The 72,089-nt window shown below is 42.3% G+C and overlaps 3 protein-coding genes across 6 annotated transcripts; 2 read left to right on the top strand and 1 right to left on the bottom strand.

Moving 5' to 3' along the window:
- Nucleotides 1–20,287: 20,287 nt before the first annotated feature.
- LOC133888343 (metal tolerance protein C4-like) lies at nt 20,288–37,705 on the top strand. 3 transcript variants are annotated; one of them, XM_062328547.1, is made up of 14 exons: nt 20,288–20,726; nt 20,819–20,876; nt 25,246–25,378; nt 25,482–25,537; nt 25,838–25,952; nt 26,067–26,124; nt 26,376–26,494; nt 26,811–26,930; nt 34,400–34,501; nt 34,577–34,649; nt 35,656–35,723; nt 37,171–37,231; nt 37,304–37,445; nt 37,588–37,705. In XM_062328547.1, the coding sequence occupies exons 1-13, from the start codon at nt 20,396–20,398 to the stop codon at nt 37,426–37,428; spliced, it is 1,419 nt and encodes a 472-aa protein (XP_062184531.1). In that variant the 5' UTR covers nt 20,288–20,395; the 3' UTR covers nt 37,429–37,445; nt 37,588–37,705. The 3 variants fall into 3 exon arrangements, with proteins under 3 accessions (XP_062184531.1, XP_062184530.1, XP_062184532.1); XM_062328546.1 differs by having other exon boundaries at nt 37,304–37,705; XM_062328548.1 differs by lacking the exon at nt 35,656–35,723 and having other exon boundaries at nt 37,304–37,705.
- A 3,284-nt stretch (nt 37,706–40,989) lies between these two features.
- Nucleotides 40,990–42,140, top strand: LOC133889829 (protein phosphatase 1 regulatory subunit INH3-like). Its single transcript, XM_062330307.1, has 2 exons — nt 40,990–41,457; nt 41,880–42,140. The coding sequence occupies exon 1, from the start codon at nt 41,061–41,063 to the stop codon at nt 41,409–41,411; it is 351 nt and encodes a 116-aa protein (XP_062186291.1). The 5' UTR covers nt 40,990–41,060; the 3' UTR covers nt 41,412–41,457; nt 41,880–42,140.
- Nucleotides 42,141–43,648: 1,508 nt separating this feature from the next.
- On the bottom strand, nt 43,649–47,993 carry LOC133889689 (probable ribonuclease P/MRP protein subunit POP5). Of its 2 annotated transcripts, XM_062330146.1 has the most exons (5): nt 47,865–47,993; nt 47,655–47,833; nt 44,768–44,970; nt 44,534–44,671; nt 43,649–43,992 (listed from the first exon to the last, which is right to left on the bottom strand). In XM_062330146.1, the coding sequence occupies exons 1-5, from the start codon at nt 47,964–47,966 to the stop codon at nt 43,844–43,846; spliced, it is 771 nt and encodes a 256-aa protein (XP_062186130.1). In that variant the 5' UTR covers nt 47,967–47,993; the 3' UTR covers nt 43,649–43,843. The 2 variants fall into 2 exon arrangements, with proteins under 2 accessions (XP_062186130.1, XP_062186131.1); XM_062330147.1 differs by having other exon boundaries at nt 47,665–47,993.
- Nucleotides 47,994–72,089: the final 24,096 nt, after the last annotated feature.

Genomic DNA, 72,089 nt, shown 5'->3' with positions numbered 1-72,089 from the left:
TCCTTAATGAGTCCTAGATAAGGGTTGAATAATAAAGAAAATTTCTAGGATGGCACCAACAAATACTCTTCGGAAGCGGACGCGAAAGCATACAAAAGGCGGCTCCTTCAACCCAGGCCAATTGCCGGTAGGAAATGATGAGATAATTTATTTGTTGGTGATCGCAAAATCTTGTAGATATTTTGAATTTGGATTTATAATAATGATATAATTGTAGATGAACAGAAGATGGATACGAGTCGTGTGAGAGCAGAGTATAAGAACGACGTGGAGGGTTCCCTGGTAGCAGCCGCAAAGCACAGGTCAGATACACAGTCTCAATACATGTGTTGTCCATGCGTCGATTGTGAGAACAAAAAGCAGTTCTCCACCACCTAGCAGATACATTTCCACTTAATGCCAAGGGGTTTTATGCTTGGCTATACCCGTTGGACCGAGCACGGTGAAGCTGAGATCGTATAGAAAGGGCAACACATTGGAAAAAAAGACGAAGATGTGTACACTAATATACCGGTCGATGAATACATCGATATGCCGCTTGTCGAAGATGCGTTGGTCGATGATGATCTAGAGGATATGTTGGCCGACGTAGACGTAGATGATTTGGAGCAGATGTTGCGTGATGGGGAGGGGAACTTCACCAATGAAGAGAGTTCCAAAAGTTCCAGCATATGGTAGAGGGCTTTAAAACACTATTGTTCCTAGGCTACGAGAAGCAGCACACAAAGTTGCGTACTGTGCTTTCACTACTGCAATTGAAGGCAAGCAACGAGTGGTCTGATACAAGCTTCACAGAGTTGTTACTTTTCTTGAAGAAATTGCTTACAAAGGAAAATATGCTACCAGAAAATACGTACCAGGCCAAGCAGGTTGTGTGCCATTGGGGTTGGAAGTACAGAAAATATATGCATATCCAAACGATTGCATGTTGTATCATGGAGAGCATGTAGAATTGCAAGCGTGTCTCGTCTATGGTGCAGCACGGTACAAGCGTGACGGTGATGATATCGATGGTGAAGGAAAGAAGAAAAGACGTCCCGTGAAGGTGATGTGGTATTTTCCTGTAGTCCTCCATTTGGAGCATTTATTCGTGAACAAAAGGCATGCCAAACTGATGCGATGGCACGCCGATGAGCGTAAGGATGATGAAATGCTGAGATACCCTACTGATTCTACGTAGTGGAGAAACATCGATAGAAAATACAAGAAGCCCTTTGTAGAAGATGTGAGGAATATAAGATTTGGGTTGAGTACGGATGGGATGAATCTATTCAACAACATGAGCAGTAGCCATAGCACTTGGCCTATGACTCTATGTATCTACAACCTTCCTTCTTGGCTGTGTATGAAGTGGAAGTACGTTATGATGCCGATGCTGATACCAGGGCCGAGGCAACTTGGCAACGATATCGATGTCTATCTGAAACCATTAATGGAAGATTTTGTAATATTGTAGAATGATGGTGTGTAGATATGGGATGCATACAAACAAGAGAACTTCACCCTATGTGCAATGTTGTTCGTAACAATCCAAGATTGGCCAGCCCTTGGCAACCCATCGGGCCAGACTGTCAAAGGCTATTGTGCATGCGTGCTTTGCTTGGATGAAATAGAGAGCTTGTGGCTGAAGAACATTGTGAAAGAGATACTAATTCTTGGCCCCGTGTTTCTGCATTAGATGTACCTTTTTGGGAGGTTCATAGGAGTTCTTAAGAAATATATTCGTAACCAAAATCGGCCAGAAGGCTGCATGGCCGAGTGCTAGGGAACCGAGGAGGTCATTGATTTCTGTGTCAACTACATGAATCTCAAATCAATTGTTGTGCATGTATCTTTCCATGAGAGGAGGCTACAGGGGAAAGGGACGATAGGTACAAACTCATTCCACACTAACGACACCATTTTATTCACGCAAGCACATTTCACAGTTCTGCAATAATCAGTTGTGGTGGACCCGCATGTTGAAGAACATCAACAGATGCTACGCACCAGAAACCCAGGGAAGTCCGATGTTTGGATCACGCGAGAGTACCGGGATCATTTTGGCACTTGGTTACATAGACAGGTTATGGATAAGTAGATAGACTATGCTCAGTTGAATGTGTTGGCTCATGAACCGTCAACTACAATCTTCACATTCCAAGGATATGACATAAATGGCTATACATTTTATACGAGAGCTCAGGATAATAAGAGTTTCAACCAAAATAGCGGTGTCCATATAGATGCCTACGACTGCAATGAAAATAGGGAGACCTACTATGGATTTATAGATGAGATCCAGAAGCTCGACTGTGGAGTGTTAAAGGTTCCTCTTTTCTGGAGCTAATAGGTCAAACTCCCAGGTAGTGTGAAGATCGACAAGTACGGTATGGCTATAGTCGACCAAAAACTCGTTGGATACAGGGAAGAACCATTTGTACTTGCAAATGATGTTATGCAAGTCTTCTATGTAAAGGATCCGGACCCGACTAACAAGGAGGAGCGCCACGTGGTTTTTCAAGGAAAAAAAAGGATTGTCAGAGTGGAGAATGTGGTTGACAAGGAAGACTACAATCAATTCGATGCGCTATCTCCTTTCAGAGAGGACGTCGACCTAGGTCCCACGGAAGGTATCGACGAACCTCCCTATGTACATCGTGATCATAATGAAGGGTGAATCATTAAGACAAAGTAGCTAAATTGTTTTAATTACTATGTATGAATTAGTTTTAGATGCAATTATACCTCACTTTTGTTATGGAAGCTTCAATTTCTCTCCGCGCGTGAAACTAAAACAATTTTTTTGCACCCCGCAGTACCAACAGTGAAAGGGGTTTCACTACCGGTGGACATATTGGGTCGGCAGTGATATTACTTCCACTATCGGTGGATTTATTAAGCTGATAGTGAAAGTAGTTTCACGGTTGGTCATCCTATTGAGCCGGTACTGAAGGTACTTTTTCAAATTTAAATAAATATGTATGAGGATTTTAGGTCAATAGAATGTCAATAAATATAGATAGTACAAACTCAATCGAAAACTCTTGAGTAGCCCAATGGTTTGTTCGTTCTTACTTGGTGCAGGTCACGAGTTCGATTTTTTGGGCGCGCGCGTGAAACTAAAACAATTTTTTCACCCAACGGTACCAACAGTGAAAGGGGTTTCACTGTCGGTGGACATATTGGACCGGTAGTGAACTACTTTCACTGTCGGTGTACTTATTGGGCTGGCAGTGAAACTACTTTCACTATCGGTCGTCCTATTGAGCCGGTAGTGAAAGTCCTCCCCTATATAATTGCTCGACGCCCACGCCCTCTGACACTTAGAAAATTTTCCCGGCATGTGCCCTTTGCGCCTCCCGCCTCCAGTCGCATCCTCCCAACACCGCTGTCCCCGGAGTCTCGTCATCCCCGTCCCAGAGGCCACCATCCCCGAAGCCCTATCGTCTCCGCCCCGGAGGTCGCCATCCCCGGAGCCCCATCGTCCCCGTCCTAGAGGCCACCATCCCCTTCCTCGAAGCCCTGTCGTCCCCATCCCAGAGGCCGCCATCCCTGTCCCCGACGCCACCGTCCCCTGTCCCACTCATGCCACCGTCGTCTGCCCCCACTCGCCTTGCTGACTGATAGAGCAAAGGTAAATTTTATCATCACCTCCCTCCCCATTATGTTAATCTGGACAACAGGTTACATGTGCTTTATGCTCTGTGATGAAAGAATGCACTGAGATTGGGCTTGATTTCTGAGTACACTAGCATAGACCTGTATGTTACTTGTTGTATGTTCGGTTTTGTACTTGTACACTAAGAAATCCATGTTGGTTTGGCTATCCAGTGTAATACATGTTGAATTGATCCCTGGATGTGTGCTTCTATGAGTTCAAAGTCTGCCTAATATACTTGATACTTGGTAAATTGTTATGTTACCTTCTCTGAGCAGTCATTTTGCAAACTGATATTCAGTTCTCCTACCTCAGCACTTTCTTATTTGTTCTGCTCAGAGTTTGTGCACTTTGTTGGCATAGCAACCATGTCCATGATGATGTCTTAAATTTTGAAGAACTAGATAAGGTTATATTTGCTAGCTGAAATCTCAAAAACATTGTATGATAGGACAGTGGAGGACATTGGTGCAAATTATCGAAGTCCTATTAAGGCCATGCTCTCTAAGGAGATGCAAACATTTCTTTTGAAATACAATAAAATAGTGGTGATGATGATATGGCTCGAGGCCATATTTCTTTATTACTTCTAGGACTTTAGTACTAATTACCTGTTCGGAGAGAAAGCTAGCATTCTTCTTAAGTACTGAAGTCCTAATAAGGCCATTTGCTTCCTTTTCGAACAGGTAATCAGTACTGAAGTCCTAATAAAGCTATTTCCTTGAGCCACTATGCTGTAATGTAGCATGAAGACTATGTTTTCTCTGCAGTAACATTTTTTGGTGTTAGTGTGGTTTGTATAGTATATCTTTTTTGCATATTCTCTGAAATTTAGGACTGCTATGACATGGTATGTTGTTCAGCCTTGGCATAGTTCAACACTTGTTATGTGTTGTATTAAAAATTGCACTTTTTTTATACTTGTTTTACTTTTTTGCAAATAATGTAATTGAAGAACTATTTACCATACATATTACTGCAAAGCTCGACTGGGATGGTTATTACACATGCACCTTACATGTCTTTTCACTATCTCAGTCGAGCTTGCAGTCATATATAATTATCTCTATAATCTGATGCGGATAATCAAATAATAGACTATTTATGGATGGTGGTTGCATATGATGCTGGTAACTAATTTTTGTTTTTGTTTGTTGCTTTTCTTCTTACACACTCTAATATATAGATATTGATGCTATGCTTGCTTTAGTACTGATCAATGCACTGTCATGATGAGTTTATATGAAAAGCACTACCCAATATATCATTTATGCCTATTATCTAAAATTTAGGACCGCTATGACATGATATGTTGTCCATCGTGGTCGGCAAAGTAGAGTGTTCTCCAGTTGGGAGGAATGCCACACACAAGTTAATGGATTCAAAGGAGCATGTTACAAAGGATACAAGTCCAAACATGAAGCTGTTGGGGCATACAACAGTTAAATAATCCAAGCCGAGCTAAAATTGGCTAACTTCAAAAATAAGAAGAAGTGTGATGTCATGTGTAAAGATGTTATAATACTAGTTCTAGTTGTAATCATCATTATTTTGGTATGTAAGATGATGTGACTTGTAAGATCAATGTGTCAATTGTTAGTACCTTTATGCCTATTTTACTTTGTAAGATGTGACATCTTTTTGTTAAATGTGGTCATAATGTACTCAATTACAATATTGTATGTGTATGCATTCTATCTATCAACTTCTTCATGGTTATCTCACTCTTTCGACAGCCTCTCTCCCTCCCTCATCTACTTTATCTCTATCTGTAGAATACTCAACCGCTCGTCGTCATCGCATGCAGAACTTCCAAGAAGGGATGGCACCACCAACCACCGATCCGGCCCAGGTGCCAGAAGGAGATATAGTGCCACCGTCAAAAATTGAAGAAGGTAGCCCGAGCCACTATCTCAACATGGAACAAACAGACGCCTGTGGAGGCGATGAGGTAATTCATAAGTAGATAAATACTTCTATTCTACATATTATCGTATAGGTTCCTAATAGTTTTTTCGCTTATGCTTGATGCTCCGGAGGGTCACGACAATAAGCAATTCCAGGAGCGGTATCGTGTCTGAGGTCCCTCGAAGATGCCTATAGGACGATTTGTGATCATAGAGGTCTCACTAGCAGAGGAACCAACTGCACCTGAGAGAATTCTGGGCCATACAAGTCAGTTTGTGGGATTGCTGTTAAGGATTATGTGCCCATCAGCTACATATTGTGGACTGGTGAACAAAGTGATTCGCACGTGGTTCCTAATTTGATCAAGAATGACATCTTGTGGCCTAAGATATTAGAGAAGCTTGACTTCCCTAAAGGGACATATATAGAAGTAGTTAAGCGTAAGACGCTAATGATCATGAGCCTTTTATTTAAGAACTGAAAGGGCACACTGAACAGAATGTATGTGCAGGAAGGTACAACACTAGATTTCCACAAGTGGCCACAACTGGAAGATCATTGGTAAGCCTTTGCACAGTACAAGTCGTCAGAAGAAGCACAAAGGTTGAGTGAGATGAACAAAGTGAACTCAAAGAAGAACCTCTACCCGACAAAGTCGGTAGTCGTGGGTACGTGAGGAAAGGTGTCACGCCTGCGACGGAGGGCTGGAGCGATCGATCGACATGCTTCCTTCTTGGGAGGGGTGCTTTTTACTCTTCTCATGGAAGCTTATGCTTTACGACCTCCAAAGATCAGAAAGTGACACAAAGTCTTACAAAAAAGCTTGTGAAAGCCCACGAGCAGTCTGCACAAGGCTCTTTCAAGCTTGACAGGGATAGGGACAAGCTCACCTTGGCCTAGAAAACAAGGAGCACAGTGGTCGCACTCAAGGCGTTGGGGTGATAGGTTGGAAATATGGATTCCCAGGTGGCGTCGATAGTTACAAGAGTTGAAAGAGATCTCAAACAGAGCGAGAGGCAGAATGAGAGGCAAAACAAGCTAGGATGATGCAAATGCTTGAACAAGCGCTACAATGTGAGAGGGAACATACAGATGAAAAGATAGCACAAGCGGTAGAACAAGCCCTCATGCGTGAACAGGGTGCCATTGTGAGCGATCGGGAACGGCCTGCAATGTCTCCTAGTGTTGTGCGCTCCAGCCCCGGTGCTTGTCGGAGTAGCTGTGCATCCACAGGAGTTCCGGGAGTTGAACCCATCACTTATCCCGTGGACCTCATCACAGCACGAACACCGTGTGAACTGCACATTGGTGCTAGGAATATTACCATCAAGGTGGCTTCCGGCATGGTTTATCCCCGCGGCTCCCATGAACATTTGCACGGATGTCCGATACTGGATAGCTACGCCGTGGTTGAAGTAGGCGAGGCAGTTGACCAGTACTGTCATGTTGAGGTGGATTACCCTGCAAAGGAGGGGTGAACAATATAGGAGAGAACGAGCACATATTCATCGCGTGAGAGAAGACCTACATAGTGTTTCCACCAGGGACAGCTACCGAGAATCTCTACTCTCCACTACGCCCCGAGCCGCCATTGCCTCGCAGATCTCCCTCTCCTCAACCATCTCCCAAAAGAATTCCACCTCCTCAGCCATCACCTCGAAGAAGTCCACTGCTCAAGAAGCCAGCGCCATCAACAAGCCAGCCATCAGCTCAGAAAACAAGATCAAGTTCTAAAACATCCAAGCAGACGACATCATCTAAGAAGCTGGTGGCATCTAAGAAGTTGGCGGAACCCAAAGATGTCTATTTACTCACTGATGAGGAAACCAAAAAGATTATGGACGCTAATATCATGACTCATTTCCATCCTCCCCCACCTCCATCGAAGTCTATTGTGCCTGAAGATACTATGAAATTTTTCATAAATACGGCCAAATCTAAATAGACGGGGGTGGCTTCAAGTAATGCGCCGAGTGACTATGAATGTATCAGTAAGAAGCAGGCCAAGGGCAAATCAGCTCCAATCATTCAGGATGCTCTAAGTATTGGGGACTTCCTGGCTACTTCTAGACTATCAGTAGAAGAACTAGCACGATTTACTGTGGGATCGGATATTGCAAAGTTGGATGTTACATGGCCGTTTGAGTTGACCAAACCTTTGGTCAAACTAGATTTAGAAAGAAACCTTACAACTCAAATACGTCGATTACATAAGTAGTACTTGGATCAATCTAGACAGGGTTTGCAGGCATTTCCCGTAAGATAAACAGAAGAATATTCCTCAACGGGGACGACTCCTTCTGGGTGTATTTCAAGGACTTGTATGAACTGTACAAGGAAGATGCCCTCGACGTGGTTATAGTTAGAGCGTGGACTCTGTAAGTGCCTTATGCATATAAATTATGTTATATGATCTTGTACCTTGAAATTGCATGGCTAACTTCTCTATTTTGTATAATGGAAAACCGCGCATGCAGACAACAAGTTGATCGTAAAGTAGGATTCATTGATCTTGGGCTTGTGAACCAGACGCTTGTAAGGGAGAGTCCAGACTTCACCGAGAACTACATATTGAAGTGTCTGCTTCACCACCAATATAAGAAATTCATACTCTTACCCTACAGCTATGAGTACGTGCTTGTGCGCCTGGGCGCTCTACTTTTATGGCAACTCGATTAGTACTAATTTGCTATGGTGGCATAATATTCTTGCAGCTTTCATTGGATCCTCTTTGTCATTCACCGAGACTTGAGCAAGATCATTGTCTTGGACTCACAAAAGAGAGCTCAGATGATTTACTAAAACCTCATCGACATGCCAAACAGGTAAACTTGATCATTTTATTTTCTCGACGATTGCATCTAAGTTTAATTAATATTCATATTCACATACAGGGTGTACACAAGATACCGTAAAAAGAGTGTTATTCACTTTCCATTCAGGAAGGAGTATAATGTAAAAAGTGACTTTTCGGTATGCATGAAATAATCATGTCTTGCATTTCCTGTTGAATAAAAAGGTTTCATTCGTTCCACTGATGAATCATTTCCTCTTGAAGTGTATGAGGTAGCCACCCGACAAGAATCTCTACGCGTTTTATGTTCTAACTTTCATGCATGGATTCAGCCCGAACGGAGACGCTGTCAGGTTCAATAACCTTAAGGTATGAAATAACATATCGATGCCTTCTTTTCAATTTCTACATGTGTTCAAGGACCAATTCTTTCAATTCCTCAAACACAGTGCTCCAAACTACGCACAAAAGAGTTACAAACTGTAGAAGTAAATGCCCTTCAAGAATAGATTGTCGGGTTCTTCATGGAACATGTTATCAACCCAAACGATGAGTTTCATGAACCGATCATACTGTCGACCAGTGACAAACCTTTAGATTACAATGTACATTCTAGTACAGAGTATGCGACAAGGAGGAAGTCTACCAGAGGGTTAGACGGCTTACATATTGCCAAATAACACCATTTTAATGAAGAACATTACTTATTATGTATTAATATAGGACATGAATTACTATGTATTAATGAAGGTGTATTTCGGAGTTAGTACCGTCGGATGACTCTTCGACCGAATGGCCTTCCAATGATGATGCGAAGGAGGAGCAAGAAGAAGTGGCCCATCAGTGCGCCCAAGAGGAGGAGGATGAGAGGTTGGCCTATCAGTTGTGCGCTGCGAAGGAGCAAGAAGCAGCCTCCCATAAGCGTACCCAGGAGGAGGACGACGAAAGGGTGGCCTGTCAGTGTGCTGCGGAGGAGGTCAAATGTTCAAACCATAATAGCGTTCAGGAGTCGGCGAGCCTGGAGCTTAGGCGACGTTGCGGTTGATTAGGCATGCCTGGGTCCTCCGCTCCACCACCATCGGCCCCCGCGTCCCCGCATGTACATACGCCATCAGCTATCCGCACGAAGACGCGGTCCTCATCGCGGAAGTGGTAGAGGGATACTGGACTGGCTCAACTTGATCGACTTATCGGGGGGTGACCTGTGAGAACTATTATATATATGTGTGTGACATGAATTACTATGTATTAATGAATGTACTTTTATTATTGATTTACATTACATAGCCTCATTATATGCATGTATTGAGTGGGAGAGAGACGGAGAGATCGAGGAGAGAGAGGGAGGATAGAGAGGGAGGACAGGGCCGGAGTAGAAGGGGGAGGCAAAACAATACTGGCTAAAGCTTTCAGCCAGAAGTGATACCTAAGGCATCACTGCCGGCCGAATCCTTCAGCCGGCAGTGATAACCCCTTTCACGTCCCCGACTATCACTGCTCGTTACCAACTGCTAGCTCCAAAACCGGCAGTGAAGAGGGTTTTGGAGAAAACAGTGAAGGAGATTTCTGTAGTAATGTATTTAAGGAAAAATAAAATAAAAATGTTAAGTTGAAGATTCACAGATTTGATTCGTCCAGTACATTTCGAAAAATTCTCAGTAGAAGAAACCTAAAAATAAATTCAAAATCACGAATGCTAGGGAAAAATCAGAAAATTAGAAAAGCTTTATTGTATAACTAGTTAATCGGCTGGTCCTTTTAAAAATCGTAGAAAATTCATTGTAGCTCCCAAAATTATGATTCCAACTTTGGTAGCTCAGTACTGTTCACTACTACAGAACTGATCTTATATATCGGCCCATCACTGCAAGTTCCTAATGGGCCGGCAGTGATACCCTGTTCCCTCATCACTGCCGGCTTAATCCACCGACCGGTAGTGATAGCATAACATCACTACCGGCTGGTTAAATGAGCCGGTAGTGATGTCCTGGCTATATAGAAGTTACCTCTTCTTCTGCAAGCTCGAGCACAACAGAGAGGAGCTCTGTTCTAGCTCGGTGACGACCATTTTTGCTCACCAGGATCTTGGTGGCTTCAAAAATTTGAATCATCATGCTCTAGGTGTTTCAAGGTGTGTAACTTCCTCTCCAATCTATTTCTATTTGAATTTTATTTGCTAAATTGCTCTAGATTTTGAAATAATGGAGATGAACCTATGGCCATGATGTTTTGAGACAATGTAGATGCAATTATACCTCATTTATGAGCATATTTATTTTTGGTTTTTAATGAATTAGAAAATTTAGCCATGATATTAAGGTATATAGCAAACTCCAATTATATTTTTTATATTTTAATTAATTAGCAAGCTCCAATATAGAAACTTTAGGTATGAGCATATTTATGGTTGATTTTTAGTGAATTAGAAAAATTAGCCATGATATTTAGGTATGTAGAAAGCTCCAATTATATTTTTTTCTATTTTAATTAGTTAGCATGTTCCTAATATGGAAACTTTAGGTATGAGCGTATTTATTTTGATTTTTAATGAATTAGACAATTTTGCCATGATATTCAGGTATGTAGCAAGATAAAATTATATTTATGTATGAGCATATTTATTTTTCATGTTTCCTTAATGAGTCATAGATAAGGTGCTGAATAATAAAGAAAATCTCTAGGGATGGCACCAACAAATACTCATCGAAAGTGGACGCGAAAGCATGCAAAAGGTGGCTCCTCCAACCCGGGCCAATTGCCGGTAGGAGATGACGAGGTAATTTATTTGTTGATGATCGCAAAATATTCTAGATGTTATGAATTTGGATTTACAATAATGATATAATTGTAGATGGACAGAAGATGGATGTACGATGCGAACCGTGTGAGCGCAGAGTACAAGAACAACGTGGATTGTTTCCTGGTACAAGTCGGAGTACACCGGTTCTGAAATCTAATCTTCAAGCTCCTATGTTAAAAAAAAATCTGTCTTTTATGACTTAGCATATTGGCCAAATTTGGTGGTTCGACGCGCAATCGATGTCATGCACATTGAGAAGAACATGCGTGATAGCTTGATTGGTACGTTACTAGACATACCTGGCAAAACAAAGGATACACTCTAAGCACGAAATGACCTAAAATATTTGAAACTCAGACATGATCTAAATCCCGAAGAGATGGAAGAAGGCAACAAATATCTTTGCCCCGTGAACTACAATCTAACAAGGTGGAGAAAATTACAATGTGCAAGTGCTTGCATGGAATCAAAGTTCCATCCGGTTACTCCGCCAACATAAAGAGACTAGTAAACAAAAAAGACTTGAAATTAACTGGCATGATGTCTCATGATTGTCATGTGATGATGACACAGATGCTTTCAATTGCAATTAGAGGTATTCTGCTGTCGAATGTCCGAAACCCAATCATAAAGTTGTGTTCATTCTTCAATGTGATATCACAGAAGGTCATCGATCCGACCAAGCTAGATAAGCTGCAGGAAGACGTGGTCAAGACTCTATCCCAGCTTGAGACGTTGTTCCCTCTATCATCTTTTGATATTATGGTGCATCTCATTGTTCACATTGTGAAAGAGATACGGATTCTTGGCCCCGTGTTTCTGCATCAGATGTACCCTTTCGAGAGGTTCATGGGAGTTCTTAAGAAACATGTTCGTAACCGAAATCGGCCGGAAGGCTACATGGCCGAGTAGCACAAATAAATATGTATTAGGTCTGCTAGGTCAACTTAATGTTAATAAATATAGATAGTACAAACTCAATCAAAATCACCTGAGTAGCGCAACGGTTTGTTCAGTATTACTTGGTGTAGGGCTTGGGTTCGAGTCTCTGCTCGTGCGCGAAGCTAAAACAAATTTTTTGCACCCCCGCGGTACCAGCAACGAAAGGGGTTTCACTGCCGGTGGACATATTGAGCTGGCAGTGAAACTAATTTGTATTAAGTAGTAATACACCAGCAGTGAAAGTAGTTTCACTGCCAGTTATCCTAGTGAGCTGGCAGTGAAGGTACCATTTCACCGCCGGTGGTCATATTGAGCCGGCAGTGAAAGTCCTTACCTATAAAATAGCTCGACGCCCTGCTTTGACACTTAGAAAAATTTTGTCATTCCCCGTTCCATCCGCCAAAATGCCTCCCGACGCCGAGGAGCCCACGCCGCTAGAGGTGCACGAGCCCAAGCCAGTTGTCTATGTCCTCCTCAACGCCGTCGTCCTCCTCCCCGCCGCCGTCACCATCTTCCTACCCGGTGCCATTCCTGTCCTCCTCGACATCGTCATCCTCCTCCCCGCTGTCGTCGCCATCCTCCTCCCCAGCACCATTCTCGTCCTCCTCGACACCGTTCCCTATCCTCCTCGACGTCATCATCATCCTCCTCCCTGACGCCGACCTCATCCTCAGTCCCCAACACCGCCTTCCTCGTTGTTGTCTGCCTCTACACCACCACCCCGTCCCCGAGGCCGCATTCCTCCACGCGGCCGTCCCCGTCGCTGTCGTCCCCGAGCTCCAATACGTCATCATGGTGAGTACTCCACTGCGTGTCGTCTCCCTCCACCTCCCAGTTTGTGGTTGCTGCGAAGTGATAGGTACTGTGAGGTTAATGGTTGATTTGGTAATTGAGTTCTGGTTTCACCACTAGGTGGTTTAGTCAATTGAAATTGAGCCGAGTGAGCTCGGGGTTCTGGTGTTTAGAACTTTTGTGCTCAGGCAAGCGATTGATGGTGGTGATGTGTTGGTGGAGGTGCTTATTGACTATACTAATTTTGCCTTTAGCCGAATTGCATTGTGAGTATTTCGATTTTCTCCTCCCTTTCATTTCTGCTCTCTGGACGGCTTGGTGATATGCTCTTTGATGATCAAATGGAACACTGAGGTTGGGCTAGATGTCTAAGTGCAATTGTTGTTAAATCTATTTGTTCTCTGTTGTTGAATCGGCACAGATTGCCTTGATAGCAGTGGTGCATTCCATTGTTCAGTCCCTATGCTTATTGTTGGTAGTCTGTACATTGCTAGTTAGGCTTGATTCCTGGATTAGGAGCTGCTGTATTTGTTGATTCAATTAATCTTGTTTTGATTGAATTCTGGAAAAGCAGGAAAACCTTTGGTACTGCTCTGATATTTTGCTACTCGGTTAGTGTTTGTTTCTCAAAGAGTAATCCTCTCCATGTCAGCTTTTATGTCCAGCAGCATTGTCCAGAAAAAAGCTCAATTTTAGATTTTTTTTCAGTTTTATATCTAGTTGTGATCTTAGCTTCTAGCCCAGCTTGTGATGTGTCAAATGAACAATTAGAGAGCATGATATCGTAGTCCTGGGCCAATTGTTATATTTATCTGAGAGCAATTTTATTCAATTATCCATATGCTGTTTAGTTCATTATCTTGCTTGATGGGAGGTGGTTTTGATTCTGTACTTATGGCACTTACGTGTATGTTCATATTTAATGTATATGAACTACTTTGTTTCTTGATTTTTATATTCGGGTGGTCCTCAAGCATATTTTGCAATCGCAAATAATGAAAGGAGATAACTATTTGCCATACATGTGACTGCAAAGCTCATCTTGAGAGACGCTGCTCTCTTGAGAAGAATGCTTTCTCTCTGAACATGTAATCAATATTGAAGTCCTAATAAGGCCATTTGCTAGAGCCACTAAGCCTAATAGTTTTCTACAAGAATATTCTTTGGTGTTATGGTGGTTTGTAGTATGTCATTTTTAATATTCTCTGAAATTTTGGATTGCTATGACATGGTATGTTCATCGTGCTATTACCTGGTTCTATGATATGCCACTGATGTGTTAATGACATGTGGGACCAGGTCTCACTTATTCAGTTGTAAATCGTAGATTTTTCTATTTATTAATGAATGATATGAATTACTATGTATGATGTGAAGTTGGTATCATCGGACGACTCTTGGACACAATGGACTTCCAACAATGATGCGAAGGAGGAGCAAGAAGCGGCGCCTCGTAAGCGTATCCAAGAGGAGGAGGATGAGAGGCTAGCCTGTGAGCTGTGCACTACGGAGGAGCAAGAAGCAGTATCCCGTAAACACGTCTAGGAGGAGGAGGAGAGGGTGGCCCGTCAGTGTGCTGCGGAGGAGGCCGAAGGCTCAAAACCTAGAGGCGTTCAGGCGTTAGACTTCGATGTCTTTGACACGTCGGTGAGCCTGGAGCATAGGCGTTGCTGCGGTCGATCAGGCACTGCCGGGTCTTCCGCTCCACCACCATAGGCCCCCCCGGTGTCCCCGAACGTACTCACGCCATCAATCGTCAGTGCGGGGATGCGGTCCTTGTCGCAGGAGAGGTAGAGAGATACTGGACTGGCTCAACTCAACCGACTTTTCAGGGGGTGACTTGTAATATTGTGTGTTTGTCGATGGATGACTTGTAATATGTGTTCATTACTATGTATTAATAAATGTGTTTTTATTATTGATTTACAGTAAATGTATGTATCATTGTATGCATGTATTGAGAGAGACGGAGAGATTGAGGAGAGAGAGAGAGAGAGAGTACAGAGAGAAGGACCGTAGAGGGGGGAGAGGGAAAACATTGCCGGCTCAAATCTTCGGTTGGCAGTGATACCAACAAATCACTGTCGGTCGAAGGATACAACCGGCAGTGATGCAGAGAATCACTACTGGCTGAATCCTTCAGCCGACAGTGATAACCACCTTCACTGCTGGTCCACCGAGCCGGCAGTGATAATCCTCGACTATCACTACCCATTGCCCACTACCGGTTCCAAAATCGGCAGTGAAGGGGGTTTTGGAGCCGGCAGTGAATGGGTTTTCTATAGTAGTGGTTAATGTCTAGTTGTTACAAATGTGTGCACTAATTAAATAGCTACTGAAATTTTTGTAAACGGTTAATTGTTCTGCAACTTCAATAAATTATAGTTGAATCACGTCATGTCCAAATTTGGTAAAATTAATTTTGTTAAATTTCTTATGATGTACACAGTCTAGTAAAATATATGTTCACATGCAATACCTGTTTAACCTACTTTTACTTGCAATATTTAGAGAGGCCATTCAAATTTATAAAATTCTCATAGAAATTAATAAAAATCCAAATAATATGAAACCACTTCAAAATCTTCTTTAGTTACACCCTACACAGTAAAAATGCATACAAGCATGAAAAATGTTGTTCTTAATATAAGCTTAAATTATTTTTCTCATTTAAGCTATAATAAACCCTTTTATACATAGCTGCAGAAATACATTATTAACGTGACCATATGAACTCAAATTCAGTAATTTTTGTTGCATTGTGTTCATGACTCAGGGCACTACATCTCCACCAAATTTTATGCATTTTAGAGCATTTCTCACAGCATTTAATTCATATTTTTTTGGATGCACTATTTTATTCTTTAGAAAGATGACGAACCGGAGAGTGACAAGGTTGTGACCAAGGGTGAACTTGAGGTGTTGGTTGAATGTGAAGCACCTGAGACATAAGTCAAGCAACTATGCATATAGATCCCTCTTATTTTTGTGAATGTGATGGTCGATAAATTGCTATTATTCTTGTATGTCGTAGATGCATGTCTAGGGTTGTAGTTATAGGGATTGAGTTGGGAAGAACTCAATTGTTATGCACATGCCGTCCTTGTTTACCTTGTTTAATCTTGATCCTTGTAACCTTGGAGTATTATCGTAGAAGTCCTAGAATTTAAAATTGACATGAATATTGCTTAGCAATGTTTAGATCATCAGTAGAAGTCGAACAATGGATTGTTGACATCATTTGCGAGATATAGGGAATTTATCTTAAATTATTGTTATTATTAGTTAGGGGATGATGGGAATGATATTGATACGAGACTTGAGCGGGCAGTTGGGGTAGTTCAGAAAAGGATTCTCGAATGATATAGCACTGTTTGAGTTGATTAAGCACCAATCATTGGTGTCATTGTCTTAAGCATTTACCATACCTCCACATATTTCATAATGGTATGAATAAGCCCATTATCTCATGCTATACCAACATTTGAATTATGACCGCATGGTGTGTATGGAGAAGTAAAGGTGGTGAGGAGCCTAATGGGCAATCTATGGAGGGCTAGGTAAGCGTCGGCGTCATGGGGATGGATCAACCATGCGAGGATAGATTGGAGAAAGGTTGTCACGAGGGCTAAGAGGAAAGACTTGTGTCGTGTGATTAAACATGCACTCCCCTATAGGGTGTAAAAACTAGTCGAATAGATATGCTCTTGGTTATGAACATGCCTAATGTACATTATATATCATCATAGAGTTTTGATGGGTATGTAGAGTCGGTTGTGCTCATATACTTGTTATCCTTGGAGGTTATGTCTTTTATTTTGATCAATGCTAGCTGTTTTATCCACTTTGTTGAGTAAAATGCTTTCCACTTAATCAATTAACCTTGTGGCTTTCTATTGTTTAACCATGCATTCTCCTTGGCCAGTAATATATATATCCATATGTGTAAGTCTTGTAAGTACCTTTGCACTTATATTGCTTTGTTGATTGTTTTCCAAGTGAAGTATAGATGTTGGTTGCTTGTACCCCCGTGAGCGGCAAGATGCTTTCTATACTAATATTAACCCTGGCGGTGCTTATGGGCAAGCAACACCGGTCGTGTGTTTCCTTTTACGAATCTTTCTGCTACGATGTCGATGTTAAAATGCTAGGTTTAAACTTGTTGTATAACTTGAATGCATAGCGCCAGGTTGAGTCAATTTGAGAGGTGGTTGAACTTGTATAGTATGCTCTCTTGTTTAAATTTCAGAACCTAGCACTTAAATATATGGTACTTATAATATATTTCAAGACTTCTAAACTTGTGTCGTGTGATTAAACATGCACCCTCTTATTCTTGTGATGATGACATGTATGTGATATTATCGATATGTGTGTTGATCTTGAGACTTATCTTGAGGAATATATTGGGGACTGCCGGGATTATCTTTGTTTTAATTGAGAGGTGCAATAGCTCAACAACAGGATTAATGGCACATGTGCGACATGTAAATGGCATTGAATGCCCTCTGCCGGCAAGGCTGGGCACTAGTTGGGCGTCGAGGGTGGTGGAGCGTTAGACGCGCTAGATTGTTGTAGTGAGCAAGAAAGAGGGGTGCGAGTTCCTGAGACAAGAGAGAGATGAGAGGGGAGGTGAGCAGGTGCGAGGTAAGGGGATTGGCAACAGTGGATTGGGTCCACCTATCAGATAGAGAGAGGGAGATGAGCAGGTGAGTGAGATAGATGGGCCTTTGGGCCGGAGTGATGTGGCTGAGTGAAAGTGTGATCAAGATGGGCTGGTCCAGATTGTAGGTTGAGTTGGCCTGAAAGAGAAAAGAAAGGGGGAGGGGAGTTGAGTCACTGATGGCTCGACCAAGAGGGAGGGAGAGATTTAACTCAAGGGGAGTTTATGAATTTATGAAAGGTTTAGTATTTAGATAAATTCATGATTTGAATTTGGATAGAATGATAAATCTAGAAAAACTCCAAAGAAACCAAATTCACATCATCAAAATTATCCAAGTTTGAACTTCTAAATTTTAGATGAATTTGAGATACTTAGCTCAATTTAATTTATATTTGTTTTAGTTTTTTTATTTTGACTGTTTTTAGGTTATCTCTAAATACTAAAAACTAGGATGTCACAAGAATGGCCCAGTTCTTTTCCGGTGGTGTTAGTCTTGTCCCTCACATGATCTGGAAGCCCATCTTCTACTTAATTCTCGTGGTTTTTCTGTCATCTCTTCAATATATGTTCCCTGTATTTCTATAATTTATCATAACCACCAATAAAACACAGCATATCGCAAAACGGGGTTATTGTTAGAGGCCAAGTGCCATAATTGATGGAATAATGAGAATATATCCACTAAATTAGTGATAAATATGGTACAATAGCTTACGTCAACAATGTTATGGTTCTCTCTGGTGTGTGCTTACTCTGTAGTGAATATTTGAATTTGGACGTCACACCATTTTTGTGTAGTTGGAAGCATAGCTATCTTAGGGTATGTTTGACATAGCTGTATATCAAAAATCATTAGATCATTTCTAGCTCTAGAAATTTATAAAGATAGAACTAAGGATACACTGGAGGTATTTAAGTGAGTTATTATCTTATTTACATTCTAGATTAAATTTTTTAATATAAACATAAGATCTAAGGTAAAAGTGGGAGCTAAGAACCTTATCAATCATAATCTTATATGATGGGATGTTTGCTTGCAGCCGCACTACTATATCATTACACTCCTTTCAATACTTAGATGGCTTTACTTGTGTGTTTATCTAGAGTTAGTTATGTTAAATGGCAATTATATTGTTTCTTTTCAGTAAAGCTATGTTCTCTATTGGATGGAATTCCCTATTGGATGTGTGTGGAGCGCAGACACACATATATCACATTAATATATCACATCATTTGTGACTGGCGACAACTTCTTTGTCTCGCCACGCCACCTAAAATGAATTTCTTAGCAGCCTTGTACTCTATGTGGCTTTTAAGACCATCCATAATAATATACATATCAACTTTGCACTTTGAAACATAGCCAAAAAAAATTATAGAACCGAAATATCCTCTCGGATTACGATTTACGACAACCGAGTTGATTATTGGAACGAAAATTAACAAGCTGCTCTGGGTTCCACTCATGACTTTCAACCTTTCGCTCTCCTGTCTCCAATTTCCATTGCAATCTTGACTAGTGGTAGTCAGAGTCTCAAGTAATCAGTAGTGGTTTAATCTTTGTCATTAATAATGATTTTGAACTACTACTGATAACCAGTTTTGTAGTAGTGCCAGTTCACACCATAACTCTATTTGGATCAAAGAACTTTAAAGGAATTCCAAAGGAATCAGTTACTCTGCAAAGTTTCTTGATGATACCGTTTGCAACACAGGAAACATGAACAGTAAATGGACGAAAGTTTCGTGAATCGACCAATTTCACATGAATTGAAACATTCACTCTGACTTTGACCCAAAGTTTTCGTGAAAGCTCGGCAATTAGCAAATGGGGAGAGGACAAGTAGTTGAGGAGTGGGACCTTTCTTTTTGCCCCCATCTTTCATTGATCCATGCATGATGCTTTGTTTAGAAAATTTTCCTACAACCCAAACAGCCCAAACTTTTTATTCTTGTAATTTTTCATTTCTCACTTCATTCTATTCCCGTGTTTTTCACCGTATCTTTGTTTTGCATTCCTTCATTCATCTACATTACCAAAAATTCAAACCCTCATTCTATTCCTGTGCTTTTCACTTACCTCTATTTTACATTCCTTTGTTCGTCTACACTCTGAAAATCCCACCCCTCCCCCTCCCCCTCCCCCTCCCTTATATCTATGGACAAATTCTTTATTTGCTAGAAATTTTTTCACTCTTCTCTCTATACCATTAATGAAAACGAAGTTCCTTCTCTATCATAAATTTTATCTTTCTTTTCTTCCATGCCACTCTGTGAGTCTTTCAGGAGTTCTTCCATTGACAATCACTATTTATTGGAATATTCAGTGGTCTTCTGATATCTCAAAAAATCAATGATCTTCTGTTTTTAAAAAATTCTAAAACTTTTTATACGTGTTTCATAATACATATGTAATTAATTTTAATTGGATTAAAAAATAGTGTATAATTTAAACTAAAATTCTTTAAAAAAGACTACTTTTATAACTTCTAATAATTATTAGGGCATCAAATAAAATTTAAAAAAAATTTACTAATATTTTTCTTATGCGATGAACTTACTTCTAAAATTACTTCTAGTTCTAGGTTAAATGGTGAAAATTCACTAATAATTTTCGGGTAAGAAACTTCGTTTTGCATAGAGGGAAGAGTGAAAATCTTTGATGAAAAAGAAAAAATTGACAATTTGCCATAAAAACTTGAGCCACTATAATTATAATCCCATAGCCAATGACAAATAGTTTCTCTGAGTCTATGATCGTAGAGTCAAATAGCAAATAAGCTAAGCCTATTTTTAACGGTGGAAGCTGCGCCCCACCCGCGGCAGCACCACCGGCGGCGCCGGCACACCTAAATGCGCCGCCCCCTCGCCGCCGTGGCCGCCCTCCGCCTCCGCCTCCGCTTCCTCTCCCCGGCCCCCTCCCCATGCCGCCTCCTCTCCGCCTCTCACCTCCTACTCTCCCGCCGCGACGACGACAACGGCCGCGAGGGCCCGACGTCGTCCCCGCCCCCGCCCCCGCCTCCCTCCCCCTTCTCGCCCCGCCTGCTCCTCACCTCCGCGTCCGGCGCTGCGGGGCTCCTCGGCCTCCGCGGTGGGTGGCGGGGGCTCCCTCCCGCGGCGTCGCGGCCCCCCGGCGCCGGCGCCGTCGCTGACGCGCCTCCTGTCCGGCTCACCATCTCCCGCAGTAAGATAGGACGGATTGCCCCCTTTCCTTCATCTTTGTCCCTGCTTTGTGGTTTATTTGGTAGATTAAGTGCTGCTGCTGCTGTGGTTTAGGTTATTCTCTGCGTGTGGCCAAGGGCAAGAAGAAGGCGCACTTTGACGATGAGCACAGGTTATTCCCTTTTTTCCTAATGCGTATCGAACATCATGCTGTTAGTAGAATTATGGATTTTTGTGTCCGGGTTGTGCTTTCTTGAAGTTCATCGTATGAAACCTGTGTCAGAATAATTGGGAGAGGGTTATGGAAGAAAAATGCTATTGCCTCTATGCTGTGACGAGATATATGTTCTTCCTCTTACCAAATGAGGAGCAGGGAATGGTCGGTCCTGATATTTCGGTGCTCCGGGACGAGATTAAAAATAGGATCTATTAAATATAAATTTTGAAATATTTATATAGCACAGTAGTTTAAAGTAATAGTGTTATATTTTTTATATCAAACAAATAGCAGTTGTATGTATCATATTAAAAAAATAATGCCTCATTACACAATAACATAAACAGAGAAAACAAAATGCAGACGAGACATATGACTATACGAGAGGGTAAAATAAAGACACACTTCTCAGTCAAGTCTCTGTATTTATCAGTACCAAGATTAGCAATCACGACTCTATCACCCAACTTGAAAACAGAAGCCAGCTTATCATAAATCTAAAACAAATATAAGAATATGATTATACATGTTAGAGACAATGAATGTAGCTAAGCTTACAAAGTAAAATAGCATATGAATGTGACTTTACCTGTGGAGATCATTTGAAACAATTTCTTCTAACATTTACAGAAGCGAAGTCACTAATGATGGTATCAATATCAATCTCATCTAGTAAATTCTTCTCAATGCATAAGGTCGCCAAACCAGTTAGCTTTTCTTGAGACATTACTGATCTCAAATAGTTCTTCAATAACTTCAACTTTGAAAAGCTTCTTTCAGCCGATGCCACAGTCACAAGTACAATAAATAAGATTCGATAAGCAATAGAAACATTAGGATAGCAGTCCACTTCTCTAACAAATTCAAAAACCTCCATAGCAAACATTGTTCTATCTGGCAAAGTCAATTGCATAACCCTTAATTCAGATATTAGATCATTTAACTCCACATCAGATGAACCATGTAGATAGAAAGTTTTTGCAAATTTAGTGCAGCAATATGTTAGTTCAATATTATTCGGTGACTTCAAGGCGTTTGAACTCAGTAAAAACCCGAATATACCTTGAAACACTTGGAGTTCTTCAAATCTATTTTTCAATGAAGTTGTTGCTATATCAACCATGACCAAAAAGTAATTAACTTCAAAGGCCTTCTCAGCTTGCAGTATTTCTTCATTGCAATCAATTTCATCAAATTGTTTCGTCCTAAGAGTCCAACGTTTTACTGGAAACGATGGCTCAACACCCATTTTAGATGCAAGGTCTTTGGCAATGTTCAAACTAGATACATACCCTTCATTTCTATACTTGTCGAAGTATTGAATCGTACCTTCAATTTGGTGCAAGGCAGAGTCGATGCATATGGATGATGATTGCAACTTCTTGCTCACAGTATTTACAGCAAATAAAATATCATACCAAATAACCATGCCAAGTATAAACTCAAAGCTACCAAGAACATCAAATAAATTTTTTGCATTACTCTTGTCCTTGGGTTCGGTATCACAAGCTTGATATAACTTAGACAAAGCTGGCCTTAGATGAGAAGCTTGATATCTAATTGCTTTAACACTGTTGATTCGACTCTCCCAACGGGTATTGCTCAATTATTTCATAGTTAAACTTGGAACATGGTTAAGCAAAACTTTCCATCTTTTGATAGAACGAAAAAATAATACATATATTTGTTGCACAACACCGAAAAATAAAATAGCTTTAACATATGATTTTGCCATGTCACAAAGAGTGAGATTAAGAATGTGGCAAGCACATGGCATATACAAAGCTTTTGGATTGATATCAAGCAACCTATTTTGTACCCCTGGTGTTTTTCTTTCATATTTGAACCGTTGTCGTAACCTTGACCTCTTATATTACCAATATTAAGATCAAATGACTTCATATACTCAAGCAATACATTAAAAAGCTCCAAACCAGATGTGTCATCCACCTTCAAGAATCCCATAAAGTACTTCTCAGTTTTTATTTCTCTCTTAGACATATTAACACATTGAATTATCAAAGTCAATTGTTCTTCATGACTCACATCAGAGGTACAACCAAGGATAATGGAGAAATATTTGGCTTCTTTGACAATCTTTAAGATAGTATTTGTAACATTGGAAGCTAAAATAGAAATCAACTCATTCTGAATTTTGTGACTGAGATAATGATAATGAATTTCATTGTTTTGAATATGCCTAAGGTGGTCTTGCATTACTAAGTCAAATTCTGCAATCATCTCAACACAAGCTAAGAAATTACCATTGTTATCATTTTAAAGCTGTTCACTGGATCCTCTAAAAGCCAAATTTCGTTTACCAAGATATTTCACAATGGCAACTATTCGAAACAAAACTTGCTTCAACCGTTCTTTCTCCTTTGTGATTTCCTGTTGGAAATCTTTGTCAATTATTTCATTTTTGCTCAATCTAGTACTTAATTCATTCCAAGAGCTCATGCTAGTAATATGCTCGACACTAGTTTCATGTTCTTTGAGCCTTTCGCTGAGATGCCTCTAATCTCTAAATCCATTATCTCCTAATGAACTCTTGCTATTGTTAGATTTGAAAATCTTACAACAGAAGCAAAATACTTTGTCAACCTGCTTAGAATAAACCAACCATTTTCTGTCATGTACCTCTCCAGAATAATGAGTATACGAAAAATGTCTTGAGTTACCATCTAAAGGGAATTTAAGATTTTCTTCTTTTATAGGTCCCTTCTCAACTAATACGTCCATTGCTTTGTTATCAAGATTACCTCAATTTCTTGGATCATAAATATCCATAGAAAAAATCGGTTGTTTATCAACACTAGAAGATGAATTAATATATGCTCATTATCACTCACATTGTTATCATCCTCATTGGTGTCAATATTTTCTTCTGTAGGGCATTGGTCTTCTGAATTCCCGTTAGGTTGTTCCTCCACAACAACTATCGCCAACTCATCCGGGTTCCTTGAACTGCTCGTATTACTCTTAAAAAATTTGTCAATGGCTCCCTTTTGTGATTCCACCAACTCATCTACTCGTTTCCTTTTTTTCCTTTTTTCGCTGCCAGATGCATACTTTCTAGAAGACATAATTCAAGAACATGCTGAAAATTAAAAAAGAAAATACATTAGCGGTTGAAATACTAAAAGGATTACCAATTAGACGACTAAGACGAGTTATTGTCTCACTGATTAGGCCAAGTCACTGTCTCACCGTTATCACCAATTCGTCGACTAAGACGAGCCACCGTCTCCCCGCTGAAAATTGAAACAAATTAACAATTGATATGCATACTTTAGAAATTGATCACGGATAGACGGACTGTCGGACACGGACTCACTAGACACCAGTCACCACTCACCACCACTCACCACGGTCGACGGATAATGTCGGCACGAGTCGCACCACGGCACACCGCAGATGGCAGTCGGCAGACCAGACCATGCGTCTACGCGTCCACCGTCCACGCCGTCACTCCGGCAGCGCGTCTGCGCGTGCGGCGTTCGCGTCGGTCTCGGCAAGGAGACGACGATTGGCGTTGGCGAATTGACGATGGTCGATGGTCGTCGGTCGATGGAACGGCAACGGCCAACGAGCAAGTGGCAACGCGACGCGACTGGGCATCGGGCGACTGGTCTTACGCAGCGCAGGACGGCAGGAAGCCAGGAACTGGGCAACTAGGCGACGCGAGTACGCAAACGCGACGGGCGTCTAGCATTGTGGCACGGGATCGAGAATTCAGGATGTTCACGCCGAGTCGCCGACGCCGACTGCCGTCTGCTGACACGCGCGTCGCGCGCAGATGGATGAGGATGAGTGGACGACCTAGGGCTGGGCCGCATGCGCATGCACCGAGTACAGGATGACCTAATTTTTCTGACATATACTGATATACATATGGGTGGGGCCCCTGGGTTTTGGGGGCCCAGGGCGGCTGCCCCGCTCGCCAACCCCTAGGGCCGGGCCTGGAGCAGGGTAATGTGGGGAGTGGGAGGTATGAGATAATGTAAGCTTTAGAGGAAAAGATTGTTTACCTACTCCTTTTCTGGACGACAAGTTGTTCGCTGATCAAGCTATGGAAAAGGTCCACTTTGAATTGGTTTGGGTTCTTGTTAAGTATGAGTCTGAGTCATGATGCTTCCTGATAAATACTTTTCTCACTGTGATACATAAATGCAATTACAAAGGATATCTTATGTTAGTTATTCCAGCATTACATTTACATTATAAGCAGAAAAGTGCCGTTACGGCATGTCTGGATTGTTCATAAGGTTATCTGTTGATGTACATTTCACCTGATGTATTTGCTAATGGAATGTGACCTCAGCCATCGAGCGGTTAACATGGCACTGTGGTGTAACTTCCTCGTCTTCTCGCTAAAGTTTGGTGTGTGGATTTCAACCTCAAGTCATGTTATGCTAGCTGAGCTAGTGCATTCAGTTGCAGACTTCGCTAACCAGGTAACATTATCCTCTGATATGGCAGTTGATGTTTATACCTTTCCCGTCTATTTTCATGATCAAGAACAAAGAATCCAACACTTAACTATTTATCAAATTTCAGGCTCTTCTTGCATATGGTTTGAGCAGTTCAAGACGTGCTCCAGATGCTATACACCCGTATGTATAGTTAGTTATTTTGGAATGCATGCTTTGTCAGCAAATAAGTGGAGCTTTCTTTACTGCACTTTTCTTTGTTTGGTAAATACATTCCATCCTTTTTTACGAAAGAAACTACTCCTTTCCTTTGAAGTAAATATCACGGATTGAAGATTAGGAAAAAACCTGGTATTAGTTATTACTCATGTTAAATCACTAGAAAACCAGCGATGAGATTATATGAGATACACCATAAGCTGCAATGTTGCCTTAAGCCTTATGTCTTGACAAAGGTTAATCCCAGTTTAATCTCTTTTGTAGCTATGGTTACTCAAAGGAAAGATTTGTATGGTCGCTAATATCCGCGGTTGGAATATTTTGCTTGGGTTCAGGTGCTACCATTGTGCATGGAGTTCAAAATTTATGGAATTCTCAAGTATGGTGTCAAAGTCTCATTTGATTCACTAGAACTTTGTACACAGCATCCCATTTTATTATCAAATGTTATACGCAAGTACAATGGTGATATCTTTATACTTTTATTTGACAGCCCCTGGAGAACATTCACTATGCTGCACTAGTGATTGGTGGGTCGTTCCTAATTGAAGGTGTTGCTTGCTTGCTGCTACTTCTCCCATCCATGTCTTTTTTATTTGGGGCATTTGCAAATACCTCCCTGGTTTTTTATTTTTTGCAAGGATACCACTCGAATGACAATTTTAATGGTATTTTTGCAATTTTCTAGTGGCAAGCTTGCAATAACACCAGGAGTAGTGATTTTTTTGCAATTGTCCCTTTTTATTTATTTCTTTTGTCTACTTTAGCTATACTTGATTTGAGTAATCCTGTTGTCTACTAGGTGCTTCACTGCTTGTTGCTATAAAGGCTGTGAAGAAAGGTGCAGAAGCAGAAGGAATGAATATCTGGGACTACATCTGGCGTGGTCACGATCCTACTTCAGTTGCTGTCATGACTGAAGTGAGTAATGTGACTACCTAACATTTTTTTTTTCAGTTGCTGTCATGATTGAAGTGAGTAATGTGACTACCTAACATTTTTTTCAGTTGCTGTCATGACTGAAGTGAGTAATGTGACTACCTAACATTTTTTTTTCATGTAGTTCAATCACTGCATCCTACTGATTTTTATTTCTGCCATGCCTAATGATTACTTTAGTTTAATAGAAATTCTCATCTGATACTGTCGTCTTAATTAGATTTCTTGTTCATTTACCATTCAACCCCTATTACTTTTCTACCTTGAGTTCATTCTCATATCTAGTATTGTCCTATAGGATGGTGCTGCTGTTACGGGCCTTGCTATTGCTGCAGCATCTTTGGTGGCTGTTCAAATGACAGGAAATGCTATATATGACCCAATTGGTTCAATCATTGTTGGCAACATACTGGGAATGGTATGCTATTTTTTGTCGGTTCATACTTCTTTCACTTATGTTGGCTCAAATTTTTATTCTTTTTTTTACAGATAACCAATTGATGTAAATAAAATTGCTTTGTTTTGTCTGTGCTTGAGTGTTAAGCTTCTTCGGTGTGTCAATGCCATAACCTTGATCAAATGTGAAAAAAGTTGAATGAATTGTTCTAATAGTATAGTTCTGATGTTTTAGCAGTGAAGCAAAGCCACATCTTCAACCATTTGAACTCTCTCTACATGAATCTATCCTGGCTAGATACCAGAACTGTCGCATTTCTTGTCTGTTCATTATTAAACAAAAACCATCAAACTCTTGTTTTCCTCTTTCTTTCTCTATGTGTTGTATCTCTCTTCTGGTTAAATCTTATGGCGTGCCCCAAGGGACAAGGATGGTCACCGCAACAACAACACGTATGGCTGTCATTTTCATTGTTGGAATGCAAGCAATGTAATAGCAAAAGAAGTCCCTTGTTCCTAAAGTCCTGCCATTCTCCTCTTCTCATTCCTAGTGGTCAGGACACGAGGTTGTCACGCCGGCCCCGATTCCATGTCATATCACAACAGAAGCCTGGCTCTGGTACCAACGATGTCAAGCCGTATTAATGTGGCTAATGTGCATGTGCAAGCGAGGAGATGTTCTCACCCCCCCCCCCCCCCCCCCCGGCGGTTGATCCAATCCTCTTTGGCCAAAATCATCCACCAGGTCCCACAAATCGATCCAAATCCTCCCAAGAGTGCTCTCTCCTCCCTTAGATCTAGCACCTCTGGGGTTCCCCCCACGTTTCCGCCTGCACATCCAGCCGTCTCGGGCTCTTTTGGCCAAAGTGAGCCGGGAGATTTGACTCCCATGTCGACGCAAGTTCGCCCTGCCTCGGCGATTCAACGGCACTCATCCTTAGCCTCGCCTAAATTAGAACTAGATCTCCTCTGTTTTCCACAAGATCTCCCTACAACGATTCGAGGTTCGAATTGTGGTACTCTATTAGACCTTCAGAGCTTGGAGCTTCTTTGCCCTTTGCTGCAGACCTCCTCTGAGCCTTCAAGGCAGCATCTGACGCAATCTGAGCAAGGTACTCAGCCCCGTCAGCTGGATCCATCCTGCCTGCCTTTAGCCTCGGCTTCCTCAAGTAGTGTTACAGGTTTTCCTCAGAAGGGGGGGAGCCACACAAGTCCCGGCAAGGAGCGCTCCCCTGTGAGCTCTCGTCCCCATCTCTCACGCTCCCTCTTAGACTCATTTGCCGCGAGCGAGTGCAGAGCTCAAGGAGATCTCGTCAATGATGACGAAGGTTGGCAGACAGTAAAATCAAGGTTTTGGTGGCGCAAACGTAGACCTTCCTCAAGGAATGAGCCAGTAGCGCAACAACTTGATGATCAGAAGGCCCAACAGAGAAGGGAGAGCTACAAAAGGAAGATGCAAGGTAAATGTCTGAATGTCCAGCTAAAGATCACAAGGTTGCGGTTTGCAGAGATCCTACACGTTGCTGGAGGTGTTGGGAATCAGGACATAGAGCGTTCTAATGCGTCGCTTCCACAAGAATCTCCCAAGTTCCACCATTCCAAAAGTCTCTCACACTTTCCACCAACCAACTCTTGCTCTGCTACTGCGCATCGGCCTTACCTCCAGGCGCTTCTGAACAACCTGCACCAGCCCAAGCATTGCAGTGAGGATCCAAATAAGGTTCCAGCTGGAGGCATGAAGATGGTGGTGCCGTTGCAGGAAACCCCTTAATCCGAGAACGTGAAGTTTCTAGTGCCAGTCGGCAAGAAAACCCTATGTTGGTTGAGAGCACATTGCAGAGACCAATTAACCCGGGACTGAAGCAAGAAGTCCAATGGATGATGCTGCATAACAAGCGCTATGCAGACTACAGTCCCGAGGTCGTCCACCCAAAAGAGAAGAGCGCGTTGCAGCTGCTTTCAGCTTTCTGTGACCCTACGCTACATGAGATCTCTGTTAACTACCTCCTCTCAGGTCGCCAGGGTCCCCTCGTGAACTCACCGCATGCATCGCCGACACAGCCAGGGCTCCTGTTCAGTGGGCCGATGACAACCAATCAGCAAAGCCAGAACTCCACCTCAGAGTGATACGCACCTCTGGAATGTGAGGTTAAGAAGCGTCCAGCCGAAGCTGAAGATCAATGCAGGCGATCTCAGGGCAACTCTTTGAGCAGGGTGGCAAAGATGCCGAGGACGACGCTCCTGCCTGGGGACGCGCCACAGCCTTTGATGGATGCCGAGGAGGCTGGGGAGTGCGGTCGCAATAGTACCAGACATCAGCGTGGTTGCTCGTCTCTAAAGACCCCTAGTCCAGAAGCTCGTCAGCGATGCAATCCAATGGTCACCCCTAATGCGGACAACAACGACCACAACCCCACACCCCCACCTCCCGCCTTTTTTCGGTCTTGCAGAGCTCCTTGGAGACCTCACCAGCTGGGCCGGAGCAGGACACTTTGGTCCTTTCAACGCCCACACCATAGCAGACAGTAGTCCTAGGAGATCCAGATGCAACGCGCCAGTCGCCAGCATCGATTCAGCTTCAATCGGCTTCCTTCTCCTCGACACCTGCGGCTTCTCCCACCCTGACGTCGACAGCTGAGTGTGGCGCTCGGGCTTCCTCCTTCACTGACCGGGTCACCTGTCAGAGCTACTCACCCCAGCGAGATGTTTTGGACTCGGCAGGGCTGCTCACCCCAGCGAGAGTTACACCAAGAACCTTAAAGACAGAGGGCTTGATTGTTTATTCTCGTCGTCGACATTGTGCTATCTCCATGAACCAAGACGCTACACAGCTGGAAACATCAACCTTGATGTCTATACCTCATGTGCCTAGGGCCATCTTCATCAACCTTTTAACCAGGAGGACAGATGGCCTGCTACCTATCCCAACAATATAGAAAAGATGGAAGAAGACGCTTCAACCGGACTTCACGCCACGACGCAGTTGCATTCTGGCGTCGGGGTCGCTTCGTCAAACTTGACAAGAGATCAACCCCGCAGGAAAGTGATGTGTGCCCTGGGGATCATCGATGAGCAAGAGCGGATTGATCAACAAGCACAAGACAAGTATGCAAAGTTTTTTGAGCAGCCGCTTACACGTTCGCACATCCAAGCTCTAGCAGCTCTTTTCGGATGGGAGCCCTCGGAGGAGGACCAAGAATGGGAGGCTGACGGCATCACTGTGATGCCTTGATATTGTGTGCTTAGGTTTTGGTTGTTTTATCCCTTTTTGTTATGCATCCTTCTAATATTTTGGTATGGAATGTCTGTGGGCTGAACTTGACCGCAAGACAATTTTGTCCGAGATGTTGTACTCTGTGCATGCCAACATCATTTGTTTACAGGAGACGAAGATGCCAGATATCTCCAAACACTTGATGCTGTCTATTTTAGGACCAAACTTTTGTAGCTTTGCCTTCCTGCCAGCCTCTGGAGCCTGTGGTGGAATCCTGCTCGCTCGGGAGGATGGGAGCTGCCAGGTCCTTTCCTCGAGAGTGGACGTTTACTCTGTCTCAATCCAACTCTCACATACAAATGGAGAAACATGGTGGATGACCGGTGTGTATGGATCTCAAGCAGATGCTGACAAGTTGCTATTCTTGTAAGAAATTCGAGATTGCCCAATGCCCGGGCCCCTTTATGATACTAGGAGACTTTAATCTCATTTATCGGTCGGAGGATAAAAACAACACAAATGTAAATTGTGTGATGATGGGCCGTTTCCAATGGCTACTGAATAGCACCGATCCCAAGGAACTACCTCTCATCGGGCGCAAATATACGTGGTCGAACGAAACAGACTCTCCTACATTGGTCAAACTCGATTGGGTCTTCTGCACCTTCGACTGGGAGCATCTGTTCCCCAATTGCCTACTGCAAAGCATAGCCACAGAAGCTTCTGCCCCGTGCCCCTTGCTGCTTGGACTCCAAGATAATAAGATGGGAAAGCATCGTTTCCATTTCAAAGCATTTTGGCCCAAACTGGACGGTTTCCTTCAGGAAGTCTCCAAGGTCTGGTCCGAAACAGAACCTAGACCATGCCCTTTCAAAACAATTTCATCAAAGTTCAAAGCCCTGGCTAAAGCCTTGCAAAGATGGAGCGACAAAAAAGTCGAACATGTACGCACACAGCTGCAACTAGCTCGGGAGATTTTGCACCAAATCGAGATTGCGTAGGACTCTAGGCAATTATCCGAAGATGAATTATGGCTGCGACGTAGGCTCAAGAAACATTGCCTAGGTTTAGCCTCATTGGAACATACAATTGCGAGATTGCGATCAAGATTGTGTTGGTTACACGAAGGGGATGCGAACATCACCTTCTTCCACCTGCAAGCATGCCACTGTAAGCGGAAAATTTTCATCCCCAAACTACTTTCTAGCGACCAAGTTCTCACAAAGCAGGAGGACAAGGCACAAGTAATCTATTACTTCTACTCTAACCTTCTCGGAGCTCTTGTACAATGTGAGTCTCAATGCTCTAGAGCTTGATGCCTTGGGGCTGCACCCTCACGATCTCAATGCTCTAGAGATGCCTTTCGCTGAAGAGGAAGTTTGGATAACGATCAAGCAACTTCCTTCTGATAAGCCAGGCCTAGACGGAATGACCGACAAGTTCTACAAAGAATGTTGGCCCATTATAAAGCTTGATATTATGGCAGCAGTGAGCGCTTTTCAACAAGGAAATTTCAGAAATCTACGTCTCCTGAATTCAGCTTATGTGATCTTAATTCCAAAAAAGGATGACGCTGCTCGAGCCAATGACTTCCGTCCGATTAGTCTTGTTCACAGCTTTGCCAAGTTAGTTACGAAACTAATGGCGAATCGACTATCACCCTTCTTGCAGCATTTGGTTTCCACAAACTAAAGTGCTTTGTTAAAGGTAGATGCATACATGATAACTTCTTATTGGTGCAGCAGACAGCGAGATTTCTACACCGACAAAAAGAACCTCGAATCCTTGTTAAACTAGATATAACAAAGGCTTTTGATTCGATTTCGTGGCCTTTCTTGTTGGAAGTCCTTCGCAAGCTTGGCTTCTGTCCTTTCTAGTGCAACCTTCTCTGCAATTTACTTGTGAAATCTACTTCTAAGGTGCTTCTAAATGGGATCCCTGGAGATGAGATTCAGCATGGTCGGGGATTGAGGCAGGGAGACCCCTTATCGCCGGTGTTATTTATCCTAGTGATGGACGTACTCAATGTTATAATTAACAAGGCTAATGCGGAAGGTTTGCTTCAACCTCTGTCCAACAGAAACATTCAACATAGGGTCTCTATATGTAGATGATGTGGTTTTATTCCTCCGGCTATGTGTTGAGGACCTAAACATGCTACATGATATCTTGAGGATCTTCGGATAAGCTTCTGGCCTCAAAACGAATTTATCAAAGAGTAGTGTTACACCGATACGTTGCTCGGATAACAAGATCATGGTAATTCAGGAATCTTTGCCATGCGAGATCAGGGAGTTCCCATGCACCTATCTTGGATTGCCTCTCACATTCAAGAAACTGACTAAGGCACAATTGCAGCCGCTCCTTGATAAGATCGCATACCAACCGCCAGGTTGGAAGGCATCGCTTATGACCAATAGGCAGATTGATCCTGGTCCAGGTAGTTCTAACGCCAATGCCAACCTATCATGCTATCGTTTTGGAACTCCCAAAATGGGTGCTAAAAGCTATCGACAAGATAAGTCGAGCGTTCCTATGGAAAGGAAGAGACCAAGTTAAAGGTGGCCATTGTTTGATTGTTTGGCGAAAGGTATGTCGACCCAAGGAGCTGGGAGGCTTGGGTATCCACGACCTCACGTCTCTTGGATGGGCCTTGAGAATGAGATGGCTATGGTTGCATAAAACACAACCTAATAAACCTTGGGCACAGTTTACAATTCCGGTCCATCATAATGTCAAGGCGCTTTTCTCAATCATAGTTGCAACCAAGGTGGGCAATGGTGCCAACACCCTCTTTTGGTGTGATCGTTGGCTACATGGACAGATTATCACAGACCTGGCGTCTAATCTCGTTGGCCTCGTTCCCAAATGGATTGCCAATAGGCGCACTGTGCAAGAAGCCATGGTGGGCAATAGGTGGATTCATGACATACGAGGTGTTGTTTCTCTCAGAGCCCTATCAAAGTATCTGGAGTTGTGGGATGTGATCTCCCAGGTTGTGCTCCATCCTGATTTACAAGACGACCATTACTGGCATTTCTCTTCCTCCGGACAATACACAACGAAGTCGGCATATGAGTCCTTCGGAGCTATACTTTTCGAACCTTGGAAGTTGATCTGGAAATCCTGGGCGCCAGGGCTCTGCCGCTTCTTCGTATGGCTTGCAATCCACAACAGATGCTGGATAACTGACCATTTGGCTCGAAGAGACCTTTCGCACCTGGCCGCTTATGTGCTTTGCGATCAACATGATGACCATTAACCATCTATTGGTCTCCTGTGTTTTTGCTTGCCAAGTTTGGTTCTACCTGTTATCGCCTAGGAACGTTGATGAAACCTTAAGTGATTGGTGGTTTGGATCTGGCAAGAAGTTACCCAAACAACAAAGGAAAGGCTTCAACACTTCAGAGATGCTTGGGACATGGAAAGACTCAAACACCAAAATGATTGCGTGTTCAATGGTGCTTCTCAAAACATTCAAAGACTTCTACATCGGGCTTCTGAGGAGCTTCATCTCTGGCGAGACACAGGGGCGACGGGGCTCGCACACCTTGCCGTCATGGGGCACTAGCCGCTGGATGTTTACGTGGGTCCTGTGGCGTTCTTGCCTTACGGAGTATGTTGGGCTTTGAGTAGTTGCGTCGGCTTGTTGATTCGTTAGCGTGTGTTTTTAGCGTGGCAGCGTGCCTGTTGCTGCTTTGCGTTCTGGTGTCATGTGCGCTGGTTGTGAGTTATGTTTGTTGGACCTCTTTTCCTCTTCTTAATGCAATGATGCACAATTCTCATGTGCATTAGAGAAAAAAAAAATTGGTTTCTTAAATTAAGAGAACAAAAGTCGGTTAAACTTTTTTGAGAGCCTAACCATCTAAAACCTTATTTGGTTAGTATGAGATTAAACTAGGATAATAAGCACAAGTTTTGCGAAAACTCAAAATTATAAGTTTGAAGAAGAAAACGAGTTTTCTTCATTTTAACGGAACTAAAAATAGAACTAGTAGAACAACTGAAATTCAAATTTAGATAAATGTTTTCGTTTCTGGTCAATATTTACACAAAAATATCTTTCTGCAAAGTCCAACAAAACTTGCTATCCAAATGACAGCTACTTCTAAATTTTTAAAATTTTCTATCCAAATGACAGCTACTTCTAAATGTTTTCATTTTGGCTTATGCTTGCTCCTTTGAAAGTTTGCTGATGATTTGGTTCTCCATTTTAGTCATTTTCTGTCCATGTCTTGTTCAAAAGCAACTGTCCAATAGTTCTACTCTCTTCGCAGGTTGCTATTTTTCTCATTCAGAGGAACAGGCATGCTTTAATTGGCCGGGCCATTGATGATCATGACATGCAGCAAGTTCTTGAATTTCTTAAGTCTGATCCGGTGAGCTTTTGGATGTCATTATTTCAGAAATGCTTAGAAGCTTTGTCATGAAGCTGATTTTCTAGCTTTTTTCAGGTTGTAGATGCTCTTTATGATTGCAAAAGCGAGGTGATTGGACCAGGATTCTTTAGATTCAAAGCAGAAATTGGTATAGCCCTTATATTCTGGCATTCTCCAGCTTTAAAGCAGTTATTTCATTGTCATCACACAGTATGTGGGATAGCATGGTCACTCCTTAGCTGAGCTGTCGTTGACAATTATAGCCATTGTTTCTAATCCTGGGATGGCTCCGTTTCGAATTTGATCTGAGCTAAACTTGTTCTACTAGCTGTCAGAATGTAGTGCTATTGGAAAAGTGGGAAAACAATGAGTCATGCTTCACAATTGCTGTGTTCCTTGATTAGTGGGTGAAATTGTCTGGTACAAAGTAATCTACAACATAGTATCTGTACGATATTGACCTGACTACTGCTGGCAGATGGTCGGAAGTTGGTACCAGTTAGCCACCAGATATACTGGCATCCAAAACCCAGTTCAGCTGTTAATCACTCAAGACAGACAATTTAAATACATTTTGGATAATCATCGTTATTGAACACTTTGGATGCTTAATCTTGTATGTTTCTATATGGTCAAGTGGATTCTGATTAGTAATTACTAATCAATCAAATTGATTTGACCATATGTAAGGAGTCGTCATACCTTGCGCTAGCTGTTTACTATAGGTGTTGTTTAGAAGGCACACTGCAGCAAACTAATTTCTTATCTTGGCTCTGATTCAGTTGATGAACTCGTAGTACTCCATTACTTGTGGTTGGAGATGTCTACAATTGCAATGGGGCAGTTCCCTGCATGGTTTTCCCACTGGGTCTGGCTTTTCTGTGTGCATGTCTGTTGGGGTAGGCACTGCTGGAGCTTATGGGGTAGGATATGGGGATAGCTCTTCATTTCTGTCAACATTCCTACCTAGGTTACTTGTTGCCAATTATTGTCTGTTAGTGAATGTTCTTATGAATTGTTTGCCCTGTTACGCTTCATTTCTAACTTTGGTGATTTGTATTCCAGCCCTGTTTTTGTTCTTTAGGAAAAAAGTTTTCTGGAGTTCTAACTTTCCGATATTTTCTTGTCATTTCTTTCGCCTAATCATCTCGTAGATTTCAATGGAGTTGTTCTGGTGCAAAATTATTTGGAAAGGACTGGACGTGGAACATGGGCAAAACAGGTGCCCTTTTTTCTCTCTTGAAAATACTGTATCTACAACGAATAGTTGTGCTTTTTGGTAGTTGTCTTCTTCTATTTATAATGTAATGAAATGTTATGGTCGGCAATGAGATGAGACTGTATAGATTTGGTGTAGATAAGTTTGGTAAGAAATAATTTAGTTTAGATCAATTTGGTAAAAGATAATTCGGTTTAAAGATAGAGTCAGCTAGGAGATAGAGTTGGATTCGGTCAGAGACTTTCCATTGGGAGTTCTGTTTACAGAAGTCATGTAATCAAATCAATCAAGCAACAGAATTATCAATCTATTCCTCTCTCTCGGCTCTCTCCTATCTATCTGTTCTCTTCTCTCCCTCACACCTGCCCTCCTCTCTATCTATCCCGTCGCCCTTCTCCCTCTCAGTCCTCTCGGTTCTACCAATTTGGTATCAAAGATGTCAGGTTCTGACGCTGTGGAGTCCAAGCTGGTGGCCAACATGCAGAAGAACATGCAGCTACATTTTGACGATTTGGCGCAGAGCATGCAACAGTTCTACCATCAAATAATTGCTAATTTGTCTGTTCCTTTATTGAAATTCGAGGTGATTTTATCGCCCTATTACTAGTATGGTCAAATGGTGGCTAAAGTTTTAGCTGTCAGTTAACAATTGATGTTGAGTTGCTTAATTCTAGGTGATTTTATTGCCCTATTTACTAGTATGGTCAAATGGAGGCTAAAATTTCAGCTTTCAGTTAGCATTTGATGTTCAGCACGCTGATATTATTGTGGCACTTACCATTACACCAGGGCTGAACTAATACTACTCTATTGCTAACTACTCCCTCCGATCTTAAATATAAGTCCATTTAGGTTTGTCCTAAGTCAACTTTTTTAGCTTTGACCGTCAATAGCTAAAAAGTCATATAGATTGACAATGTAAGGTTGATGTTACTAGATTCATCGTGAGAATTACATTCATAATATATACCTCTTTCTATTTGAAATATTGTTTTTTATAGATATTATTAGTCAAAATGTCGATGTCCTAATGGACTTATATTTGTATCAGAAGGAGTAGCAATAATGCAAATATTTGGGATTAGGAGTAGCAATAATGCAAAGTATGAATCATATACATTTCATTTAAAAAAAGGGGAAATAGTGAGTGAAACCACTAATTTTGATGTAAGGTTGCATACACGTTGCATATAAAATGTGTCAATAATCTGGGAAAGAATTTTTTTACGAAAGTAGGATCTGCCCAGTTTCATCATGTAACAGTTGGATGTGTGAGCAGTTGTTTTGTACTCTTCTTCACTATACCTTTTCACGAAGAACATTAAGACTAATTTTCCAACACATCAGCAAACTAAGAACCACCTTTTTTTCTTAACTGCAGATTTCTCATAAAAAAAAACTATGGAGCGCACATCTTAATCTCTGATTTTTTATTCTTTGCCTTTTATAGTTCCGGGAGGCTGCAATATCCAAGGATGACACGCAGTTACTAAGGGTCATGGCTAACTACGGTATGTGAAATGCACTGCTCTAGAGACGGATCTTCGCTTTGTTACCTTGATCTGAAACCACTGCTTCTACAGGTGAGGATGTAGTCGAAGCTCTGGGGTATGAAGTGGATCGGCTGGAGTCAGAGATCCAGAAGCTTGTGCCTGGAATTAAACATGTTGACATTGAGGCACACAACCCAGAAGGGCTTTCCCTGTAGAGCAGAAGTTTTGTAGAGTATGTGTACACTGCATTGATTGATCACACATGCTGATCGATGCCAATTCGATTCTTTTTCTACGACATTCAGATATTTCCCCCCTTGATTGCGTTGCCGTTGTTGCCAATGTAATAATCAGATGGCTATAATTTATTGCAGAGAAACAAAAAGATAGTATTTGAAGGCAATACGAGCTCGTGCCTGACATGGAAATATGGGATGTAAGGTTTTGGAGAAGTTGGTTCCTGATAGAAAAAAACTTGAGCTATTTTGGTCATATCCTTCGCTTCTACTGAATGGAGTGTTAATATTTTGCCTCTTGTCTCACCAGTAAGTATGGTAGCGCTACAGAATGCATTATTATTACATGTATGGTGTAAGAAATTCTTGTTTAAGCCTGAGAGGAAACCACGAGATTATCTGAAACCGGCCATAATCTACTGTTTGAATCGGCTTTTTTCTAGCCCTGCTAGGAATTATTTGCTGTAGCATCACCTGATTATTGCTTCTGAGTTCCGAGAATAAGGTGTTTGTCCCAAATTTCAGTTCCGAGAATTCCTCATTCTTCCAGATCCATCAAAGCTCATGTTTGATATGGGCTTGTACAATTTTGCACCGAGTCGGAACTTGGCTCTGGAGCCTACAGGATTTCCCGATTCGGCCTAGAAGCCAGGATTTCACACAGGAATTCTGTTCCGAGAGCATCCGCTTCTTAGTAAGTCGTGCGCGAGTGAACCGGCCCACACGACAGCCCATGACGGCTCACGTCAGCCCAAGTTGGGAAGGAAAAGTTTTTTACAATTTTTTTTCCAAAAGTTTCTAAGCTAAATTTTTTTCTCAAAAAGTTTTTTGAACGTTTGAGCTAAACTTTTTTCTTAAAAATTTTGATATAAAAGTTTGTTTACAAATGTTTCTGAAAATGGAAAATTGCAGGGAAATTTTTTCAAAAAGGGAAGTTGAAGGCTGTAGGAGAACGGGTGTGGCTTCCCGTCCGTGCGTGATTAGAATCATCCGATTTTGCAGCTCCACCCCACCACCAATTAGCTAAACTCTCTTTCAATATATTTGCAGTTCACATGAACATGGAAGAAAACCAAGCCTCGCATTGTAGAAAGGCGCATGAACATTAAATTTCTGCAAACAAGCTTCACTTGGTTTGCGCGCGCACGCTAACGACACGAAGCAGCTGGTGCGTCACTCCAGCATTCATCGGATTATTTCTAATTTGCAATGAGGCATTATGGACATGACCCCAATTTTAGTCGTAGACGAAACCGTGATAAGGAATTTTGGGAGTTTGCAAGGAGACTAAAAAAGTACTGAACTAAAGTTATTAGAGATAACCTGACACAGTGCCGTAATCTAGCGTGCCATATTTGTATTGGAAGGAAGTCCAATTGAAACTTTAGTAGACGCTCATTGGTTTTAACATGTTTTTTAAGATAATGGAAGCTCTATTATTTTTTATCGTCATAGGAAGATGATACCATCGAAAAAGAGTGCATGCGGCAGATCTGGCTTCTTTGCAAATAGTTTGCATGGCTAATTTCTTATTCTAGATCTTTTAAAGGTCTCTTTTGTAAAAATATGTTGCAGTTGCACCGTGTTCTTGAGAATAATACAGAGCTTCTAGCACCTTGTGGGTGTTTTTCCTCAAAAAATGTGCCCACAACCTAGCATAACACTAAAACTAGCTTTGTGCTATCACCGGAGCAGAGCAGCAAGCAAACAGCCATCAAAACCAGTAGCAACGCCACCTTCTCTATCTTTACCAACACAAACACACACGTGCACAAAGTCAGGTTGATCCACCCGAGGACCTTGGCTGGTGACGACGGCAGCCTCGATGAGGCAATGATGGTGGCATGGAGATGTCAGAGGAAAGCGCTAACTTGGAGTGATAGATGGCGTGGTGATGAGGACGAGCAGCATGAGTTGGAGTCACAACCCATAGAGGCAATGGCCCAATGATGACGTGACTACAAGTGCTGGCGTTGCACCCTTGGAGGGTACGCGATGATAGCCTCGATCTAGGTGGTGTGAGTCTCATGCTTGTGGACGATGGGCTAACTATGATGATCTGGTATGATGATGATGTGTAGACGGGTTGCACGGAAGTCCACGAGGGGGGTGCGTCGATGAGCGTGTTGTGTCATGTCGCGGTGCTATTAGAGGAGAGGAGGCGCCAAAGAGGTTGAAGCTGAGGTGGTGAAGTCCGGAGGCAAGAAACGTCGATAGGTTGGCAAGGCGACGCAAATCGATCTATATTCGACAAAAATAGAGATAACATGATCTGAACATGATCAGTGAAAACTCTAATTAGTAGTCGATCTATAGATCAGGGACACGACTAAACTACACATTGCACAGCCTACGGGAGAGATAATAGGGATATGATCATACTACATGGACAATCTTAAAATACTTGTGCCACACAAGGAAGGGACAAAAGGTTCAACCGATGATCGAACTTTGACTAAGAACATCAGTGATCGCTGCCAAAAGGGCAGTCGAGATCCCAGAGGTAACACTCTATTACATCCAACGTCGTGCGTGAAACAGATGTCAGTACCCGGCGATGTCCTATACAATTTTCTCCATGCAAAACATATGCATCTAACTTTTACGTTATTAGTAAGATGGGAAAACTACAAAACCACCCATAAACTTTAAATTTCCTCTAAACTATGAAATCATATATTTTCACTCTAAACTTTAAAATATCATTCGAATAACTTTAAAATATCATGCATAGATCATGGTAAATCTACATTGGTGGTTTTTACCATGTTAGCTGACATGTCACAAAATCTTATTTCTATTCTTTTTTATCAAATGTTTTTTCTATACGTTGACTCGGTAAGGTTGTCAATTTGCTCGCTGCAAAACATCTGCATCTAACTTTTACGTTATTAGTAAGATGGGAAAATTGCAAAACCACCCCTAAACTTTAAATTTCCTCTAAACTATGAAATCATATATTTTCACTCTAAACTTTAAATTATCATTCAAGTAACTTTAAAATATCATGCATAGTCATGGCAAATCTACATTGGTGGTTTTTACCATGTTAGCTGACATGTCACAAAATCTTATTTCTATTCTTTTTTATCAAATGTTTTTTCTATATGTTGACTCGGTAAGGTTGTCACTTCCTCATTCTCCAGAGATAGGATATATATTGTCTTGTCTGTGTAAGTGGATGGTTAGCGGGACTAAATCATCCATGTTAGCATGCTCATGCGGCAAAACTGTCAATACATTCATGTCACATAGTCAAAACCAACATCTAAAATCAGTTTAAGATGTTATTTGAATTGTATTGTAAAATTTAAAGTGAAAAATATCTTATTTAAAGTTTATGGAGAAATTTAAAGATCGGCAAAGTTGAAGAGGTGAATTAGAGTTTTACCTCACAAGAGCAAATGGCGTATGATGACATGATCTAACTCAAATATGAATTCACAATTTTCTTAATCTCCGCCGCATCTTTTCCTCCCTTTAAAATCATTTCAATTTTCTATATTTCTCCTGGAAAACGTGCCTGACTGTACGAATAGAGCTCCTATTAGAAGGACGAAAAGAAAAGAAATTGGGGATAATACGCAACAGAGGAGAAATCCCAAATCGCCATGGCAACCCGCGCGCCGCCGCAGGCGTCCTCGTCGTCGTCGACCGGATCCGTCACCGTGACGGTCGGTCCCTCCCCTTCTTCATCGTCCTCCGTCCCTCCGGCGGCTGCGCCGGCGCCGGCGCCGCCGTCGGAGGCGGTGGTGCTGCGGCTGAAGCGGCGGGCCAAGAAGAAGGTGACGTGGAAGGAGGGAACGGTGGACAACGAGTGCCTCGGCCGCAAGAGCTCCAAGAAGTGCTGCATATTCCACAAGGAGGTCCCCTTCGACGAGGACTGCAGCGACGACGAGGCCCCCAGCAGCGGCGGCGGATGCTCGTCCTCCTCCCACGACCACAACCATCACCGCCGCTGATGTCCATGCGGGGATGTGCGCAATTTAGGCTTCTTCATCTATATAGGTAATGGGCAAGAATTGATGCCTATCTTGAATCTGATGTGATGTATTTTATGATCTGATACGATTAGATGAGTGGGAACGCAAAATCCGAGCTCAATTTTTGGGAAAACATGTTCTTAGGGTAGAATCGCTGTATTGTTGCTTGAGGAGCAAACAGGGCAATCATTTGGTAAATTGAATGTTAAGACCCATTTTTATTTTATATGATTGTTGTTATTGCTGCATGTGTGCAAACATTTTGCTACAAAAATGATGATTCGACCTCCAGTCGTATAGGATTTTCAAACCCTCACTAACAAGAATCCTTTTAACTGTGGAAGGACCTAGTTCATAGCTGAATGCATATACACACACGGTTGTCAATCCATTTGCCGCACTACACTGTTTCTGTAATGATCTTGCCATGTTTGATGTAATCTACAGGCAGCTTGGATGGGCCTCTTCACCAATACCTGAAGTTATTGACTGTCCGGCCTGGGTGAAACCTGACTTCTTTATGTCAAACTTGTAGGTGAAAGTTTCTGCTTTGCTTTGTAATTCGATTGCCGACGCTAAGCTTGCTTCACCATGTATTGGAAGTTGCCAGAGAGAACCATGTGTTTGGCTGCAACTTCTATGAATTGCTGCTGTTTTGTGCTTCTAGTTATCTGTTTTGAGATGTATAGAGTGCTCTTCCTGTTATCATTGTCATGGTTTGATCTTATCAAAGTTCCGAATTTGCATCAGTCACTCCCAATCAGTATGACTGAACTTTGAAAAAAATGGGATTGAGCACTTACGATTGGTTTTTTTTCAACTTTCAAATCCAAATTGAATGCTTTTAAATTAGTTATGACACTTTGGAATTGTTATTTCAGCTTTCAAATTGTTGACAAGTTTCACCTAGATTTAATTTAAAGGCTCCAACATGAAGAAATCGACTTTGATCAAATCCCCAGCTTTCAATTTGATTTCTTTGAGGCACCATATAATCCATTGGTCACCATATAATCCTTGTTGGTGCCTTAATTCACTCAAATTTGTTGATCATAGTTGTGTTTGTATACCATGGCCATTGCCCATCAGATCAGTGCACTAATGAAGAAAGATGGAACATATTAGTGCAAACTAATAATTAGATCCGAATTTGATCTTGCAATCCATGCTTTTGTCATCAAATCGACAATGAACTTTTTGGGAAAGAAAAGAAGGTTTTCAAGGTAGTTGTAAACGTTGATTGAAGCCATATGGAAGTTGTATATTTGATTAGTGTTAGTAGCAATAGAAAATGCTGTGAAGGTAATTATCAATTTTGGGATCAAACCTGGTTGACTCAAAAGGCTGTAATGGTAATCATTAATGTGGTGATCAAACCAGTTTGGCACAAAAACTGTGAATGTAATGTATGCTTGTCTTGGGGCATAAGAGACCTTGATGCCTTACATCAGTTGAGGGATCTATCTGCTCAGGTTACCTTCAGTGATGGTCAAGCAAGGCAGCATCACGAATTCAGGTGAAGCCCGGATAAATGCAGCCAATATATACTTGCTGGTTGTTGCATCAGCCTATAAAAAAAATTCTGGATCTCATCTCTGTTTCAATGCCTGAGGAAACACTGGTTGCGATACAAGATCAAATCTGGTATGAATTCAAAGGGAAGACATTGATGAGGCGATAAGCAAATCAAGGGTTCTGGTGTGTAGGGGAAAATAGACCGTATCTTTTTTCGTGAGGTGTTTCCATGTGTTGCGTGAATTTTAAAGCAGTCTATTTGGTCGGTTTGTATGGATTGTGGGTGCTTTGAGATGCGTGCAACTTCAGTACCATTAACTCACTTTTCGTGAGATGTTTGGGCTCTATGACCCTGCTTGCAGGGATATATGGTTTTGAGCACCAGACAAGCCAGATGTCGAGGAAATTCGTAAGAAAAGGAATATTAAATCTCCATAATTAGTGTATTACTTCAACCAGTAATACACTAAAGTATAAGACATATCGAGTCCTCTTCATAGAACACTGTAATTTTTTTTTGTGTTTTATAACACATAATTACGGATAGTAGGGGGCTAAGAATCCAATGGAAACCACCGGATAGCCACTCCAATGTTTGTATTGGCTTTAGAAACAAGGTTTATTAGATAGCGTGCTTGAGTCTAAATTGAAGTAAAAGAAATGATGGTAGTATAAACGTAACACATCGAAACAGGAGAGCATTGGCTCAATGGCTTAAGTGCATCAGATCAGTGCCATAACAATAGATCCAGGGCAACGATCAACAGCACATCAGAACATGTGCAAGAACAAAACTACACCGAAGTGAATGTGCTATTTCATTCGTTCCTTTCATCTAGAGACTAGAGAGCAAAACTAAAACAGGAAAGGAAATAAATAAAAAATAGAACTGTCCATTAGCTCTCAAGCCTTCTAATTTGTTCAAAGCAGCTCTGCATGGACTGGATGATCTCCGGCGTGATACGGTCACCGGCAGCCAGCTTGTGCTGCTCAAACTTTGCTTCGTCGCACTCCAATGCAGCCTTCTTACATGCCCTGATGGTTCCTAGAGGAAGCCAACGAGATAATCAGCTCAACTCTGGCATTTTGGCCTTAAAAGATATTGACACCATTCTTAAGGAATCCAACAAGTTACTAAAATAAGGCGAAGTGACATCATCTGAAACTGACCATACAAAATTGACATGTCAGAAATAACATCATGCAAGAGTTTAATCAGGAAAAGTGCAGAGAGACCTAAAATTTTGAGTTCTGAATGAGAAATGTAGATTTGACAAGATCAGCTATATATGCATATATGTAAAAAAAAGAGAGAATAAATTCGACAGTGGTATACACCCCACGACAATTTTTTACCCTTGCTCCACTAGATATTAACATGAGATGGTCATATCAGACCCTTTCTAAATCTCATTCCCTCCTTTTGAAATAACTAGGTAGCGAGAAAGACAAGACCAAGCTGTTGAATGCAGTTATTTCAGACAAGATTCAGGGCACACCAAATCAAGTGAAGAAAACAACCAAATAAAAAGATGGCGCAACTAGACTGCTTTGTTACTATCATCCACAGAGACTGAACCACTCACCACTCACATCCAACAGGTTGAACGATGCAGGAATCTTCCCAATGCTCCTCACCATTGTAATAGCAGCCCATACTTTCTGGTGGTCTTCACGTGACACTCGGATTATGCAAATCTTTGTTACAGGATTAACATACTTCACTGAAGAGTTGCACATCACAAAATTATTTCTAAATTTAACAAGTCAGTAGTAAACACATTACAGATAATTAAATAGGTTTCAGAAGCAACTAGTACCTTGCAATGACCCGAGAGATGCAGCTAGGCCACACTCCCCAAAGTTGAGCTGAATGCTGTCTTTGATCACTTTGGTTATATTGAACTGGGTGAGGATGACAGGGTCACATTCACCTCTGCCTGCGACCATGAAGACCTCCATCACCATGTACCTGTTCTTGAAGTGAACCATGGAGACAGTATGCTTCCTTTCTGCAGAGCTCCTGCACCCAGATGAAAGACCAATCAATACCCAAAATAAAGAGAGCCTCTTCAAGCATACCAAAACAATATTCATTGTCCAAGTCAGATAGTGTGAGACCATAAAGGATCAGAGCATAGCAATAATATAAGACCTGAAATTTAGCAGCCATGCTTGATAGTACCAACCAAACTCAGGGGGAAAGAGGGAACGGGTGACAGACCAAAGGAGGCCAAGCTGATGACAAATTAAGAAACAATTGAACATTTAATAGTTGTCATCAGACTCAGTTCCCCATTAATGTGGAATGCTGGAAAATATTTTGGTTCACAAACAATGGGCCGAGTTAACTCAACTCAATTTGTGGAAGATAATTGTGCCATTTGCATTTTTTTCATCAGTTTGTTCCAGTTTTGCACATTTACCATTAAAAAAAAACCTAACTGAATATTTGCCACTAGAATCCCTCCTACCCCATCAAACCTGCCATACAAATAAAAAATTCATCCAACGCCGTTCACATGACACCAATGCCCCTCTCTTTCTCCCCAACTCATCAACCCACAGATGGCAACACCTGCCGCCAGCTGACGTGGCCATAGCCATGTTCCTATTGCCGGCACCACTTGTCGAAGATTAGTGCCCGACAATATATCCGTAATTAAACAGGGGTACCTTCGAGATAAAGGATTGAGCGAGAAACAAGACACACGATGTATACAGGTTCAGGCCCCGATTGGAGTAAAGCTCTACGTCCTCTGTGGATGCTGCCGTATATTAATTGTTTCCAGTACAAGCAATGTGGTTTGACCTGTTACAATGAAGACGATTGGATCTAGACTAATCTACAGTTGAAGTCGCCGAGTATCTCTAATTTTTATCTTGGTGTCGCTTGCCTCGAGTTGCCTCTCGTTCCTCCCTCCCGGGGGTCTGGGTCCCCGCCTTATATTGGGGTCGATGTACCACCTCCGATCTAACCGTAGTTGATAGGGAATCCTTCATCTTGTCGCCCCAAAATAGATGAATACAACCTACTAGTCGTCCTCGAGTGGAATAATCCGATCAAGACCTTCCTAGTATGTCTTCGTGATCTCCGAGTATATTGGGCCACGTAGATTCAGGTCCACAATACCGGAGTTGTTAAACCTATGTACATTATACCCTGTCCATATACGTTGTACTACTTATGCGTAGATACCCTATAGTTAGATATCCGACACCACTGAACGACGAGATGCCACGCCAAGAGCAGCAATAGTGCCCCAAAATTAATTCAAGCAACACAGAAATCCACAACAAATTGATGAAGAGGAAGAAAGATTTGGATTTGTGCTTCGATACCATCCAAACAAACAAATCCACAACAAAATTATTCAAGCAAGCTGAGGTTGGTACAAACAAAATAAGTCAATGCAAGTCCAGATGGACATCCATGAGTCTAACGCATCCAAGCCACAGAGAGCGGGCATGGCATCTCCTCGACTGCTTCGAACTCACTAGCCGTCACCGCTGAAGTTCCTTCACCACCTGCAGCTCCTCCCGCAGCCAAGCTCGCACGGCATCCTCCCGAGCGTCCCCTCGCCACGGATTCACCCACGCTCCTCACGCTCAAGCCACCACCGGACGCGGCCAAGCAGCCACCACCTGAACCCTAAATTCAAGATGCTTCTGCTCCTCTTGGCCGCAATCCATCACCTTAGATCCATATCATACCATATCACTCTCATTTTCTTCATATCATTCTCATTTTCTTTTTTAATTTCACAAATTATTTTTGTGCCCTCAATGTGACGAATCTAAACGGAAGAACCAACAAGTAGCAAATGGAAGGGATAAATGCCTGTATTAGTGGCAAAATTGCCGTTTGCATTTTTATAATGGCAAAATTGCAATTGGCGGTTGAAAGAGTGGCACATATGCAATTTGCCCAAAATAATTTGGTTCACAATAATCCGTAACAAAGGAAGTAATGGCTAAATGAGTTCCAAGCCGCCAAGGAACAATCAGTGTGGATGTCGAGATCCACCTTCAGGAGCAGTATGGGTGGAGAATTAGTGTTGTGAGCATGCAGTAGGCAACTACTAGAATTCACTTAGCAAATAATGGGTTCAAACTAACGTTTTGCGCCATTGTGTCAGTGGAAACAAAGCAAATTAGGAGTTTGATCAATAATGTCCTGAACTATTAATTCACACACGGTTACTGGAATTCAGGTTCCATAAATTATCAAAAGTAGCTCTTCAATGAGCTTTCTTATACAGTTCAACACATCGGTTTACTCCCAAGACATAACACCAAGCCACAGAGCTTACTCTGCTCCCCACTCCGCAGTGGTGGACTTAAAGTGAGTATTTCAGATGCCACCCAAAGTGAGTGTTTATTTTCAAAGAGATAAGTCTAATAATTCTGTTCGAATTAAGAGTGTATTCAGAAGGATCCCAAGTTGGTTTCTATTGTTAATGTTAATAGCCCCACTTTCTTCTGCTCGAGCAGGAGTTTCGGTTGGATGCTGATATCAACTTCATTGCGCTGTACCTGAACCCTAAATTTCTACCATAATGGAAACAGAAGCACGACACATCCCTATTTTTTCTAAAATTTACTAATTCAACTTGGCTCAGTGTCCCAAATTCATTCATCCCTAAATTAACTGCTGAGACCCAGGAGTAGGGAGAACCGGATCAGCTAGAGCCCTTGCACACTTACAGGGACTGACCAGTCGATGTCTGAGGCGTAGAGACGAGGGGTCCTGGATTAGCAGCAGCTTCCGCCAGCGGGCCCTTGCGAGCCGTCCGAAGACTAGAAGCGTTGCTGCGTGGAGGATCTGGCCGGCGGACGCTACGGGCGGAGCGGCAGAGGGAGTCCCACTCCCAGTGCGAGGGCAGGCGGAGGGAGGGGCTGCCGCTCGCTGGGCAGGCGGAGGGAGGGGCTGCCTTGCGGCGGCGCGCTCGTGAAACCGTGCCCGAAGCTGGAAGCGGCGTCGTCGGAGGTGAACAAAGGCCCAAGGGTACCAAGCATCACACGTACGGGCACGGCAGTGGCCCATTCTGCTCCCAAGTGGCCTCCTTGTGGACCAGACCAGGTCGATTACCACAGGCGAACAGGTCGCTTTCAGCGATTTTTTTCCTTCTAAATACAGTAATGTTAGTCTCCCTACTCCAGATCTGTTAGGTATGCACGTTTTTGTTTTCAGAACCTAGATCTGCTGATAACATGAAGAAGCTTCCAGATATACCCTTAGATTTACCCTCATAGTTTGTGAATCTTTCTCACTACCATTGGATAGTTACCGTTTAAAAATAACATTTTCAGATTTAATTTAATTTAATTTTTGATATAATATGAACAAGGACAAATACAGATAATCGATATCGATTAGGTTTCGACTAACTCCGACGAGTCTCAACTAGATTCGAATATCACTCAAATACAACTCGACTGGCTCTGAAGAGTCTCGACTAGATTCGACTATGACTCAAGTAGGATTCGAGTAGATAACAATGCACGTACCCAATGGCAACATGCAACGCAGAGGCCCTGTGATGTCTAAGCAGTAGACGATGACAAAGATGATGAGGTAGTCATAGTAGACCGCAATGATGTAGAGGAAGTAGATTATGAGCAGTCGTGACGAGCGCTTCATAAAAATCTTATTCGTCCTCTCCCGTGCAGGATTCTAAGAGCGATAGATTTCAGAGACCTGCTCTCCCCGTTTGTCAGTGTACGCCGGTGCAGCAGGATTTAGTAGACTACATGCGACGACACAATAGAGAGAAATTAGCCAAACCCTAACTGTGTATATTCTTTGTGGCGCTGGCTGGCACATATACCTAGAGGAAGAATCGTGCAGTTGAGATGCTCCACGATCGGACTTTGTTACGCGTCACGATCAGACTTTTAACCGACACGATTTTCGTATATTTATTTGTTTGCCCACGTAGCATAAAGAATAAAATTGCAAAAAGAAGCCGCACTTGCGCAAGCAACTGGACTGAATTTTGATGGATCATTCATGTAGGTGCCACGCGCCCGTGACCTTTGCCCCTACCACGACCATGGCCCGACCCGACCTGGTGAGCGAGCGAGCATACACATGTATTCTCCTAGTTCTCTCATCCACACATACTAAATAGATGGAGAGAACCTCTTTTAAGTTGGTCTTCCTCCACCTCCACTAGCAGGATGGAACTAAAAGATACACACCCATCTCCACATAGTTGAGCCTTTGAAATTTATTTGGAATTACACAAATATAATAGACCAAGGCCATATATTCTAACAATCCATCACTAGATCTCAAAGTCCTATAGAGATTTGCCTTTTTTTCTCAATATTGTTAGATATACTCGTATTTTTATGGGGTCCTGTTAGGGTTGAATATCCACCTAGAACATTAAATTACACTCATTTACAACTTGGACAAAGAACTAAGTATCGAATAGCAAGTTTTGTGCAAACAAGTTTCACTTAAAGTCATAACTGATACTTGGTTAGTAGTAGGCTACCACTCAGATGGAGCATATAAGTCATACTCCATGGTCTCTTTATAAGTTTATTAGAGATCACCTAAATCTCATAGACTTCGAAACACTCAGGCTCATATAGGTGTGTTCTTTCAAGAATACTATGTAGGATATCATCTTCGCTAATTAAAGCTAACAGAACATATTAAGACAATAGCCAACGTGCCTTACAGACTTTGAGAGTGTTGCATCTTCACTCGAGTGTGTTGTGTGGTACTCTCCTTTAGTTAAGCAATAGTTTGTTTTCCCAGTTCCTATTTCACGGGATGTTTGATCATATAGGTCACTATAATATAACTCACATGGGTCTGATACCTATCTCCTTCGATGTATTATCTATCATATTCCGTAATAGTCCCTTTATAAATTTATCTACCAGATTCTTAGCCGTTGGATTATATAATCCAACGCTATCACTTTGGAGTTTCTCAATTTTCTAATAGATTTCAATCATCTATTTACATGTCGAGGATTTCATGTTGTCCTTAGAACTATTCACTTTGACAATAACTATTTGATTATCACAATTCATAAGGATAGCCGGTATCGATTTTTCAACCACTGGCAAATCCATCAAGAGCTTATGCAGCCATTCTGCCTCAACAGTTATTGTGTCTAATGCTGTGAGTTCTGCTTCCATGGTTAACCTCGTCAATATGGTATGTTTACAAGATCTCCATGAAACAGCAACGCTGCTAAGAGTGAATATATATCCACTTATGGTCTTGATCTCATCAATATCGGATATCCAATTTAAATCATTATAACCCTCTAATACTAATAAGTACCTAGTATAGTGAAGTCTATAATTCAAAGTATCTAGCAAGAAGCATATGACTCACTCAAGCATATGCCAATGATCATCACCCATGTTAAAAGTAAACCGACTCAATTTGCTCACAGAAAATAAGATATCATGCCTTATAGCACTAACTAGGTACATGAATGATCCGATTATATAGGAGTATCTTAGTTGATCCCTAGTAATTTTTTATTATTACGAAGTATTAAGCTAGGATCATAAGGTGTTGGAGCGATCTTGCTGTCCATATAGCCAAAGCGGCTCAGGATCTTTTTCATATAATGGGATTCTGAAAGTGTAATCCCTTGATCAACTTAATGTTTAAAATCACATCAGCCCCTCCCAGATCTTTCATATCAAGATTTTGAGACAAAAATGACAACCTTATTAATCACATCAAGATTTGTCCCAAAAATCAGTATGTCATCAATATACAAGCATATAATAACTCTCTCACCCCCACCATGGCAATGATAAATACATCTATCAGCTTCATTAACTGCAAAGCATGCAAATGTTAAAGTTCTATCGAACTTCTCATGTCATTTCTTAGGAGCTTGTTTGAGACCATATAAATATTTCAGCAACTTACATACCTTGTCCTCCTGACCTTCTAATACAAACCCATCAGACTGATCTATATAAATTTTCTCATCCAACTCTCTATTAAGAAAAGCTATCTTAACGTCCATCTGATGAACGAGAAGACCATATGAGGCAACCAAGGAAAGTAATACTCTTAACGCGATCAGTCTAGCGATAGGTGAATAAGTATCAAAGAAATCTTCACCTTCTTTTTGGGTATAACCCTTAGCCACAATCGAGTCTTATACTTTTTGATAGTACCATCATACATAAGATTCTTTTTAACACTCACTTGCAACCCACAAGTTTACAACCATAAGGTGTATCTGTGACTTCCCAAGTCCCATAGGCGAGAATGGAATCCATCCTGCTACGAATTGCTTCCTTCCAATAGTCTGCATCTAGAGATGCATATGCTTCTGAAATAGACTTAGGAGTATCATCTACAAGGTACATAGTGAAATCATCACCAAAATATTTTATTATCCTTTGTCTCTTATTACTTTTTAGAGCTTCACTGTCATCCTCCTTAGGAACTAGCTCATGTTGTTGTTCAGAATACTCAATTGGTATGGTAGGTTCAAGAACTATCTCAAAAGTTTGACTAGAAGTGTTATCTAGACTCCATAATTGTATCGACAAGCATGTCGGATACCTCAGATTTAACTACTAAAAACCTATAAACAATGTTGCGATGATCATATCTCAAAAAGACACAATCCACTATTTTAGGTCTCACCTTGCACTTTTTAGTTATTAGTATATTGATTTTAGCCAAGCATCCCCAAGTACTCAGATAAGAAGGTGATGATTTTCTCTTTTTTCATTCTTTATATGAGGTTTTCTTCTTATTCTTAGAAGGAACTTTATTTAGAACATGATACGAAGTCAACAAGACATCCCCCACCATGCCTTATATAAACCAGTAGTGTCTAACATGTCATTAACCAAGTCAGTCAGGATGCGGTTCTTCCTCTCGACCATCCCATTTGATTGGAGTGAATAAGGAGATGTTCTGTCATGAATAATTTTATATTCCTTATAGAATAAATCGAAATCACTAGAGAAATATTCTCCACCACAATCCGACCTATATCTTTTGATTTTTCTTTCAAATTGATTTTCAACTTCTTCCTTATAAATTTTATAGTAGTCTATAGCCTCATCTTTAGATTTCAACAAATACACATAACAAAATCTAGATGCGTTATCAATTAAAGTCATAAAATATCTTTTTCCACTGTTCGTCAACACACCATTCATTTTGTATAACTCTGAATGTATGGGTTCTAATGGTGCCAAGTTTCTCTTCTTGGCTACCTTGCGAGGCTTATGAGGTTGCTTAGATTCCACACAACTTTAGCACTTAGAACCTTTGACAATGGAAAAAATCAGAATTAAATTTAAGCTGGAAACCCGAGTCATCCAACCAAAGTTTATGTGACATAACCGTGAGTGCCAAACACAAGCCTCATCTCTATTAATATTACCACAAATATGGTTCACAAATTTATTGCAGACAGAACAAGCCTCTGAATTCATAGCCTTTACCAATAAAAAGTCTATGCTTCAACACAACTACTTTATTAGACTCTAATATCACTTTAGACCGTTCATAGAAGGGAATCGCTAACTAGATTCTTATTTATTGAAGGGACATGCTGTACGTTCCTCAGCTGCACGATTTTTCCTGAAGTAAACTTTAGATTTACCGTGCCAACACTATGAACAGAAGCATGAGACCCATTCCCAATCAAGACAGAAGAATCTTGAGCGACCTCATCATAAGAGAATATTGAAATGTCAGCATAAACGTGTACATTAGCTCCAGTATAAATTCATCAACTAGTAGTCTGATTCACTGAAAAGAACAATAGGTAAATTACCATACCCATTAGTTCCATCTCCAGTATTGCCAATGGCCACATTGAAAGACTTGGCGTTCTTTCCTTGATTGACCTTCTTCCCTTTACGCTGTTGGCAATCTTTATCCTAATGGCTAACCTCGCCGCACACGAAGCAAGGTTTATCATCTTTGTTCATCTTCTCCTTCTTGAAGTTAGTGGTTTGTTTGATCTTCTTATTTTTCCCTTTGAACTTACCGTTAGAGGATTGTTGCACCATATCTGCGCTAGACTGTCCATCACCTCCTTTGTTATACACATCCTTAGCCTGAACTTTCTCCTATACATATCCTTAGCCTGAGCTTTCTCCTCAACATCAAAATAAGTGATTAAACTCTCATAATAGATTTCTTGTCTCTTGTATTTTAAAGCAGTCACAAAATTCCTCCACAAGGGAAGTAATTTGGCAATAATGCCCCGAGCCACAAACTTGTCAGGTAAGGCACACTTTATGAGTCCAAGTTCTTTTATAATGCACTGAATCTCATGAGCCTACTCGACTATCGACCGATTATTGGCCATCTTGTAGTCATAATACTGCTCCATGATATATAGTTCACTGCTTGCATCTAAGGCACCAAATTTTGCATTCAGTGCATTCGACAACTCATTTGTGTCCTTTATGTGCATATATACACAATACAGAGACGATCATCAAGAGTGCTAAGAACATATTAGACAAAGAGCGTGGTGGTTTTCTCGAACTTCTTCTCCTCATCCAAGGAAAGAATTCCTTTAGGCCTACCAGACGCAACCCAGTACCAGTTCATAGCCATAAGTCACAGAGTGCTTTTGACCTACCATCTATTAAAGTGCACACCGGTAAACTTGTCCGGCCTCAGTGCATCGGCAAAACCATTCATCGTTAGATCAAAATGCCTACAATAAGGTTTTTTGGATTGTTGGAAAACTAGCACTTTTAAATTTAATTGAATTTAATTCCTAATATAACATGAACAAAAACAAATACAGATAATCAATGTCGAGTAGGTTTCGACTAGCTCCGATGAGTCTCGACTAGATTCGACTATCACTCGAGTAGGGCTCGACTAGCTCTGACGAGTCTCGAATAGATTCGACTATCACTCGAGTAAGGTTTAACTAGATATCAATGTACATACACGATGGTAATTTGTGATGCAGAAGCCCCTGTGATGTCAAAGAAGTAGACGATGATGAAGATGACGAGATAGTCGAAGTAGATTGCGATGATGTAGAGGAAGCAAATCATGAGCGGTCACGACAAACGCTTCCTAAAAACCTTATTCGCCCTCTTCTGGTTTAGGATCCTAAGAGTGACGGGTTACAGAGACATGCTCTCCCGTTAGTCTGTGCATGCTGACGCAGCAAGATGGAGTAGACTATATGTGATGTTACAACAGAGAGAAATTGGCAAAACCCTAACGGCTAGCAGATATATATATATATATATATATATATATATATATATATATATAAAGGGATAATCGTGCGGTTGAGATGTGCCACGATTAGACTTTGTTACGCTTCATGATTGGACTTTTAACCGACACAATTTCCATATATTTATATGTTTGCCCATACAGAAAAAATTACAAAAAGAAGCCGCACTTGCGCAAGCAACTGGACTTGATTTCGACGGACTATTCACGCAGGTGTCACGTGCTTGTGCCCTCCACCACGGTCACGACCCGTCCCGGCGAGCGAGCACATATTCTCTTAGTCCTCTCATCCACACATGCTAAGTGGATGAAGGAGATAAATCCTTTTAAGTTAGTCTTCCTCTACCTTCACTAATATGGTGAGACTAAAAAAATATATGTAGGTCTTTAAAATGTATTTAGAATTACATAAATATAATAGACTAAGCCTATATATTCTAACATTTACCGTATATTCGTTAGGTTTGTTAAGGGGTTCCTCGTACTTCCATGTATTAGTTGCCTATTATCTGTTCATATGGCCGTATTGTTTAATGTTCTTTTAGCTTTGTAATCTTGAAGGATCATGAGAACGGAAGTTTAAGAAAGAGCATATTCTGCAGTCATCTACACAAGAACTAAAACAATGCTTCTTTCCCTCTTCTAAACAATGTGGATATAAAAGATTTTAAAATTGTGTCCCTTGTATATAGTGGCGGAGCCATAAATTAGACTATGTTAGGGGAAAGGAAGTTGTGGTTGCTAACAAGAGAGATATTATAGCGCAGAATGTCAATTGTTTGAACAAGTCTGATGATCTGCTGCATTGCAGTCAAATTGTTTCTCTACTCACGCATGCATTAAGTGTTCATAACATAAAAACTAAAAATTCCGCAATACAGTCTTTCTTCACGAAAAAATCAATTGTCTCCCTTTTAGGTTTAATGATGATTATCCTTCAACATTTAATAGGCTAATTACCACCTACTACGGGCTAAAAGAACCAAAATGAAGTGAATTTGCCAATGGAAACATTCGAATTATTTAGCCTCACCTAAGTCACCTTAGCAGCAACCATGCAGGATCTCACTGCCGACAGTGCATCGCAAAGCCATCAGATCATCATGGGTTCACACACAACAATAGAAGATATGGTAGGTTGGGAGGGGGGGGGGGGGGGGTGGGTGGGTTCATACGACCCGTGCTGGCCTGCTGCTCCTCCCTCTGCGCTGCTCGTTTATGCGGTATTGCTTCAAAAAGCAAGCGTTTGGCGCAAAATTGCAATTGTGCAACATGTATGCGCCTGTTGTGTTCCTCTGTAATTGATTGGCACCTCCTCTCTCCTTTTTTAAAGCAGATTTTAGTAGTTCCGAGGTTAAGAGAAAGGCTTTCTTGTCTCCAAATGAAATGTTTCCTCAGCATCGTCTCTAGATGAAAATGTCCCGGTTATAGATGAACGTTTTTCCGATTATATTTTATTTAAGTACACCTAATCCTAGTATACCGGAGTCCGACACGTGACATCGGAAGCTCTTTCTAATTTCTAGGAAGACGCTGGGTTAGGGATAGTACTCATGGTTCTATGTTTGATGGGTCTGGGTTTGAGTTTTATTTTTCACTCATAGTTCTATTGGGTCAGGTAGCCAAACTGGGTTCGGTCGGGCTCATGTTTCAATTTTTACCACGGGTATCCACGTGGTAGCATGAAACACTAGATTGTAGCCCAGTCAGTTCAGTCTCCCCGTCAGCCTAGTCGGCCACGTAGCGGCAGCGCATGCCCTAACCCTTGTCCTCCTCCTCGCCTCCTCAACCACCGCCAGGTGCCCACACCGCTGTCGTGTCATGTCACCACTACTAGGTGCCCACGTCGTTGCCACCGCCTCGTGCCAGTCGATCCATGTGAGCACTGGACCAAAACCCGACGACACCTGATGGGTGCTCATTCGGTGCTAGTTTTCACCCGTTTATCATTTAAAGTTCAGGTCGGATTGAGACTTGCGGGTTTTGAATCAGGTGTGGTTTTGCACTAACCTGATCTGACCTGTTGCTATTCCTGCACTGGGTACCCTTATCATTCGCTTGGTTCTGTTGGACACTACAAACAGGAGCGCGCATATCTCCATGTCGGACGTCACCCCTTTACATCGTCCAGAAACTTTTCATCCCCAATGCCACCTTGTCGAAGATTAGTTCCTGACAATGTGTCCATAAATTGACTGGGTACCTTCGAGTGCAGGGATTAATCACGAGACGAGACAATGGATGTATACAGGTTCGGACCTCTGATTGGAGTAATACCCTACGTCATGTGGGTGTGTTGCTGCTATATATTGATGATCTTGAGTACAAATAATGCAGCTAAAACCTATTATAGAGAGTATATCAGATTTGATCTACCCTAAATCTAAGGTCGCCGAATATTTTCTCTGCTAGGGTCTTGATGCTTGCCTCGAGTTCTCTCTTCTCTTCCCTTGTGTTTTTTTTCTCTCCTCCTCCTCAGCCTTTTCGCCTTATATAGGGGTGAGGTACCGACTCCTATCCAGCCGTGGTCGATAGAGAGTTGTCTTCTTTGACATCCAAGTAGATAAATCTGTTTTGAGTACTAATCGTATCGAGTTAGGTAACCAATCGTAACCTTCCTCATATGTACTTCATTGATTCCGGCTGTATCAGATACCGCTGATTCGGTTTCATGATATCTAAAGCTTCTTAATATGTATTGTATATACCATGTTCGTATATGATATATTCCTTATGCGCATATACCCCATAGTTAGATATTCGACAGTAGCCCTCTAACTCTACTCGGAAGAAAATGTTTCCATAAGCACCCACTCGAGTATCGCTAAGTATAAGCTTGATCGAGTAAAGTGGACCAGTCTCATAGTTGAAAGAATTGAGCATAATCAGGTCCTTCCTCAAGCATCGACTGGAAGCTCATTTGGATCGAGTGCCCTGTGGCTAACCGCACTCGAGACTTGAAGGAAAAGATTAAAGAACTCAACTGATCGACACCTAACTCCGAGTAGAGTTAAAAAAACCTTTCGAAATTTAAAAGACGGGTGTAGGTACATTTAATGCGGGCAGAAGGACATGCAAAGATTCGCACATCGTCATCATACCGCTTTTCACGCTAGTCAAAGCATGGTAAAAACGGGCGTGGTTGTCGAAGAGACGATAAACTTTTGACTTTTTACCCGTATGACACGGACTTGTGGTTGCCATTCCTTGTTATTGCCACCAGTCTTCCTACCTACGCCTTTCTGCTTTCTCCACCCCAGCACGCACTACCGCCAAAAAGAACTTCTAGATACATCGATCCCAACTCTTCCTTAGAGATCCTGACTTCCTCCTCGTTGGAGAAGCCGTCGGACGCAGCAGCGGCTGGCACCTCGCCCGATCAGTACGATGAGGAGAGGTTCATGTAACACCCTAATTTTTTCCATTTCTAAAATTTCTCAAAATTTGCTAAGTTCAAAATGAGTTTAAATATTTTAAAAGAGAGAAAATCCTATTTTATGTGAAAGAAGATATAAATGACATAGGATATAAGTGTTTATTTTGCATTCATGCTGAATTAGGCAAATAATATTTTTATTTGATTTTTGATGAATTTATTTGAAGAGCTTTTGCCTGGATTGTGAATTTGATTTTGAATTTTGAATTTAAAGGAAAAAGAAAAATATTAAAACTCCTCGCGGGCTGGATTTTTCCTTTTCGGCCTCGGCCCAGCCGCCGCCCCGGCCTCCTCTCCCATCCGGGCCGCCTTCCTGCCTCGGCCCATCTCCACGCGCCAGCCCACACGCCGAGCAGCCTCACCGAGCCGCCGACATGCGGGTCCTACATGTCAGGCCCTTCTCCTTCCTCGGTCGGACTCTGACTCGGTCACGGGAACGCACTGGCCGCTGTCTCCCGTTCAAATCCGAACCCAAGCCGAACCCGAGAGCTTCTAGAGAGTTGCTAAATCAAATCCCCGGGATCTCCTCTATCTTTAGCCGGCCTTATCTATAAGAAATGCGTGGAATCGAGCTCGGATACAACTCTCCGCCACCGTGTCCGAGTTGATCTCGCTGCGCCGTCGCCCTGGATGTCCCGAGCTGCCTATATAAGTAGAGCCTCCCTCCCCGAACACATCTCAACCAGAAATTGCCAAAACCCGAGCCTTAGACGCCAAGTTTAGAGCTTGTCGAGCCGCCATCGCTGTCGCTTCGATCGAGCTCACCGCCGCGCCGTTCCAAAGCCTCGCAGTGCATCCTGAGCCCACCATCGCGAGTGCCTGCCACCACAGAAGCTTTTCCCATTGTCGCTTTGGTCTCTGCCCCGCTGGAGAGCCTTCTCCGACGAGATCCTGAAGTAGCCGCCGCCCCCTTCCGTCGCCGACCACCTTCCCATGCCACGTCGTCTTCGGTAAGCCCCAAAACGAGCTCGCCGTCCCCTTCTCGTTGTGTTCCACCGCTTGTCGTCGTGCTCTGAGGCCGGTGACGAGGTTAGCGCCTGTCTCCGGCCAGAGCGCCGCCGTTTTCCTTCGGTCGCCACCGTCCTGTTCCTCTCCGGCCGTCCAAACCCTCCCCAGTCGTCAGATCCGAAGCCCACGGCCCAGATTAGATCTGTTCTTACCTCTTGGGTCAACCAACCAGAAGCTGCCACGTGTTGCCACTTAACCCAGTCAGCAGCCATGCCATGTCATCCAGCCACCTCAGCCGCCACCTCAACCTTCCTATTGATGTGTCACCCTTGTCACCATGCCACGTCAGCCAAAGCAACCCAGTCAGTAATTCAAGCCTTTTTCAGTATAAAAATAAATTTGATAATTCCTTTAATTGGTAATTTTGCAATTTAGCCCCTGAACTTTTCAGAAATAACAAAAAGAGCCATGTCTTTTTGCACTTAGGTCCCTATACTTTTTCATAATTACATTTAGGTCCCTCTATTTTACAAAAGGTCCCTGAACTTTCTGTTAATTCGATATAAGCCCTTTTCTTTTTCGAGATTTAACCCTGGACTTGTTTTAGCCCTAACTTTTTCATCGTAGCTCCGATTTAAGCGATTCTTGCGCCGATGGATTCATTTTTTATGTTCTTTCTTTTAGCTAGTTTTTATCTCGTTGTTCTTTTGTTTTGTGCTCTGTTCTTAGTGTATCTTTTTTGTTTGTTTACCGGTGATTGTGCGATTAGCCGATAACGTCCCGGATCAATTTGAAGAACATCAAGACCAGGAGCAAGAATACACTGAGCAGTAGCAAGGAGAAGGCAAGTGTCCTTGATCACATTGAACCTATGTTTTTAAATGTTTTGTTTTTCAAAATTGCATGCAATGTCTGTCAATATGATGAGTAGTCACCTATGTTAGGGTTTTCCCTAGGTATTCCCTTATCATCCCTTGGAACCTAGATGGTTTATGGTTAGGAGTCTTTTATGGGTAGACTGCTTAGCCTTGCTTTTGGGATATTGGGAAGTGTCATAATTTTGACTAATGAACATATGCAGTAATAATGGTTAATATGATGATGATTTAGCAACATGGAACCTTAGGTCTTGAGCATAGGGATGTTGGTGATAGTTGTCATGGTTATGACGTTGGATTAGTGTTTGCTCAAGTAACTTAAGTAAGGACCGGTTCGTGGAGAGACAACCCAAGAAGTAACGTACCAACCACGAGGCTGATATGGGTAAGACGTGACATACTGATTAGAGTCCATCCAGTGTGCGTTGGGTCAGCACAAAAGGGGGCTTCTGGGTAGGAGCTTTGCTTGCGAAAGCCTGACGGTGAAACCTAGTGGGCAGACACATACTGGATTAGTCTCTGGTTAGTGGAAAGTGTCATATAGTGATTCTTGGCGGCACACCACTGGCGTGTGTTAAGTGTCTTGCAAACACGGCAACATGGAATTCACTGACTCGTGGGTAAAGCTGGACAACCTCTGCATAGTGTAAAACTGTTATAACAGTCGTGCTCACGGATATGAGAGACTTGGATCCTCACATGATTAGAGGGTGGATAGTTTTGGTTCTGGTACAGGGAGTACTAGATGGTGTGGTTTTAGTCTTAGTACATGGAGTACTAGACGGTTGTGGTATGCAGGGTAGGGAACCTTGTTTGCTAGATGATGGATTGTTTAGGTTACATTCACTTAATACTTGTATAATGCTTTTGAGTCCAAATGTGTTTTCATTACTCGCATTTACGCAAATAATACCTTGTGTCAGCCTATTCTTGATATAAGCCTGCATGTTATTACTTTTCCACACTTGCTGAGTACATTATGTGGTCACCCTTGCTTTCTCCTACAAAAACATATGCTGCTCAGTGGAAGACTTTGAGAATTTCCAAGACGACGACCTGGTGTTCCAAGGAGCGTGTCTTCCAGTCGGTGCCTTTGGAGTATTGGTCGCCAATGCTTTCGTCTCGCTGCCGTCGTTTAGATGATGTTGTTTATGTTAATTTTGAGGTTGCTTAGGTGAAGTCTTTTATTGTAAGAAGTGAACGTTTAATTAAATAAAGTATTGCTTTTGTTACTTCACCTATGACATCCTTATGTGTGTTAAACTTCCTAGGCACACATAAGCTGCACTTGGTTTTGGCCGTTAAAATCGGGTGTGACAGAGGTGGTATCAGAGTCATACTGACTGTAGGATCACAAGCCTAGCTAGAATGGTCGTCCTAAGGAATTACCTAGTCGTCTAATCCCATCCAAGTCTTTCCATAGTTCTCAAACTTGTCTCTTGCTATCCATAAGACTATTTCTTATATCCCATCTCTTCCTTTTTAGATGGTTCGCCAGCTACTTACTGCCCGCAAGTCAACCGGAGGACGTCCACCCATTCTACCATGTGTGCCAATTGAAGAGGAGATTGATGATCGCACCTTCTGGAATATGGATCCCGTTCCTGACGTTTATGAAAGTGATGGCCTCCATGCTGGACATCTTCCGCGCCTTCTTTGGGGGATACTTTCTAGACTTGGACATACTCAGAAGCCAGTCTACAGGGGAGTGAAGAAACAATACCCTGGATATGTGGAATGGAAGGTTGAAGTCACTATTTATGATTACGAGCGAAGTCAAGATGAGGGTATGGAAGTTCGAAGAGTGGTGGGCATTCACTCAGCAATGGTCCCAAGAGCAACCTTCACCGCTGGAGTTCGAGATGCAGCTCGTCAAGCCATATCCCGTGTTCGTGATCAATACAACAGCAAGATGGACAACTCTCCTTATCATATTGTCCCCGCAGAACTCGTGGAAGTAACGAACCGTTCGTAAAGAGCTCCTTTGGAGAAAACCCCAAGCTACGAGAGCAAGTTGCCCTTACTATGGCCTTGGAGGACGAGCTCAACTGTGCTTTATGGGAGTTGGGAGAAGTTCACCAGCACCTTGCCTTCGTCTCCGCTTCCCTTGAGGATGAACAAGATGCCAATCAAGAAGGATCTGAAGATGACGAAGAAGACTTGTCTATCCACTCGCCCCCGCGCAAGAGGATCTGCTTCAACACCCCCGCCGCCTCTAAGGATGGATCAGTTGATTCCTCCCCCTCAGGGTCTCGCACTAGAGAGGAGTCTCAGTAGAGTGGTCTTACCATAAGTAGTCTTATCCTTGTTAGAATCTAGCGTCGATGTAATCGTTAAGGGTAATAATAATGTTAGTGTGAGCTTTGTTATGGTGCTAAGTGTGCAAGTTGGAGTTTTTGCTTGAGTGCTGATGCGAGCTGTGGAATGCTTTGGCACCTTGTCCACAAACGCATCTTTATTTCTATATAATATAATATAGATGAGTTTCTTTAGTTAAATTTCTCCAGACTTGCTCATCTACTTCTGTTCCTTTCTTCAATCCTAACCAGATGGTTAACACAAGGAGGAGCATTAACACTTAAGAGGAGAACAACAACAACCAGAATCCACCCCCACCCCCTCCATCAACCTTGGAGCAGCAGATGGCTATGCAAACTCAAATCTTGCAAGATTTAGCTCAAACTATGGTGCATATGCAACAACAACAGCCAAACCATGTTCCTCAACCGCATCAACCGTCAAGACTTGGAGAATTCAAACGAACTCAACCCCCAGTCTTCAATCATGCAGTGGAACCAATGGATGCAGATGATTGACTGAAGGATATAGATAGGAAACTACATGTTGCTCAGTGCAATGATAGGGAGATGGTTCTCTACGCCTCACATCAACTCACTGGTCAAGCCCTAGACTGGTGGGAAGCATATTGTGCTGCACATGAAAACCCTGCATCTATCACATGGATGGAGTTTAAAGCTAGTTTCCGCACCCATCACCTGTCCTCTGGAGATGTTTGTCTGAAGAAGAAGGAGTTTGTGAACTTGAAGCAAGGACCAATGACTGGAGGGAGTACCTAACCAAGTTTACTCAGCTGTCCAGATATGCACCCAATGAAGTGGACACAGAGGAGAAGAAATAGGAACGTTTCCTGGAAGGTCTGAATGACGCCATAGAATATGCTTTGCTTCCCCAGGAGTTTCCTAATCTCCAAGCATTGGTAAACAAAGCCCTAATGGTTGAGCACAAGCACCGCCAGCTGGAGGAGAAGAAGAGGAAGATGTCATTCCAGGGATAAGGAAGCAACACACGATCCCGTGGAGCTACACAGATGTCTCCGCAAGGCCCTATGTTTCGTTCCAACGTTCAGTACCAGACTCAGTCGCAAAACTCTGTTCAGCGCTCCAACTATCAGACGCCCCGATCAACCCCACCAGCCACTCCTCAAACCAAGAACACTCCAGCAACTCCAGGCTCGAACAAAGGATGTTTCTATTGTGGAGAAGAAGGGCACTATGTGAATAAATGCCCTAAAAAGATGCAAGATCTAGCCCGAACCAACAACACACCAAGGACAACTCCAACTCCAGCCCAGTCACGCAATGGAAGTCAGAACCCCAGCCAGAATAATCGTGGACAATAGAACTATGTTCATGGGAAAGTCAACCATGTCACAGCAGAAGAGGCTATTGATGCTCAAGATATGGTGTACGGTATGTTCCTCGTTAACTCCCAACCTGCATCTGTTTTGTTTGATTCTGGAGCTTCGCATTCTTTTATCACCATTCAGTATGTTGCAAAACATGGATTGCCTATGGTTATGATGAAGAATAATATATTTATTAGCTCGCCTGGAGGGAATTTGAAGGCAAAGTATATATGTCTTAGGATGAGGCTTAGCATAAGGGGGGTAGAATTCCCCGCGAACCTTATAGTTTTGGAAACCAATGGCATAGATGTAATCCTTGGAATGGATTGGTTAGCCAAGTTCAACGGGGTTATAGAATGTGCCAGAAGGGCAGTTCGCCTAACCAATGGAGAAGGTACCAAGGTGGAGTTCGTAGCCACTGTACCAGCAGCAGAGGATCGGTCTCTCAATTCTCTTGAAGGAACAACCATTGAGTAGATCAAGATAGTTTATGAGTTTCCCGATGTCTTCCCCGATGAATTGCCAGGTATGCCACCTGATCGAGAAGTCGAGTTTGTCACTGAGTTGGTACTTGGTACGGCCCCTATAGCAAAAAGGCCTGTCGGCTGACGACCTAGTCGAGTTAAAGAAGCAAATTCAAGAGCAGTTAAGAAAAGGTTTTATTAGACCCAGTACATCACCTTGGGGAGCCCCAGTTCTTTTTTAGATAAGAAGGATGGTAGCCGAAGGATATGTGTAGATTACAGGGCACTTAATGAGGTAACTATTAAGAACAAGTATCCGTTGCCCCGGATTGAGGATTTGTTTGATCAGATGAGAGGAGCCCGAGTGTTCTCCAAGATTGATCTAAGATCAGGATACTATCAGCTGAAGATTCGACCGTCAGATGTACCAAAGACTGCTTTCAGTACTCGATATGGGCTATACAAGTATACTGTTATGTCATTCGGATTAACCAATGCCCCAGCCTACTTCATGAATCTCATGAACAAGGTATTCATGGATTATTTGGACAAGTTTGTGGTAGTGTTCATTGATGATATTCTAATTTTCTCTAGAAGCAAAGAAGAACACGAAGGACATTTGAGAATTGTGCTACAGACACTCAGAGAATATCAGCTGCATGCCAAGCTTAGCAAGTGTGATTTTTGGTTAGACCAAGTCGCGTTCCTTGGCCATATCTTAACCACTGGAGGTGTAGCGGTAGACCCTAGTAAAGTAAAGGATGTACTGAATTGGTTACCACCGACCAACGTGTCAGAAATCAGGAGTTTTCTTGGATTAGCAGGGTACTATCGCCGCTTCATAGAAGGGTTCTCTAGGATAGCCCGACCTCTTACCTCTTTGCTTCAGAAGAATGTGGTGTTTAAATGGAGTCCTGCTTGTTAGGCAAGTTTTGAAGATTTGAAGAAGAGATTGACTACGACCCCAGTACTAGTTCTACCTGATATTAGCAAGAATTTTGACATCTACTGTGATGCTTCGTGACAAGGACTTGGATGTGTTCTTATGCAAGAAGGTCGAGTCGTGGCCTATGCGTCAAGACAATTAAGGAAGCATGAAGAGCACTACCCCACACATGATTTAGAACTAGTAGTTGTGGTTCATGCTTTGAAGATTTGGAGGCATTACCTCATTGGAAAACAATGTGAAATATACACGGATCATAAGAGCTTGAAGTATATTTTCACTCAACCGGATCTAAACCTTCATCAGCGCAGATGGTTGGAGTTGATTAAGGATTACGATGTGGGGATTCACTATCACCCAGGAAAAGCAAATGTTGTGGCCGATGCCTTGAGCCGGAAAGGTTACATCAATTCAATGATGGTTCAAGATAATCAACCTGGGTTATGGAAAGAGTTTGAAAAGCTCAATCTTGGATTTGTGGCAGGCATGGAAACAACCACCATGGAATTAGATTGTACCCTTGAACAAAAAATTCAGAAAAGTCAACTGGAAGACGAGAAGCTCAAGGAAATTAGACAGCTTATTAAGGAGGAGAAAGCTCCAGGTTTTATGGAGGACAGTCAAGGTACAATATGGTTCAAGAAGAGAGTTTGCGTACCCAACTGGGAGGATATTAAAAAGACGATTCTGAGAGAAGCTCACGAATCAGCATATTCCATTCACCCTGGGAGTACCAAGATGTATCATGATCTTAAGGATCGTTATTGGTGGTATGGAATGAAAAGAGAAGTTGCAGAATACGTAGCTCTGTGTGATACTTGTCAAAAAGTCAAAGCAGAACATCAGAGACCAGCAGGTTTACTGCAACCCTTGAAGATACTTGAGTGGAAGTGGGAAGAGATCGGTATGGATTTTATTGTTGGATTGCCCCGTACCCAGAATGGATATGATTCTGTTTGGGTGGTGATTGATCGTTTGACAAAGGTCGCCCATTTCATTCCAGTAAAAACCACATATAGTAGAGCTAAACTAGCAGAGTTGTATATGTCAAGAATAGTATATTTGCATGGAATACCAAAGAAGATTGTTTCGGATAGAGGAACTCAGTTTACCTCTAAGTTTTGGCAGAAGCTACATGAGTCTATGGACACAAAGTTGAATTTTAGTTCTGCCTATCATCCTAAAACAGATGGTCAAACAGAAAGGGTAAATCAAATATTGGAAGATATGCTGAGAGCGTGTGCTCTTAAGTATGGAAAGAGTTGGGACAAAAGTTTGCCTTATGCCGAGTTCTCGTATAACAACAGCTATCAGACAAGCCTCCAAATGTCTCCATTTGAAGCCTTGTATGGAAGGAAATGTAGAACACCGCTGTTCTGGAATGAGACGGGAGAGAGTCAGGTTTTTGGCCCAGAGGTTCTACGAGATGCAGAAAAACAAGTTCAGGTGATTCGAGAAAATCTGAGGATTGCACAATCCAGACAGAAAAGTTATGCTGATAATAGGCGAAGAGAATTGGTTTTCGAAATTGGAGATTTCGTCTATCTTAAGGTTTCGCCTATAAGGGGTCTTCGTAGATTTAAGGTTAAAGGAAAGTTGTCACCAAGATTCATTGGACCCTTCAAGATATTGGATAAAATGGGAGAAGTGGCTTATCAGTTGGAATTACCACCTCAGCTGTCAGATGTGCACGATGTTTTCCATGTCTCCCAGTTGAAGAAGTGTCTTCGAGTACCAGAAGAGCAATTACCTATGGAGGAACTAGATGTTCAAGAAGATCTCTCCTATGTAGAATATCCTGAGAAGATTCTTAAGAGGTCAGAAAGAGTAACCAGAACCAAGATAATACTAATGTGCAAAGTGCAATGGAGTCACCACTCGGAAGATGAAGCAACTTGGGAAAGGGAAGAAGATCTGAAAGCGGAGTTTCCTCATCTCTTCTCTGTTCCAAGTGAATCTCGAGGGCGAGATTCATTCCAAGGGGGTAGGTTTGTAACACCGTAATTTTTTCCATTTCTAAAATTTCTCAAAATTTGCTAAGTTCAAAATGAGTTTAAATATTTTAAAAGAGAGAAAATCCTATTTTATATGAAAGAAGATATAAATGACATAGGATATAAGTGTTTATTTTGCATTCATGCTGAATTAGGCAAATAATATTTTTATTTGATTTTTGATGAATTTATTTAAAGAGCTTTTGCCTGGATTTTGAATTTGAATTTGAATTTTGAATTTAAAGGAAAAAGAAAAAGATTAAAACTCCTCGCGGGCTGGATTTTTCCTTTTCAGCCCAGCACCTTTTCGGCCTCGGCCCAGCCGCCGCCCCGGCTTCCTCTCCCACCCGGGCCGCCTTCCTTCCTCGGCCCCTCTCCGCGCGCCAGCCCACGCGCCGAGCAGCCTCACCGAGCCGCCGACATGCGAGTCCTGCATGTCAGGCCCTTCTCCTTCCTCGGTCGGACTCCGACTCGGTCACGGGAATGCACCGGCCGCTGTCTCCCGTTCAAATCCGAACCCAAGCCGAACCCGAGAGCTTCTAGAGAGTTGCCAAATCAAATCCCCGGGATCTCCTCTATCTTTAGCCGGCCTTATCTCTAAGAAATGCGTGGAATCGAGCTCGGATACAACTCTCCGCCGCCGTGTCCGAGTTGATCTCGCTGCGCCGTCGCCCTGGACGTCCTGAGCTGCCTATATAAGTAGAGCCTCCCTCCCCGAACACATCTCAACCAGAAATCTCCAAAACCCGAGCCTTAGACGCTGAGTTCAGAGCTTGCCGAGCCGCCATCGCCGCCGCTTCGACCGAGCTCACCGCCGCGAGTGCATCCTGAGCCCACCATCGCGAGTGCATCCTGAGCCCACCATCGCGAGTGCCTGCCACCACAGAAGCTTTTCCCATCGTCGCTTTGGTCTCTGCCCTGCCGGAGAGCCTTCTCCGACGAGATCTTGAAGCAGCTGCCACCCCCTTCCGTCGCCGACCACCTTCCCGTGTCGCGCCGCCTTCGGTAAGCCCCAAAACGAGCTCGCCGTCCCCTTCTCGTTGTGTTCCGCCGCTCGTCGTCGTGCTCTGAGGCCGGTGACGAGGTTAGCGCCTGTCTCCGGCCAGAGCGCCGCCGTTTTCCTTCGGTCGCCGCCGTCCTGTTCCTCTTTGGCCGCCCAAACCCTCCCCAGTCGTGAGATCCGAAGCCCACGGCCCAGATTAGATCTGTTCTTACCTCTTGGGTCAACCAACCAGAAGCTGCCACGTGTTGCCACTTAACCCAGTCAGCAGCCATGCCATGTCATCCAGCCACCTCAGCCGCCACCTCAACCTTCCTGCTGATGTGTCACCCTTGTCACCATGCCACATCAGCAAGAGCAACCCAGTCAGTAATTCAAGCCTTTTTCAGTATAAAAATAAATTTGATAATTCCTTTAATTGGTAATTTTGCAATTTAGCCCCTAAACTTTTCAGAAATAACAAAAAGAGTCATGGTTTTTTGCAGTTAGGTCCCTATACTTTTTCATAATTACATTTAGGTCCCTCTATTTTACAAAAAGGTCCCTGAACTTTCTGTTAATTCAATATAAGCCCTTTTCTTTTTCCAGATTTAACCCTAGACTTGTTTTAGCCCTAACTTTTTCATCGTAGCTCCGATTTAAGCGATTCTTGCGCAGATGGATTCGTTTTTCAGTGTTCTTTCTATTAGCTAGTTTATCTCATTGTTCTTTTGTTTTATGCTATGTTCTTAGTGTATCTTGTTTGTTTGTTTGCTGTTGATTGTGCGATTAGCCGATAACGTCCTGGATCAATTTGAAGAACATCAAGACTAGGAGCAAGAATACACTGAGCAGCAGCAAGGAGAAGGCAAGTGTCTTTGATCATATTGAACCTATGTTTTGAAATATTTTTTTTATAAAACTGCATGCAATGTCTATCAATATGATGGGTACTCACCTATGTTAGGGTTTTCCCTAGATATTCCCTTATCATCCATTGGAACCTAGATGGTTTATGGTTAGGAGTCTTTTATGGGTAGACTGCTTAGCCTTGCTTTTGGGATATTGGGAAGTGTCATAATTTTGACTAATGAACATATGTAGTAATAATAGTTAATATGATGATGATTTAGCAACATGGAACCTTAGGTCTTGAGCATAGGGATGTTGGTGATAGTTGTCATGGTTATGACGTTGGATTAGTGTTTGCTCAAGTAACCTAAGTAAGGACCGGTTCGTGGAGCGACAACCCAAGAAGTTACATACCAACCACGAGGCTGATATGGGTAAGGCGTGACATACTAATTAGAGTCTGTCCAGTGTGCGTTGGGTCAGCACAAAAGGGGGCTTCTGGGTAGGAGCTTTGCTTGTGTAAAGCCTAGCGGTGAAACCTAGTGGGCAGACACACACTGGATTAGTCTCTGGTTAGTGGAAAGTGTCATATAATGATTCTTGGCGGCACACCACTGGCGTGTGTTAAGTCTCTTGCAAACACGGCAACATGGAATTCACTGACTCGTGGGTAAAGCTGGACAACCTCTGCAGAGTGTAAAACTGTTATAACAGCCGTGCTCACGGATATGAGAGACTTGGATCCTCACATGATTAGAGGGTGGATGGTTTTGGTTCTAGTACAGAGAGTACTAGATGGTGTGGTTTTGGTCTTAGTACAGGGAGTACTAGACGGTTGCGGTATGCAGGGTAGGGAACCTTGTATGCTAGATGATGGATTGTTGGGTTACATTCACTTAATACTTGTCTAATGCTTTTGAGTCCAAATGTGTTTTTATTACTCGCATTTACGCAAATAAGACCTTGTGTCAGCCTATTCTTGATATAAGCCTGCATGTCATTATTTTCCCACACTTGCTGAGTACATTATGTGCTCACCCTTGCTTTCTCCTACAAAAACATATGCTGCTCAGTGGAAGACTTTGAGGATTTCCAAGACGACGACCTGGTGTTCCAAGGAGCGTGTCTTCCAGTCGGTGCCTGTGGAGTATTGGTCGTCAATGCTTTGTCCCACTGCCATCGTTTAGATGATGTCGTTTAGGTTAATTTTGAGGTTACTTAGGTGAAGTCTTTTATTGTAAGAAGTGAACGTTTAATTAAATAAAGTATTGCTTTTGTTACTTCACCTATGACGTCCTTATGTGTGTTAAACTTCCTGGGCACACATAAGCCGCACTTGGTTTTGGCCGTTAAAACCGGGTGTGACAGTTTATGATCGAGGCCTAGACACTCAGCAATGCAAGAATCTAGGTTGGTGGAACTTGAAGCGGAAGGAGTGGTGCCGCCGCGCAGACTAGTTGAATGGAGGGCAGCATCTGGTGAGAAATTCCATTCCTGCAAGATTGAGCACGAATTTGTAGTTTTCAAGTCCTTCCGTTGTGGTTTTAACATTCCTCCATCCAAGTTTCTCCTCAATGTACTAGATCGATATCAAATTGAACTTCACCATATGAACCCCAACTCTGTCACCATGTTGAGTGTTTTTGTTCATCTTTGTGAGGCTTTCCTTGGTATCGAGCTAAGTTTGAATCTTTTTCAGTACTTCTATAAACATAAAAGAATTATTGAGAACAAATGTGTAGGGGGGTGTGGTTTCCAATTGAGGAGTGGAATGAAGAACTCCTATATCTTGGTTCCCCTAACCTCTTTTGTTCTAGAGCCTATCCCTATTGTTTATCCTTATGAAATATGATATAAAATCGAAGGTAGAAGAAAGGGAAGAATCCAGGATTTTTTTTTACTAGGAACTTGGTCGAAAGATTGGAAAAAACTTTGGTTTTATGTCTCCAATCCTGACCCGATTGGTTTTCCATTAGTGTATAGAGGTCTTTTTCCCGTCCAAAATCCTTCTTGCACACAAGATCACCGAGAGTCTGATCACACCACCTATTTTGCCAACAGGGTTGGCATGTTGAGGCAATTTGGCCTAACTGGGTGGCATGTGGCTAGAGAGTTTATTAGTAAGAGATTAAGTCCTTTGAAGACGCGAACACGCCTGGCTTGGGAATACGGTGGGGATGAGGATGCTTCCAGTGATGTAGCTGGATGTAAGGCTTAATTAACATTTTGCCATTTTCGTTTCGTTATGAATTTAGAGCTTTATCGAGTAAACCTTTCTTTTTTTTTACTCTGCCTGCTCAGGATATCACTACCCGATTGAACAATCTTTTCTCTTCCGGCGCACCAGAGTGTGATATTCTACCTTACTCCCTTGAGAATCCTCGACCAGATGTAAGGGTTTTAATGGAAAAGTAGGACCGATTATTGTCCATTTGATTTGACTTGTTTGTATGACCGTAGGCTCCAGTCTTCCACCAAGAACACATCCTCTCGAGCGAGGCCTTTGATGTCGATAGCACTTCTTCTGCTGATGCTGTCGACAAGGGGAAGGAATTAGCCAATGAGGAGGCCGGGTAGTCTCTTCGATCAAAGAGATTATCCCCATCTTCTCAACTACTGCCTGATCCGAGCCCTCTCAAGCGCAAGCGAAGGAGTCCTTAGGTATACGGATTGAATTTCTTATTATATTCTTATTTCCTATCAAATTATTAAGTAGATACCTAAATGCATTCGATTTAGATGAGTAACCTCTTGTTAGGGAACAACGAGTGTACCAGCTCAATCACCTCCTCGAGCAACCGTCGCTCTCGATGACCTGGTAGAAAAGGTAACTCTTATCGAGTCATCCATTTCCTTTCGGTCATTCTATTTGTGACGAGTTGCATGGCTGGCTCTCTTTTTTGGGACGTCTAGCGTGTCCTCGCAATCACTAACTCGAGGGACTGTCCTGCCTGATGACTCGACTAGAGAGGTAATTTCAGTTGAATTATCGCTCTTTAGTTGGTCATACTTTCACTCAATAATACATTCTTATTATTTGATTCTTTGCAGGCTACTAATGACTTGACTTTGCCTGGTCCATATGTAACTTCTCCACCGGCTCTGCCTACCGGACCAAGAAGGTGACCACAAAAAGGCAAAAGCCAAGCATCATTTCACATTTTCTGATTTCAAAGAGGTTTGTCTTGGATTCTGATCTCGACTCGTCAATTAGCAATCCTTTCTTTTCCTCTTCTCTTATTCAGTTGATTGCAAACTATCGAGTGATACGCAAACCAAGGCTGCCAGCACCTTGCCCGGTCATTTGGGTCGGACTCCCCCGGTTGATTTGGCCTCGGCTCCAATCAGAGATCCTGCCTCGAGCGCGCCCGAAGAAGATCCGCAGCTTAGGAGAAGTGGAACTTCAATACCAAATCCGACTGATGATCTTTGGCGGCGATAAAAGCTCTTCTCTAGGCTACAAGCACTCAGGTAGCTACCGCCGAGACCAACCACCACAAGTAGCTCGAAGCCAAGAGAGAGAAAATTGAATGTAATTCTGTTCTTGATCACAAGTGCGTGATACAATTATTGGGTGGCTAGCAAAGAATTATTGTTTGGTTTACCTTTTTTAGGCCTTGTGTCCTCCTACAACAGCAAGGAGACGCTTCTTGCTGATGCAATGAAGAATTTTAACGATGATGTCATGTTTTGGGAGAGACTCAAGAATCAAGCGAACACTGCTCGAGTTGAAAAGAAGGCGATGATGACTGAAAGGGATGCT

The sequence above is a fragment of the Phragmites australis genome, chromosome 13 (assembly GCF_958298935.1).
Source record: "Phragmites australis chromosome 13, lpPhrAust1.1, whole genome shotgun sequence".
Taxonomy (NCBI): domain Eukaryota; kingdom Viridiplantae; phylum Streptophyta; class Magnoliopsida; order Poales; family Poaceae; genus Phragmites; species Phragmites australis.
This window is presented reverse-complemented; position numbering and strand designations above follow the sequence as displayed.

Excerpts from the sequence above, each read along its gene's own strand:
- LOC133888343 (XM_062328547.1), top strand. The coding sequence starts at position 20,396 with ATGCGCCGCCCCCTCGCCGCCGTGGCCGCCCTCCGCCTCCGCCTCCGC. Across the intron at positions 26,125-26,375 it reads TGGGTCGTTCCTAATTGAAG|GTGCTTCACTGCTTGTTGCT; the intron begins GTGTTGCTTGCT and ends GTTGTCTACTAG. Across the intron at positions 35,724-37,170 it reads GTGGAACATGGGCAAAACAG|TTCCGGGAGGCTGCAATATC; the intron begins GTGCCCTTTTTT and ends TGCCTTTTATAG.
- LOC133889829 (XM_062330307.1), top strand. The coding sequence starts at position 41,061 with ATGGCAACCCGCGCGCCGCCGCAGGCGTCCTCGTCGTCGTCGACCGGA.
- LOC133889689 (XM_062330146.1), bottom strand. The coding sequence starts at position 47,966 with ATGCTTGGTACCCTTGGGCCTTTGTTCACCTCCGACGACGCCGCTTCC. Across the intron at positions 47,834-47,864 it reads AAGGCAGCCCCTCCCTCCGC|CTGCCCTCGCACTGGGAGTG; the intron begins CTGCCCAGCGAG and ends CCCTCCCTCCGC. Across the intron at positions 44,971-47,654 it reads ACATCGACTGGTCAGTCCCT|GAGCTCTGCAGAAAGGAAGC; the intron begins GTAAGTGTGCAA and ends ATCTGGGTGCAG.